The 72,089-nt window shown below is 33.0% G+C and overlaps 1 protein-coding gene and 1 long non-coding RNA gene across 4 annotated transcripts; one reads left to right on the forward strand and one right to left on the reverse strand.

Moving 5' to 3' along the window:
- Positions 1–11,088: 11,088 nt before the first annotated feature.
- Positions 11,089–56,788, reverse strand: Crag (DENN domain-containing protein Crag). 3 transcript variants are annotated; one of them, XM_085946246.1, is made up of 33 exons: positions 56,555–56,788; positions 54,601–54,741; positions 43,076–43,240; positions 42,633–42,960; positions 42,063–42,222; positions 38,942–39,133; positions 37,997–38,098; positions 37,383–37,555; positions 35,840–35,931; positions 35,272–35,393; positions 34,735–34,843; positions 34,569–34,645; positions 33,309–33,473; positions 31,092–31,326; positions 29,496–29,798; positions 27,814–27,890; positions 27,188–27,354; positions 25,988–26,244; positions 25,019–25,150; positions 24,753–24,859; positions 23,380–23,494; positions 22,494–22,602; positions 20,970–21,179; positions 18,050–18,124; positions 16,984–17,070; positions 15,879–16,102; positions 15,612–15,715; positions 15,302–15,481; positions 14,238–14,328; positions 13,585–13,806; positions 13,230–13,377; positions 12,961–13,077; positions 11,089–12,182 (listed from the first exon to the last, which is right to left on the reverse strand). In XM_085946246.1, exons 2-33 carry the CDS (start codon positions 54,734–54,736, stop codon positions 11,984–11,986), a joined length of 4,980 nt encoding a protein of 1,659 aa, XP_085802372.1. In that variant the 5' UTR covers positions 54,737–54,741; positions 56,555–56,788; the 3' UTR covers positions 11,089–11,983. The 3 variants fall into 3 exon arrangements, with proteins under 3 accessions (XP_085802372.1, XP_085802371.1, XP_085802373.1); XM_085946245.1 differs by having other exon boundaries at positions 18,050–18,136; XM_085946247.1 differs by lacking the exon at positions 16,984–17,070 and having other exon boundaries at positions 18,050–18,136.
- LOC147072834 (uncharacterized) lies at positions 45,742–48,539 on the forward strand. The gene is made up of 3 exons (XR_015070529.1): positions 45,742–45,863; positions 46,453–46,607; positions 46,889–48,539. It is a non-coding gene; the product is annotated as an uncharacterized LOC147072834 (long non-coding RNA).
- Positions 56,789–72,089: the final 15,301 nt, after the last annotated feature.

Genomic DNA, 72,089 nt, shown 5'->3' on the forward strand with positions numbered 1-72,089 from the left:
ACAGTTATGTACCGAAATATGACTATATTCTAAAACATTAGAGCGAGAGGTTTAAAAGAATACTATTTTAAGTAACATAAATACTTTATGCAGTCATCAAATGTTTAAAATAAATATGAGGGATAATAAGGCTTCAAAATTATATAAATAGATTATCTACAACGTTTAAGGAGTGTCCAGGATCATGGTTTGAAAATACAATAAAAACTCAATTTTGACCTACGACGAGCATTTCCCCCCTTAAACAATATAGTTTCCCGGTGCGGGATATTCATATCGAGAAAAATGTTGATAAATAATGAAGCAATACATATTATATCTGAGAGGAATGGAACAATTCTGATAAGAATAGGAATTTATAAAACCTAAAGATGTGGAATCAGCTTAAAGAGGCCTTCATCCAGCAGTGGATTGATACAGGTTGATGACAATATAAATGGGTAGATATATAAAATCACAAATTTTAAAAAATATAGCAGTTTATATGACCAAAAAGAGTAGAATTTGGTTGGGATAACCTTCATCCAGCAGCGGATTGATCTTGGTTAATGATGATAATGACGATATTATGAATGGGTAAATATAAAATCAGCAATTTTGATAAATATAGCAATTCATATGACCGACAGAAATTCAAACAACTTAGAGAGGCCTTCATCCACCGGCGGATTGATTCAGGCTCATGATGATAATGGAAATATAAATAGATATAATATAATATCACCGATTTTGATAAATACAGCAATTCAAATGACAGAAAGGAGTAGAATCAGGCATGGGAGGCCTTTATCCAGCAGTGGATTGATCCTGGTTAATGATGATGATGATATGAATATGTAGATAAATGTAATATCACCGATTTTGATAAATACAGAAATTCATATGACAGAAAGGAGTAGAATCAGGCTAGGGAGGTCTTTATTAAGCAGTGGATTGGTTCAGGTCGATGACGATGATGATGACGATATGAATATGTAGATAAATATAATATCACCGATTTTGATAAATACAGAAATTCATATGACAGAAAGGAGTAGAATCAGGATAGGGAGGTCTTTATTAAGCAGTGGATTGGTTCAAGTCGATGATGATGATGATGACGATATGAATATGTAGATAAATATAATATCACCGATTTTGATAAATACAGAAATTCATATGACAAAAAGGAGTAGAATCAGGCTAGGGAGGTCTTTATTAAGCAGTGGATTGGTTCAGGTCGATGATGATGATGACGATATGAATATGTAAATAAATATAATATCACCGATTTTGATAAATACAGAAATTCATATAACAAAAAGGAGTAGAATCAGGCTAGGGAGGTGTTTATTAAGCAGTGGATTGATCCTGGTTGATGATGATGATGATGACGATATGAATATGTAGATAAATATAAAAATCGGTCATATTATGACAGAAAGGAGTAGAACCGGGCTAGGGAGGCCATTATCCAGCAGTGGATTGGTTCTGGTCGATTATGATAAGAATGATAGAAATAGGTATAATATCACAAATTCGTTAAACTGATAGTAGTAAATTCAGGTTGCGGAACCCTTCATCCAGCAGTAGATTGATCCTGGTTGATGATGATTATGATGACGAATTGAATATGTAGATAAATAACATTAGCATTTTTAATAAATAAGAAATTCAATACTGTCAAGAATACAATCAACGTAGAGAGGCCTTCATCCAGCAGTGGATTTATTGAGGCTCGTGATAATATTGGCATTATATATAGATAGGTAGATAATAATATAATATCACTGATTTTGATAAATATAACAATTCATGTGTAAGTAAGGAGTAGAATAAGGCCGAGGAGGCCTTCATCCAGCAGTGGATAGGTCAAGATTGATGATGATAGGGATGATAAAAATAGGTAGATATTATACAATATCACACATTTTGATAACTATAACAATTCGTATTAATTTCTTTCATTATTTGCAATGGCAACTTTGTTAGTTTAATATAACTATATTGTGATCTATGGAAATTAGTAGCCTAGGTAATTATTCAATAAAAAAAAGAGTGCGTGAACCACAAAGAAGTATTTAAAAAAATCAAATTTGGAATATCACGTTATCTATGAAATGGCGGATAGTGGCAGACGCGCCTGTCAGAATATAATTTACGTAGTGAATTGTACCAAGATTATGGTTTTGTCACCGGAAAAAAGTGCGTCAATGCCTACATTACGATATTTGAATAAAAATAATCGATTCCGTTTGTCAATAAAGGATTAGAAGGTCTTAAGCGACAAAGACGTCATTCTGTTGTGCGTTAAAAGAAATATGGCGAATCGTATAGGGTATGTAAGAAAATATCGGATATAAACGCCACGTTTCTGGGAAATCATCGGATATTTGTCAAATTTGGTCAATTCAATCGGTAGCGCACATATCGAAGTGAAATAAAATCTCTTAGATGAATATAGATTGTTGTAAAATAGCTATGGGGGTCAAACGGGGTAGTGCATGCGTACCGCACGACATTGTATCCTGATAGTGTCGCATAGCCTCTCCTACTCAATTCCTATCTCTACCTCCACGTGGTGAACCCTGGAAACCTGAGCAACTACACCTAAGATCAGGTAGTCAACCCTGGTGGAAGGTGTAGTCAGGGCTAACGGAGAAGGAAGAAATGGCCCTCCGAAAAGGGGGTTGGGCGTGAGGCTAACAACATCATCCCGTAAAAAACACATTGTTACGAAACCACAACAGCCTTGGAAACCGGATACTAAATTCAGACAACCTGGCAAACACTTTAAGGAAATATGATTTGGAACATGGAATACATTATCACTCTATCGACCAGGAGCACTTAAACTCCTTACAGAACAACTTATAAAATACCAATGTGATATTACGGCCCTACAGGAGATGCGATGGATAGGTCAAGGAATGATGGAGAAACGAGACTGCACTATACTCTATAGCTGCCACGATAGTGAACATCACTTTGGGACTGGATTCATTGTAAGCAAACGAGTGAAACATTTAATTATTGGGTTCGTACCAGTCAACCCAAGGATCATGCGACTGCGAATTAAAGGAAGTTTCTTCAATTACTCATTTATAAGTGTACATGCCCCTACAGAGGATAAGTCGGATGAGGAAAAAGAGGACTTCTACGATGCATTAGAAAGCACGTACAACAGGTGCCCAAATCACAAGACAGACAACAGGCACAGATCGGATCTAATGAGCGTCCGGACATACAGAGGGGCTGTAGATTCAGACCATTTCCTAGTGTGTGGAAAAGTTAGAGCAAAGATCTCAAACACCAAAAAGGAAATGGGAGCAAGAGCAAAACCCTTTGACACAGAGAAACTGAAGATTCCGCAGGAACTGGATCGGTACCAGGAGAGCTTGAACACTCACCTGAGCGACAATGTTGAGGTTGGAGACCCTGAAGAGGTGAATCAACACTGGGAAGAGTGCAAGACTGCCATAGTATCCTCAGCTAATGATACCTCAGGACGCCGAAAAACAGGTGAATGATCAGAATGGTTTGACGAAGATTGCCGCAAAGTCACTACGAGAAAGAATGAGGCTTACTTAATGATGCTACAGAAGAAAACACGGGCATCAGACGATGAGTATAAAAAGCGCCGGCGTGATGAAAAGAAACTACACAAGAAAAAGAAACGTGATTATTTAAAAAAGGAAATGATCCTACTCCAAGAATACTATAAAGCCCAAGAAAGTCGGCTGTTCTATAGAAAGATAAATAATGTTAGGAAGGGTTTCAAGCCTCGTATCACAATGTGCAAGGATGACGATGGCATGATACTCACAGAAAAGCACCGTATTCTTGCCCGGTGGGTGGGTTTCTTTGATCAACATTTATATACCCCCCATAATGATGCCGGCAACAACATTAATACTCATGACCAGGAATCAGTACAAAGTGGCATGGATGATAACGAAGAACCACCGACATTAAATGAGGTAAAAGGTGCCATGTCAAGGTTAAAAACAAATAAATCGCCTGGAATAGATAACCTACAGAGTGAATTAATAAAATGTGGGGGAGAAAGCCTGCTCAAACATTTGCATAGCCTAATCCACCAAGTATGGACTTCAGAAAAGATGCCAGAGTGGAAGGATGGGCTGATTTGTCCCCTGCACAAGAAAGGAGACCAACTAGAATATAGTAACTACAGAGGGGTGACACTCCTTAACTCTGCATATTATAAACTGTTATCGATTCTGATATTCCAGTGGCTGGAACCCATTGTAGAAGGAATACTCGGGCACTACCAGGGAGGCTTTCGACGAGGGAGATCATGTGTTACTCAAATATTCACTCTAAGGCATATTCTAGAAAAGACCACTGAATTCAATATTAACACTATCACCTGTTCATCGATTTTAAGGCAGCTTATGATAGCATTAATCGATACCGGTTATACGAAGCAATTCGAGAACTTGAAATTCCGACGAAAATAATTAAACTTGTAGAGATGACAATGACACCAGTACAATGCCGGGTGAAGCTTCAAGCGGAAATATCCGAGCCATTTATATCACTGAATGGCCTCAGGCAAGGTGATGCTCTGGCATGCCTTCTTTTCAATATTGCGCTAGAAAAGGCGATACGGGATGCAAAGATTGATGCCCGTGGCAGCGACACGATATTTACTAAGCCTGTGCAGCTGCTAGCGTATGCCGATGATATCGACATCATTGCCATTTCAGAATTGGCACTGAAAAAGGCATTCACAGCACTAGAAGCCTTTGCCAAAAGAATGGGTTTACAAATAAACGAGGCAAAAACTAAATACATGCCTGTCTATATCACACCACGAGAAGCCGCACCAAAGTTAGATATTGGTGCATACAAGTTTGATATGGTCGACAGTTTCATATACCTTGGATCTCTTGTAACTCGACATAATGATATTACAGAAGAAATCAACAAGAGAATCATGTCTGCGAATAAATGCTACTTTGGTCTGTTAAGATATTTTAAGTCCCGCTTACTATCTCGCCAAACTAAAAGCACTCTTTACAAGACACTTGTAAAGCCAGTGCTCACCTACGCATCGGAAACCAGGACATTAACTCTGCGAAATGAACGAGCCCTGAACATCTTTGAAAGAAAAATTCTCCGCCGTATATATGGACCGATCAGGGATGGCACCGATTGGAGAAGATATAATGCTGAGCTCTACGGGCTGTACGAAGATTGCAGCGCAGTTCAATCAATCATGATTGGGAGACTGCGATGGCTAGGTCATGTGCACCGTATGAATGACAATGAACCGGCAAAGAGAGTGATGTCCAGCAATGCAATAGGACGTAGAAGAAGAGGGAGGCCAAAGATTCGCTGGTTGGATGGAGCTGCCAGTGACTGCCGTATTCTGGGGGTACCAAATTGGAAAGCGGCCACACTGGATAGGGACAGGTGGAGGGAGCTGTTGGAGGAGGCCAGGACCCACACCGGGTTGTCACGTCCCTGATGATGATGTAAAATAACTATATCTCATCCGCGTTTTAAAAATCGCCTCCTATTGCAAATAACTGATAGTTTGTGTTTAACTTTAAATTTATCCAAAAAAATCATATTCCGTAACAATGTATTTTAAGTTTGGGTGGACTGGCCTTTCATATTTCAATCCTCTCTTCAAAGACACTTTTGTTATTTTTTATAAAGTCTACATTTACAGAAGTAATTTAAAAATACAATAAATACACACTCATCTTCAATTTCATTCTAGTACCTATTATTTTTTGTTTAATTCCAGAAATACGTTGACAGACTTTTAAATAACAATTTTGTCATGAACAACATTCCGTTGTATAACGTAATAAAATAAACGTTTCAAGTGTGCAATATTTATTCTCTTTGTATAATAAATACACTATAATAATCATTTTTTTTAAAGGCGCCCAAAACAATTTTTTATACAAGGCACGAGGTTAGGATTGGTTATAAAATATTTAATATAATTAAAAGTGAAGCATTCTAGACGAGGATTTTGTTCATCGAAAACCGAATCTGTAGGTATACGTCGTGAGATTAACAGTTATTTTTACCACGTTTTTATTAGCTCGTATTCTTGTTTGTCCAGTACTAATTTTTTCTTGTGTGTCCAGTCCTAGCAACTAAATTATTAATATATACATGCGTTACTATGGAAATCAATATGAAATGTCAAAATGACATTTCAGTATTTATTATTAAGTATTTCTATCAAGTACAAAAAAAAGAATTTATTAATACATAGAATTGTCAAGTTTATATGATTCAACAGAAAATTTAAAACCGTGGTATATAAAAAGTTCTTTTTATCTTGTAATTATTCTTTCATGCTTTTCGATGATCTAACTGGCATTTTTTTTATCTTGGCAAATTTCCACAAAATAATTTTATATAAACACCGATTGATTAATAAGCACAAATTGTGATTGAATAATTCTTCATCTTAACTATTTGGAATATCATTATTGAAACAAACTGTTTTGTAGTAGGATAAACGCGTGAACTGCATTATGCATTATGCAGTATACTGTATTGCTAGATCGGTGGCCAATTTTTAACTGTCGAAAATTTCAGATTATTCTGTGTTTCAGCAAGACAGACGAAGAGGGGTAGATTTACTGTTGCATTTTTGTCTGCCTTATAGTGATGTCCTATAGAGGCGGTTAATTATTACAATAGGTTAACTGTCTATCTCACTCTAAAAGTTAACACAGCCAAGAGAGGGGCTGTTAAAACATAGCACTTTTTGACAGTTAAGACGGCTAACTTATTGTTGGTCACAATTAACTGCCTCAAAACATAAATATGACTACCATCGATAGCCACCCTGTGTATAGAATAGCTTCGCAGGTATATACAGTAAAACCTCGTTAATAAGAACACGGATAATTCGAAATTCGAAATTTTCGCGAAAAAAAAGTCCCTTGAACATTATTTCCATATAAAACCATAGCTTTAATTCAAAATTATTTCAGTGTCCCGGCATATAAAAATATTCAATATATCGTAATAAATTACACTATTTCATGAGCCAGTCATTGAAAATTGTGACAGACTTTTCTTAAAACATCATAAATTACTTATTTTAAGAAGGAAATAAAAATATCCTGATATTTTATGAATCCCATTAACACACACGGAACCGGAAATTTGGTAGGCACAGCGCTGATCGTAAACGATATTAATGAAAATCAAAAAAAAAAAAATTCAAACTTTTATATTTTTCCCCCATACAATTCGTAATTCGAATTTTTTTTCGATTTTCGGTCCAGTGGAATTCGTATCAATGAGGTTTTACTGTATTATTATTTTTGAAGGGACGTAACAGCAGTGAACAATTGCTTTCATGATAATATTTGTTTCTGGAATGGAGGTTCTAAAGTAGCGGGGTCGAATGTTGCGATTTTATATTATAGCTGATGTTTCGTAAAAATTATTTTGTTACAGATTTCTCGATGGGGAATTGGGGAATTCTGACGTAGATTTTGTGTTAAAATATATTTACCAAATAATTATAAGTTGATTTCTTTTTGATTCCACAGTAACTAGCCGCAGCACCTAATGGATGTATATTATAGGTGTCAATGAATTAATTAAAACAACACAATATATTATGTATGTAGAAATAGAAGTAATAATATACTTATTGGTGTATTTATTAAAGGTTCTTCATTCTTACAATATTATTTTACAAACATATAACATTGTTAATATCCTTTGGACAAAAAGAAAATTCAAATGAATGACAACAATACAATAATTATTATTTATTAATTTTGAATATTATAAACTGTATGCAGCGAGGCCGGTCGGATTCGTTTGTATCAAGTCTACCGACTGGCTGACACACACCTATTTAATAATTTTGGATAACATATCTTTAATTATTATTTCTCAGCCGATTACAAAAAAGCAAAAGATAAACAGGGACACGATATAATGTTTCCACGCACATAATACTTTATTTATCTATATTAAAATTAAGCTGAGATAACAGCACTGGAATTACACTTTCACACATCCCAAAAATTCAATATTTAACTAATATGTAATAATACGTAATATAATATATTTTAAGATTCAGAATAAATTTGAAAACGATGATAAAAGAATATGCAACTATATAATTATATTAAATTTGTTCGAGTCCAATGTATATTTCCATACGTTGCTATATTCACCTCAGTTCGAATCCTATTTCTGCCGACTAAGCAATTGAGTACATCCTCAGAGATTTGAACAGCTTTCAGACAAACTGAGAATCTTGTTATATAACGATCGCACTGACAGTGGGTTTAATGTTAACACTTTACCTACAGCAAATTTCGAATTTGAATTAAAAATTATGCATTTGAACTGTAGATATATTATTTTAGAATATTTGACAATCAAATTTTCAGAAAGCACCTTAAAACTATTTAAAACACATCAATGCATCAAATAAAACAGTATTCCAATGTTTATCACTGTGAGGTTGAGTCTGTTCAATGAATATTGTGATTCAAAAATTAAAAAGGTTTTTATCCACTGTATATGTAATAAGTAAAAGTAGTATCACTTATTTATGACACATAGTTTATTGTTGTTTCGAAAGCACTGCTGCGACTTGAAAACATTTACGATTGACCGTGAAAATCCCAACATCAGGCTGGGAGTGGCGTATCCAATTCGTAACCGTTAGTTAATACAGAACACCGCCGGAAGTGGTAGGTAAAGTGTTAAGATATCAAATAACTGCAGTTCAGTCGGTCATTAATAAATTACAATATGTTTCAACTTGTAATTTCAAAGCCATTTATTGTCAAGCTATCAGTTCATATTTGTTTTGACATCCAAATTGAATTCTTAAAAAAAAAACTTAATACTCAAGACAGGAAAAGGTTTCAAGAAAACACATTAATTAATGCTTGATGATTGCTTTATATACAGCGATATTAGTTGGTAATATTATTTGATACACTTTGTAGTAGGTAATTAAATCATGATAAAATTGATGAAAAAATAATAATCAATAGACTGAAATTTTAGGCATACTTTGCTATTTTCTAAAGATCACAGCTATCATTATTTATTCTCTTATTATTATCGTATGTATGTAGTACATTTATTATATATTTTATTTGACTATTAACAAAATGGTCAAAAGTACATTTTATTCTATGTATCTGAACTTTAATTAATTAAGCCCATTAATACTGAAAATTTATACTTCACGATTAGTAATAATAATGTCACCTTCTAATCATAAATATTCTACAAACGTTTATGTTAAATAGTCAATGGACAATACATCTAACAGTTTTGAAAAAAAAGATGGTTGACTATTTTTCTATCATTTCAACAAAATATGACAATTATTCTGCTTGTATCACACGAATGCCTAAAAAAATTCTATTTCACTACCACATGTTACTTCGTTTACAAAGAACAAAAAAATGATTGAGCATAACTACCGTGTCTACTGAAAATTATATTTGCTAGCTTATTTATTATGTGTAACTACATATTATTTTATACTGAAAAATAAAATTCCTGACCTAATATAACAGCGTTCTATTAAAATAATGAGATTTTATCTGTAAAAACATATTTTTTTATAACCAATTAAAAATCATAAGATAATAGTAACATATAAATTCTTAATAGGAAATTAATTCCATTTCATTAGGAATACCTGAGATATTAAAAAAAGCATTGAAATATATGACATTATCAGTCTTCAGAAATGAAATCAGACTGAAGAATTTTATGTGGACGGACTCAGATATAGTTAATGGTCTTTCATAGTCATGTGTCAACAGCAGTGTTGCCAATCGTACTATAATTATTATAGTACAATACTATACTTTTGCGCCAAATATACCAAAAATACAATAAGTTTGAAGGATTGAAGATGAAAAATATTCCTGTATTATAGTTTTTTCAGAAATACTATAGTTAGCATAGAAAAAGATGGCAACACTACCACAGGCTGTTATAAATTTGGGTAATCCTATATCCTAAACAAGACTTAAGTACGCAAGAATACAGTAAAAAAACCATTTTTTAAATCGCTTATCTGATATTTTCTAGAATCTTGAATTGTTTTGTTTATAACCCATTTAAATATACGGGAGAAAAATAAACGGTCAGGGTTGAGACCATACTAGAAACTTGAATGAGGTTGAGATGCCATCAGAAAATATGACCACTCTCAGAAGACTGTAACTTTCATACAATTCTGTTTACAAAACATACGGTTATGTTTTTCTGATTAATATCATCCTCATTATGTTTAGCGACTAATGTGCCTCTGCTCTTAAACTATATTAAATTAATAACGTGAAAAAAGAGTATACCCGCTTAATAAGACCATCAATAAAAATGATTTACCATATGGGTTATAAAAATTATATGCTACTACATTTTATGAAGAGATATAATATATTATATTATGTAATCTTGGAAAGGTGAAAAAAAAAATACATTCACTGTCATACAGTAAGTATACCACGCAGAAAAACCTCATAAACATAACATAATGAAAAATATCACAAATTCCAAAACATGCCTTGCATTTAAACATTCTTAATTATAATAAAAGTCTATTTGACATTTCTTATATATTCATATATGATTATAGGTATATTATATTGATATAAAATGATAGCGTAAAGTTTCTTAAAGTAATAAGGCGCAATTTCGATAATATATAATATATACAACTAATACATTAAAATGTTTCTTTCTAATATATAAATAGATAGCTTTTGAAAACACATCAATAATGAAAATAGCTGATAGTAAAAAAATTATACACATAGCTAGAATATCAATAAATTTAAATCAATTAGCGTAGATATCTTATTCGTAAATTTTACCATTGTAAAATATTTTAATGCATAATATAATAATTATTAACAGCATAAGAAAAATTGTATTTTTATCATGTTTATAATGTACATATTATTTATTATTGGAACGTTTATTCATATGGCATAAAATACAGCATTAACCCATTGAATTCTAATTGCGAGAATTCCTTGTTTATAATTTCAATATATTCCCATACAAACGTGGGAATTTCTCATTTTATAGAAGGTAATTTTTTTTAGGTTATATTGTGGCACGTCAGGGCATCTGGCGATAAAATCGTGAATTAAATATGTTTAAAAAATTGTTTGAGCTGCCGAAATTTAAAAAAAATGTGTCAATGGGTTAATACAGCTTTATTTTTATTCTATTGAAATAATGACGATTTTCTATGGCAGTTTTAACAACATTAAAAAATAAATGTGTATTCATTATAAGTTTTTAACATTTTACATTTCTTCCAGACATTGTCATAATACAGTCATTTTGTTTGTTTGAGTCTTAATAGTAGTATGCATGGATGTGAATCACTAATACGTACATGACGATTTGTACTTAACGAAAACATACGCATAATCATCATAAGTATGTATTGCTTTCAGTTTGAAAATACATGTGAAAAATATTGCCAGATCAAATACAAGTTCTACAGTACAAATAATAAATTTTAATGACCTTTTAATGATAAACATAGTAAATAACAAGACACGCAAAGATGAAAACAATTCAATTTATAAGAATTAATACTTTGATTATTCCAAAATATGACTTTTAAACATAACATAATTAAATTTTTAATTAACAGGAACAGCTGTTAATAAAACTATCAGTATTTTAATTATTATTATAGGATAACAAAATACAAAACATGTTTCAAAAGTTTCTGATTTTATTTAATAACTCTGATTTATAACTAATTCAAACGTTTAAAATGTTTTTGCTATTGAAAATATGATAATTTCTTTGTTTATTCTTAACTTGTTCAAATAAAAATAAAATTAGAGTATGAGCATTGAGAGTTAAACAATAAATGTTTCACAATACGTGAAAATAGACGTTATAATTTTAAACGCACGATAATTATTAGGCAGTGTTAATTGGGTGTCACAAACGCGTGCGCGTCGGCAATGTTGTGTCAGTGAAGCGCAGAAAGTTGAAGATGGGTGAAGTAGTGTCGACAGCATGTGGCCGCGGGGGCTGGAGGCAGGTCCTGAGAGCGAAGCGGAGAGCCACTGGCTGCCAATCTCATACTTGCGCTCGTGAACTCTCGTTGGAGAACTAACAGATCCACATTCTGCCTCCCCAGTACACTTATGGCCAGAAACAGAACATCTCTGTAAAAATAAACATAATGTTAAGTACCTACCTTCTTATGTAAGTTGAATTTGAATTATTACCACTATATTTAGCAAACAGCTGTTGTTTCAGGGGAAACTGCAACACTTACCAAATATAAAGTTTTTGGTATAATTAGGTATACAATACTCCAGGCACGCACACAAGGGGGGTTTTCAGGTCCGGTGGTCACTGGAAGACCTGTGACACTCATAAATTGGTGAAGTTACACCCAAGCTTTGGACCCACATGTTTGCTTTGATATTTCGATGCAGCATGACAAGACAGCACAGATTACAGAAATGGACATTAACAATCCTAATAATTATGATCCTTAAGCCACGCGTATTCGATAACTTGAGGATGTAACAGCTCGCAATAAATCATAGGTGAACACCATTACTCATACTTGTAGGCCAGATGTATATCACTAGACTGAAAGTGTGGAGTGTCTGGGTATGGGAAATATACCTCGAAAAGTGTGGGTGTGGGACCACGGTTTAAGCAACAGAAGCTATAAGTAGTAGAAAGAATAAATTTGTATGTATGTCAATGACAAAAGTTTTAAATATTATGACGCATAACGTAGGTAATCAAAGCAATTCACCAAAATTACAGATATCCGAGGTAATAATTAAAATGCCAAATCACTTGCTCCATAATATGCAGTTCTAAACTGATATAGAAGAATGAAATAGCATTATTTGGTTAAGTAGTTGTAGTATACAATTTTCATATAATATCTACAGATTTTGCATGTATAAAAAATATTATCACCTGTATAAAGAATGATATCTTCCATGAGTAGATGTAGTTGTTCTCCACTGGTGCAGTTTTTGCAAAGCCACCGTAAGGTCACTATTTCTTAGACCATCCAGTACTTGTTGCACTACCCTGAAATACAATAAACACATATATTGAATACATAGTATTATTTTCTAATTCGCAAATCATTCGACTAATACTAATACGTTAGCAATAAAGTTTTAACAACCATCTTGTAGGTACTTGTGCAAAGTTCGAATTATGTATCTGCATATTTTTACCTGTGCGGTGAGGCAGAAGGATGATCTGTTAGCAGAGCACTTAAGAGTCTAGAAGCCGGGGGTGTTGGCCTCCAAAGAGCTCTCAAAGACGGGCCCAACTCTCCATGAAGGCGAGGATTATCCCATAAACACTGAAGGTTTACATCTCCTGGAACATTAAATGGTTTTATTTATCCCATAAAATAGCATGGTTAATCGGTGCATGCCATAATATACATACATTATATCTACATTATAAATAAAAGTACAAAATCAATAATAAAATATACAAATATATAAAAATACAGTAAAACCACATTAATATGAACACGGTTAATTCAAAATATGCTGTCAATATAAATTTTTCATTCTATACCTGAAAGCGGTTCTTCTTCTACTTCTTCCTCCAGAGGCTTATTGTTATTGTCCATGAGGGAGACTCCCTTGGCCAGGAACTGCTTCTTGAACTGCGGGTTGCAGAGGTCCGGTAGATGGGTGAGCACGTTCACCCTCTCAAAGGCCCATACCAGGTTCCAATAAATGATCGGATGCTCGTCCACAAATCTTGGGTCCGCAGAACATGAATCTCCTTCGCGAGCTAAAAAATATGTTTATTTTGATAGAGCGAAATAAAACAATCAACCTTCTAGGTACTGTTAGTTTCGAAAAAAAAGTAGGTTTAAACTTTGTTCACAAAGAGTTTAACTTTAAAACTACCTTTTAACTTTTTACCTCAAGATATTTTTGGATAGAAAGACATAAATCAGTTTTAATGGACAAATGCAATTTTAATCAAAATGAGCGTTGAGACTATTTTATCCTCATTTGTAAATCACCCTTTTTACTGTCAGACAGAGTATATTATTATTACATAATATGCACCTTCCTAGTGTCAAGTTATCTGAAAAGCCTTTTCACAAGAATTGGTTGAAAAAACATGTAGATATTCAAAAAATTTTAATGCTTTCAGAAAATAAATAGTACAATATCATTATAATATACAGATTAATAAATGAAAGGTTATTATACCTAAAATAGATTCCAATTCTTTCCGAAGCACTAGAGGATTTAGATAAGGAACACTGATGGTCTCTGGAGGTTTTTCATCTCGTGTTAAAACCTAAAACATTACAGAAATGGAACCTTAGAAACATGGCGGCAATACAAATTATAGGCTTTTACGGTTGTTTTTTATCATAAAAGATTTTTGGGTTTCCACTGTGTATACTTCATCCTTCTTTCCTCGACGTTTCGAGAAACCCTGAAAATATTAATAGGCTGATGAGTTATGGTTAAAAACGTCATGACTTCTGGCACTATCAACAAAGTTCAATATTCGAGCCGGTATCACGGGTCGTAACGATTGACACATTACTCTGAGCAATGTTTGCTCTTAGCTAATCTGATTCTTTTTGACATTCTTAGAGCAACGTTTCCATTCATATACCTACACTACAGTTCATCATAAAACATATCATCTCTTGATAATGGCCTCTGCAACGAGCCCGAAACGCCGAGGAAAGAAAGAAGTACACACGGTGGAAACCCAAAAATCTATTACTGGAAAGGTAGTTTATTTTTAGTTGACTGCTGGAATAATGCCATCTTGCATTAAATGCTAGATATTGTCCAATCAATTCTTAGAAGGCCGGTCACTTAGGGAATAAACGCCTCAATAAGGATCACTTGCTGATTGCTTTCATAAATATATGATGAGATGACTGATGTCTGCAAAAGCAAACTGTATTGATACAAATGTTCAAATTTCTTACAATCTTCTTACTCTGTGCGGTTTGGTTTAAAAGATTTTGCTGTGTCATCATTTTGTATTGTTATTATAAAGTAAATGTTGGAATCTGTAAGTAATTATATTGTTCGGTTAGTAGAAGAATTTGGAGTGATTTAAACATCCTATCAATTTCACAGTTTATCTATCGAGTAAAAATAAAACAACTAAATCTCAAAAACGGGTTAAAATTTTCCTGCCACAATTTTGGTAAACTTTTACCCGGCTGGGATGTCAATGTGTCCAGTGCATTTAGCGGTGTTACGAATAGATTGATAACAAAGTGAATAGTCAAATTTCAACATACTGTGACAGACAGCAGGGGCACGGTGGGTTTCCCGCAGGCTGCGCATCTGGTGTTGAGGTTAGAATCCTCGGCACTCCATCCCCCCATTATCTCCTCATCGTACACCAGACTGAGGCAGTTGTGACACTGCGAGCACGACGCCATCAATACTCGCACGCTGAACTCTGACTCTGGACGATCCTGTCAACATGCAAGAACGGATTTTAATCATGTTATATGTATTAATGCAACAGCAACCTTTGTACTGAGTACACATAAATCAAACTATGTATTTGCATTTCAACATCATTTTTAGAATTATTTTGTTCACCTGTTGCGGATTGGGCGGATAAAGATTATCAGGTAAATTTTGAGGAAGGAATCCTCCGCTGTTCAGTAGATCACCATCACTCGGAGCACGGCCGTCGCTAGCTCCTGTTGGTTAACCAAAAGAAACATTAGAGTATTTAATAACTTAATAACAAAAATAAGACATTAATTTGCTATATTTTTTAGGTGTTCTTTTTCATTGCAAGGGTTACACTTCTTGTAATTTATTACTTATAATATCTCATAGATATATTCATCAATCTCATACCATCGATATTAAAAGAGCCTGATCCATCGGTTGATTCCTCTTCTGCAATGTCTCTCTCATTTCCAATCGTCCCTGACATGGCCCCCTTGACGGGGGTGGAGTTGGCCGAAATGGCTTCCTTGATCTCGTCAAACTTCTTAGCAACACTGGTGGCCGCATACTTCAAGCTGCTAATGCCGCCTTGGATCAGTTCATTTGACTTCTTTCCAGTTAAGCTGCCAGGACTGAAAGTGCCACACAATATCTCATGACCAATCATATTCTCGATAACAAATTATAAATAACAATAACATACACTTTAATGGTGTTAACTGTCAATTTATGGTAGAAAGACATCATATTATTATGTACTGTATTTCATCGATTATTATAAGACATACATGTTTTATTATTTTTATATGTTATGCAGTCCTTACTGCCTACACACATTTAGTTTGAATAAATTTTGTGTCCCTGATCGCTGTTTAAAATGGCTTCAAGATTAATAGTATAGTAGTATATAGTAGTTATGACGTGTCTTATAATTGATGAAATACTGTAATTAAAACAATTGACAATACATATTATTATGTAGTAGGTACCTACATAATCCATATAATTTTAATAAGATCAGGACTGGTTTCTTCCATTCAAATGGACGTTGTCAATTAACTGAATCCAGCTGTTGGTTCTGAACTTTTATTGAATTGAGAAATTATTTTATTTTAGTTAATTAAAACTATATTATTAGATGTAGAAAATAATGTATGTAATTGTCTGAATGATAATAAAATGCATAATGACAATCATGCAAAAAGCGAGTAAATCATGCTATGTATCATGCTTTATGGGCAAAATCTTTATTTTTGATAAGCGCATGGTGAAACAGATTTAATGTAAATTAGCACTCCTCGAAGAGAATATAAACAATATACTGCTATAGATCTATTATTTTAATATGACGTTTAATGTTAAATACCTATATATCACTAAGGATATCAATCAATTATTAATGGTAATGTTATGAATTCCAGCCAGAGGATACACACCACTTGCGACTCATATAGTTTTTTTTTTTAATTCAGGATTGTTTTATCCATTGTTTTTTTAAATTCGTTTCACTCACCTGAAGTTAGTGATAGCATAGTCAATCATCTGTTTAGACAACTTCATGTCGGACTTTCTCAGTGACAGACGTCCGGGTGAATAACGACTATAAAATAATGACAAACATAACAAAACCAAAAAACTTAAAACAGGCAAAATTAGTTTTAAATAAAAATAAGCATTATCATGCATTTAAATTATAAAAAAAAACATGACAATGAAAACATAATATATTTAAAACTAAATCTAAGCATTCAATATTCATTCAATTGCTCAAATGGAAACCAGAGCAACGAGCATCAATTAGCAGACTTAAAAAAACACACATATGTACATATTGTAAACAACACAAGATGTGTCAGTATTCTACCAGTCGTATTTACTGTTAACAGTAAATATTGCACATCATGTGCACATACTTGAAAAGTATATGATCATTATTTATCACCATAGCAATATTGTCAGTGCACACATCAAATATCACGTGGCAACTACTACTAGAATACGGCAGGATCAAGTGCAATGCACAGTAAAAATGTAAATCTTTTTTAGTATTCTTCACAATTTTCAAAATTCACAATTTACTTTTTTTTGTAATTCTAAATCCATCTACATTTACAATCACTTTGCAATCACCAAATGTGAAATTGTTTTAATATTACGATATATTAATTAATTTGGTAGAATTACATTTTGCAAAATAATTTAATATGAGTTATTTTATATTATCATTTTGTGTAATGACACATGTTTCGAATACAATATGATATGCTCGCAGGATGTTTATGACTTTAAAAAGCTGTATGACAATGATAATTAAGACTTTTATAGACTTTTAGAATTATTATGATAATTATAACTAGAATGAGTAGAATTTGTTAAAAAATGCTTGTCATGCAATCCAATAAAATAAAAATGATAAACAAGTATCATTCACTGTTTAATAACAATAAAATAAGGACAAAAACAGGCAAAAATAAAAGCAATCAAAATATTAATTGGTTTAAATTCTGCCAACTTGCAAAAAAAAAAACAATTTGCAATTGTTTTTGTGGTTAGTATAAACTATAAATAATAGTTCGTACCCAAAGCTAAGTTTCAGCGTGTTGCTCAGACTGGCGAGACTGGAACTAACGGAAGCTGCGGGCATTGTCTCACTCCTGTGAAGTTTGCTGAAACAAATTTTAAACGCAGATTTAACTACTATAGGTTAACGTTTAATCAAAATTGTTTCCGTGTATTAGCAATATGAAGGTTTTACACTTTCATGGATTTATTGTCCAGAATATGAACCATAAACAATAGATATTGAAGATACACAACAATCAAAATTAAAAGGCTTTTAACTTCATGCATTATGCCGTGTCCACACTGGCAACAAGTTGCTGGCAACCTCATTAAATTTTACGAGAATTATCATAATTGCATAAGACATTTTACGATAATTATCGTAAAATTTAACGAGGTTGCCAGCAACTTGTTGCCAGTGTGGACCCGGCATTAGGCCGGTATTAGATTATCAAATGTATTTTTTATCAAATGTTTATAGCCTTACGTTTGAGAGCATTGTTTTATAAAACACATGAGGGCATAATTACAATGTGTAAAATATTTTATAACAGCTATGTTTAAGAAATGGACAATGAATGTATGTTGGTTTGTGCATTTATGTTGTTAGTCTTTTACTTCTATTTTTATAATCTGGGTGGTGATTATTATATAACATTTGATATTTTTCGTGTTCTACAATCAATAATTTTGTTAATTTCTTGCCGTCTTCCATTTTGTATTTTGTAATGAGCTGGCAAAAGAGCAGTGACCCAGTGTTGGCAAGATTATTAAAATTTCAGTAGATCTATTGATAACAACACGACAACACTTCACCATAGACTATTTTTTTATGAAAGAAATATTTTATAAAATATGTTTCATAAAATATATTTGATAGCTTAATACCAGACGCATATGCATGCATGCATGTTAAAATTGTCATGACAGTAAGTGTTAACATGTGCATTAAATTAATAATGTATGAGTATAAATATATATTTTGGTTTATTGGTGTTAGAATTATTTTTACATAGGTTAAGTGCTTTATAAATTGTTTTGCACACAATAAAGATAAGCACACATTAAAATAATGTAGCATTCAGTCACATCTTGTTAAAAAGAAGAGCGTATTTGGTATACTGGTGTGGATCTTACCCGCCTCACAAAGAGGCTTTGTAACAATTTTTTTTTATGAGAAATGGATGTTAGCCACTTGCTGAACCCATTTGATCTATGCTTTGGGTTCAAACGTACATTGAAAAATAATATGTATGTGAATTTTGACAGACCTGGGTTTCAAACCCGAGACCCTCAATTTACCAAGCAGCCATAGCATATACTCACCCCTACAGTGAAAACATGTGAGGTTCGAGTTCTATTTGGTCGGACTTTTTTTCTGTTAATTATGTATTTATACTATACATATTTAGCTCTTTTTCCAACTAATAATAATTCATTTTTTTTATATCAGTGTGAAATACAGTCGAACTTGGTTATTACGAGGAAGATGGGACCGACTGAATTTGCTCGTTATAAGCATTACTCGTTATATCGTTATATAACATTTTTCACGCCACGTTTTATTTGAGCTAGAACATAAAAAGTCTGAAAACCAATGTAAAAATCCCCGAAATAAGCATGGCATTTACAAACTGCAAAAGAAGTTTTTTTTTTTGTAATGAGGTGCTGAGCCGCCGGCGCTGGTAGGTACCTACTGACTTCACAAAGCTTGGATTTTTAACATGCAATTTCAATCATATGCGTGGATAATTTTTCACCAATTAGGTACTTAGACACTTAATTAGTGTCATAAACTAAGGCCGATCCCCACGGCGTTGGTCTAGTTAACTGCCCGGACGGATTTTATTGGTTATGGTCGAAAATGTTGTTTTTAAACGATAAACACATTAATAGTTTTGATCGGTATCTATACCCGAGAAGTTGCTTGTTATAAAAGTGAATAAATGCATGGAGAAAATCATAAGCTATAATGTCAACGAATGTTTCCTCATTACATCCGAGATCTCGCTATTTCCGTGATCGTAATAACAAGGTCGACTGTAGTTGATATAATGGCATCTGCAGGGCTATTCTAAATAGTTAACATGTTTCCATTATTTTTATTGCTCCAAAATAACACAGATATCACTTTGAGCCATTCCAGAAACGAGGCGGGTATCTACAATAATTGTTAATACACGGCACTGCGTCTTACTTGATTCCAAATGCGTTCGATTAGAATCTCCAATTGGGGATTCTAATTGGATGTATTTAGAATCAAGTATAACGTGTTAAAAATAGTATATTTTGTAGTACGATTATACTAATTAACTGCCCGGACACAACATCAAATTTATCACCTTTTTAATTAATTTTGGAGTTAAGTTATGTTATACTTATGTTAAAATAGCCCTGCCGTAGTGATGAAAATAGCAGGTACAATAAATTTTATGATGGGACATACAAAAACTGTCATCGGCAGATAATACAATATAAATGAGTACTTAATAATGAAATATATAAATTATGAGCTGTTTGTCAATTTTTAATAAAGCCTTATTACAGATCTGTGGGTCTATTCTATACTTATCGAACACTAAATTGATAAATAGTATCAAACTTAGGGTAGGTTTGTATCAAAATATTAGCACTTATTGTAACAATTACACGAAGCCGGTTTTTATTGTTGCAATAAGTGCGATATTTTAACAGCAGCAAGATAGGTGCTGTTAAAATATAGCACTTATTGCAACAATAAAAACCGGCTTCGTGTAATTGTTACAATATGCTAATATTTTGATACAAACCTACCCTAAGTTTGATAATATTTTTCACTTTATCACTTTAGCGGTCGATAAGCATAGAATAGACCCACTGACATCCAAAGGAAGCAATAAAATAAACTGAATGAATACCGTCCACCGCAGATAAAATGAATGAAGAATGAGAACTAACGCTTCGTCATCAGAGGCGGTGGGAGTCACGGAGGGGGGCGGCGAGTCTCCGAAGGTGGCGCTTCTCCGAAACAGCACAGGGTTGTCGGTGAGGGGGTGCTTTGGGCGCGGCGTCACGGGGGGCGGAGGAGCATCTACCGGGGGCGCTTCCTCTCCCAGCCGCAGAGCACCCAGGGGGTCGTCGATCAGGACCGGTGTTCGAGGGGATGTCCTGAGGGGGTACCCGGACGAGGTGCACGCAACACACATACGGCAATTTAATTAAGGGCGCTAGCTGATACGGGGACAGTCTGATTTGGTTTCAATGATAATTTCAAGTTCAATTTCACAGAAAGGAAAAATTGTAATTTGGATAATATATTATTATCATTAACGATTAGCAATATATAACCGAATCACTGAATCAAAAACAGTCAAAATTTCGTTAAATAAATTTGTTTATTTTTAAATCCCAAATCAGACCGAATACAGGAATGTATAGAAAGCGAGCAGACTAACTATCTAACCATTCTAACCAATTTAAATAAAGATCTGGCAAATAGTTACTAATTAAATGTATTTTTTACAATGATAGAATTTCACTAAGCAATTGATAAGTAATATTCATAATTGAACTGCCAATTACATGGAATAATTGGGTTACAATGGTAAGAAACGGATTTATATCAATCCTAATTTATATCTATTTCTTACCTTACTATCCCAATAATATGGACACAAAATATCATGTGCAATCAATCAGTGTGTCAAGTTGACTGAATAACAATTGTGTTAACACAGTGCAGCAAAATGATTTATCCGCTTATGATTTTATCTAAAAATTGTGATGTTAAAATTAAAATTAATAGGTATATCGTATTTCCATGTTCAAATATAAACAGTGAAGAAACACAATTAAAAAAATAATATTGAAAATACAAAATTGTATCGATAAAACATAATATATAATATAATCGGTGCCAGATAAGATGCAGGCATTGCTGATCAACATTACAAAAAATGAAACATGATTCTGTGTTTTCGCAATTCTGAGTAGAGACCGACAACTATAACTTGAGGTGCCGCGTTTTGTAGAACTAATATCTCACAATACACCAGCAATACTCACATCACGACACTAGCGCCAAGGTCACACTTCAAGTTATAGTTGTTGATTTAATTATTATGTGCGTAAATTTTACCGGTGCTTAAAATGGATATTATAAAGTATGTAGATGTTAATTAACTACAGCAAAGAAAGTTATAAATAATGCCTGTAATTCCATATTTGTATTTAATAATGCGTGTGAGGCAAAAAAAAACAAACGTGTGAAAGGCAGCTTTACTAAAAAATGATATAAATTGTAAGCACTAATTCAAAAGTAACTAAGTGCACCATAAAAATTAAATGAACTGTGAACGTTAATTCAAAATGAACTAAGTGCACCGGAAATGTTAATAAAGTGCAAGGTTAAACTCTTGTGTAAAAACTTGTGTAGTTATACTGGTGATGTACTTAATGGAATATGATTTGGTATAAAATTACCTCAACGGAGAAGACTTGAGATTTTCATCAGCATCCAACTCTTCATGAGAAGTTTCTTCAGTGAAACTCAATGTTCGCGAACAACCGGTGCGGAGTTTTGGAATTGTAGCTACAATAAAACAATACATACGTATTTCACAATAAATATAACATTTGAAATCAATAATGTATTTCCACAACTCTAGAATTTGAATTCTTTTGTTTGTAAAAACATTTATTATTATTATTATTAATCGGACCGATTTAAATTTTTTGAACTTCCAAATTATTTTCATACCAATAAAAATTCTATTCGTATTGTAATACGAAATTGTTGTTAACCTAATAAGTTTTTTTTTAATTAATTACACAAAAACCTGATAAAACCAATCATTATTGTGTCAAACTTTCTGTATGCACTTATTTATTTTTATTCCTGTCTCATTAAATAGCCATTTTAAATTAACATTAGCTTTTTCTGTAAAACATCAATTATGGAAGTAATAGAAAAAAATGAAAGGCAAAATTCGAAAAGTAGAAAATAATATCTTTCTAAAATTTCTTTTTTTATAATTCATAATTCGAATATATTATACTGTAGAAAATTAATCAAATTAACAGATAATCAATTAAAATCACACCATTTACCTTATAGTTTGTCAAATTTTCGGTATTTAATCATTAATTCAAACATGCAATTATAAAATAAAAAATTTGTGTTTTGAAAAATTGATAAGGCACAATTCGAATAAATAAGTGGAAAATATTTTTTATAAATTTTTGAGATTTGAACGGTATATTGCATTAATCAAAATAACAGGCTGTAAATCAGTAAAACCATACTTCGTTCCTCAAATTTGTGTTTATGAAATATTTCAATATGCCCGGGCGGGTGGCGGGTACTCACCTAATTTGATTTTTTGCAGTTTATCTAATATCTGAGCATCTCCGGCAAAACTCTCCGACCTGGTGAGGACCCGGAGACACTCCGACGGACTCTCGGGAGGACTTATGTGCATCTTCTACAAATTTAAGTTTATTATTGTTCACACTATATTATTTCTCAAATACATTTTCTATTTGATAAATTAGGCATTAACCCCATAAATTTAATGATCATAGTAATTATTTGATTGCTTCATTCAATGAATGAAATTTGGAGTACATAATATTATTTTTGTTGTCACTTTAGTGTTTGATGTGTTAAATTTAAAAATTTTGTAATTCTGGTATTTGTATTCTTAGTTTAATGAAAATGAATAAGTAAGACTGACGAAGTTTATTGTGCACTATTTATGTCAGATCATGACTGCCTACCTCCACCTTTTGCCACTGTGTGATACAAATTGTAGAAAATCAATTACAGTACACTCTCAGTAATCCGCCGCACGATTATCCGACAACTACTATAATCCGCCGGTATTTGATTGTAAAAATCAGTAGTCCGCCGTGAACAAGTATACAATGCAGATGACACGGGCTTATTTTGGAAACTTCTCCTTCGTAAAACGTACGTTCATCGCGAAGAAAGTAATGTACCAGGCAGGAAAGTGCCCAAGGACCGTATCGCAATTATTATGCCGTGCTCCAATGCAACCAGGACACACAAACTGAAGCTTTTGGTCACAGGGAAAGCCAGGAATCCTAAGCCATTCAAGAATATCTGCCTCACTGAACAACTGATTGTGTCAAGTGATTTACTGTTTAATATTTAGTTAATAAACTTAGTTTATAAATATGTATAATTTAGTAAATACTTGATTTTGATTATAAATAAAACCGTAATTTGCTAGTACAAATTTCGCAAAAAAAAAAACTATTTTTACGAAAAACCTGTTTTAATTTTTACCATATTTTGTATGTATGCACTATATTCCGCCGCTTTCACCAATTGGACACTTGTCTGGTATTTGGGGTGGCGGATTACTGAGAGAGTACTGTATTGCCATAATATTCAAAATAATAATTGTGTATCTAAAACTTTGCTTCACCACAAGTAATAATACGGATTGGAGTGCCTCCTTTATAATTTTGAATAAATTGTGTTAACAATCAATTAAAAGAGTCGCACCATTTTGCTTTTTATCGATTCCTAAATAATGCAGCAATCATACAGTAAACAATGAAATGGTTAATAAAAAAGCTCTAATTAAAATATTTTTGTCTATAATAAATTTTCTGTGAACCACAATAGCATTCTAATATTCATAGAAAAAGGAGATCGTTGATATTAACCTAATTTATACATTACCATAATAATATGATTATCGAAATACACACCTGTCTTTTATCAGTCATAGTCGAAGACCAACTGTTTCTGTCAGTTTTTCCCATACTATTCGATCGTTGTCTGGCTAATTCTGTTAAATCAGGATCCGATGGTAAACCTTCAAATATTGTATAAAATAAAATTAATTAAAAAATATCCTAAGATGAAAAATAATATCTTATCAAAACTGTCTTTTGCTCCGAGCATGATATAGTCTACAAATTAAAATATTGTGTTAATTTTATAGGAACCATAAAGAGAATAATAGATGAGGAACCTGTAATGAGTAGTCCAGCGGCAGTGGATATCCGATTGGGATTTCTGGCACCAGGTCTCAAAATAGTGGCGCCACTTCCTCTCTGCCATCTCTCTTCCACAATCGGAGCCGGATCACTCGGTCCCCAATTGCCTAAATTTATATTCAAGCAGTTGTTTACATTGATTTTTTTTCAAAACAAAGTAAAGTGTTGAATATCAAACAGCTCGGAGTGTGATAAAAAATAATATACACAACACAACAAGGTGCCAAGAATTATAACGTTTGATCTCATTTAACACAGTTTCATATTTCTGTAATATGTATCGTATTTGGAATCTATACATGCATTTGCAATTTGTTTAAGAAAAAAAATTATATTGTGGTATATCGTGGGTATTCTGCGAAAAAGCACTAAGTCAAAATTTTGCTGTTTTGACTTAATGATGAGGTAATCTTATTAAGAGTACGCTCTATAGTCTACAAAAACACACAGTCATATCTATAAAACTGGCGAAGATAATTTATGTTATAAGTCAAAAAGACTTACATCAATTCAGAGAAAATGCACTAAAGGGACTTAGTGCATTTGCTTCTCTCATTCTCAGGCTGTATTCACAAAATTCTGCGTGCAAAACTGCACTAAGTCATACTTAAAGCAATATCGCAGAAAGGAATTTGCCTTTTATATCTATAAAACAAGTTAAGACCGTCCAAACTTTCAAACTCGATTATCTCAAAACTAGTATTTTTGACTTAATGCTTATTCGCAGAATACCCACGATATTATAGTATCTAGATAGGTATGTACCTATATTTTCACTCATTTTGATTTTAAAAATTCTCTGTGAATCATAATTTGTATGATATCGTACCAAATCATATTATATGTATTGATGCAGTCTCAATATATAAGTAACCGAAAATCTTTTAATGTGGTAGTCACGTCATGTTCCATTTTGGAAGCAGGTAATGTGAAAGATGTGATACCTGAATCCAGACTTGTCCTGCTGGCGGTGGGGTCAGCAGGAGCACTGAGTGGCCTGGACAGGGCGTGCCTAGCTGCAGCGTGTGCATCTGAAATACTTCTAACGGGAACATTGCTAGCGGGGGCCATTGAAGAGATGCTGCCGCCCCCTCCACCCCCTGCTTCTTTCTTGCGAGCCTCTCTGCGAGCGCCAGCACGCCGGAACAGTGCTGCACCAACCACAGCAACACGCAACTTATTCCACAGTAGCTGCGATCCACTGAAATGAGAAATACTTCTGATATCATCACAAAATCAACTATCTTTTATTTGAGAAGTGAATCTTTGACCTTTCACACACTACATCATGGCCCCCACATCCTGAAGTGGGCTCCCAGGCCAGGATCTTTGGCGGGCCCCCCTATCTATTACTAAGGTTAAAGACAGTCTGACGCTCTACAGTGGCGTTTTCTAAATGGTGTTCGAGTTCAATAAAAATTCAGTGTTTTTGTAGCAATTTTTAACACATCGAATTATGGAATTGTCGAGTATCAACACACAATAACCAAAAATAGCATCACACAACCATGTATTTTAAAATGGTAATAACCCCGAAGTAAAATAGCTTATATATACTATTTTAATATTAGAGCAAATTTAAGATGTGTGTTTATCTCAATTATGTGGTCGACCCACCACGCCAGCCCCCCCCCCCTGAACCTGGGCCCCTAGGCTAGAGCCCTGTCAGCCCGTCCCTTGTGGGGGTCATGCACTACATTGTTCAATTACTAAACTTTTGGTCATCCGTTCCAACTGAATTTTAAATTTTGAAGATTTGTAGAAAACACTGAATGTGACAGCCTACTGTGCCCATTTGTATCTGTCTGAAGTTGAGTTACTCTGGATGCACGCATTTCATAAGAGTAGACATTATTATAGACTTATCTTATTATATATATCTTAAACAGCTTATCATTTTGCTTGAGGTCGTAATAGAACAATTAAATTTGGAGGATATGTTGATTTTGCCCAACAACACAATCTATTAGTTTCAATGTTACAGGTCGGACATGATCCGTTCAAAATTAAATTTCGATGGATTTTCCATTTTACCTGATTTTAATTTCAGAATTTGATTTAATGATTTAAAGCAGATAAATTTAACAAATAATTAAAAAAAAAATACATATGCCAATATTATTCCATTCCATTATATTGTTTACCTCGGCATGTCTTTTGGCCATTGTGCCTCCAATACACATCTATTATAGAATCCATAAGTGAGAGCGTTCGGTTGAACTCCGCTCCTTTTCATCAAGAAGAGAAGTTGGACAGCCAACACCGGCAATGAATGGACACCGCATAATTGCATCATTACTCTGTAGCAAACCTAAAACAGAGTATTGTGAACACGAATAATATTGTATAATAACACATAAGATTGAATTAATTAAAATAAAGCAATTAATAACAATTATGACAGGTTTCGTATTATTTAACTTTTGATAACAGAATACTGATATTATTGGGACATTTTATGTTAGACAAATTTTAACACTGTCTCCAGAATTTTTGTTTACCCCAATTATGGTAATTTACCCCTGTTCCGTGACAGAAGAAATAGTGGTCAAAGTCCTTTTAACTTGTACCATAACAAAATTGTATCCTTTGTTCAAAATATGTTTATTACTTTGACCCTTATCCAACATTTACAATGCTTGCATTCGATCAAAAATATTCAAATTTTCAAATTCAAAAATTTAAAATTCGAATTCAGAATCTATATCCAGTATTGGATGGAATTACGAAATAATTAACTATTATATAGTAGAAATTCAAAATAGATTACCTCATCACAGGGAACTTTGAGCTTACTCGCCCTTACGAGCAACTCATATGCATATCGCAGTAATGAATGTTCTTTACCTATCGAACAAAAAGGAAAAGACAAAAGTCAAAAAATTATGTATTTATAATAAATTAAGTTGTTATCATTATAATCAAATACTATCCTTAGAGCCTTATGGAAACATGTTGGCATTTATGGAATATTTGAGTGTGGTTGTGGTAGCCCCAAAAAAATTTTGTAAGTTGACACATTAAAACATGGCGACATTGTTTATAACCACCATCTTTAGCTAAGTTCACATTTAGTCACTTCAATGCCGACTTCCTCTTCAACTTTTAAATTCTGGTTTTACATCTGGGAATGGTAAAAAGAAAGATAGAAAAACAAAAAAAACTCATTTAAGGGAGGCGACACCGCCCGAAGTAAATTTGGCTATCACCCTTCGGTATTTGGCTACCTATCGGTGATTCCTTCATATCGCTTATGTATTTATTTAAAGTATCAAAGCAGTTTATTTCGATAATGCTTGCAGAGGTGCTAAAGGTAGGTGATTGAATGTTTGAAATATTACGTCAAGGTAATTGGTTTATTGATATCTATAAGTAGGTACCTACATAATACGACACATCAATACTACAATTAGATAATATATACATCACAACAGTGACTCGTATGCGAACCACGAGGGTTCATGTTTGCTGTCAGCCCCAGCTCCACTCTTTGTTTCCTTAGTCTTGTGGAACTCCTTTGAAAAAGACGAACTCAAGCTCTCAATTTTATTTTTAACCCCTGTTATCGACATGCCAATTGACTCATATGCAAACCATGAGGGTTCATGCTTGTTGTCAGCCAGCCCCAGCGCCACTCTTCGTTTCCTTTGTTTTATGGTACTCCTTGGAAAAGTAGGACCTTAAACTTTTTATTTTATTTTTAACCCCTAAAACTGATATTGCAAACTTTCCTGCCAATAATATGTAGGCATCATTGCGCTTCAGTTTGTTCGTATAGTCTTTATGGTTATATCCCATAATGCGCAATGTACCCGTACTCCTCATTAAAATCCATTGTCATCATTTCAGTCGACATTTTGCAAAAAAACGTAATATTTAAATACTAATATGCATCCAATATGTCAAATAGACTCAAATAAATATATTTATTGACAACGACAACTGACAAGCAACTACACGAACAACCCGAATCTTACCAAAAAAATACGAAGCTGGTGGGGTGTTGAACAGAAATCCAAGGCGGTCGGATCGGAGTGCGTTAGTACTTTCATCACAAAATGGCGGCTATTTTCAAACCGATTTGAGGGCCGGCGACGCATGACCTGAGTTCAATTCATGAGACGTATGGAAAAGTCCCGAGTGTAGACTTGGCTTTTGACGATTCACATTTCGGATGCTTTGATAATATTATGGTTGTTCACCTCAATATTCTTCATAATTTTTATAGTTTGACGTCGCTCTATGTACAAAAATTGACGCAGTCTGATTTTCCACAGGCAGGCTACATTTGCATTATAATGTGAATGTTTTGGTTATGGTGTAAGTCACACAACATGTCACCACAACTCAAATTTCACATATTCTGGCTACAGGGATGACCACATAAATTGCATTACCAGTTGCATATCAATATGGATTAAAAAAAATATATATACATATATATATATTTACCGGGCTGCAGGGAGAGTTGGCACGGCAGCAGCATGAAATAAACGGAGTAGCAAGCGCCCACCAGGCACCTGGCCCACAGCTCGGGGCTAGCGGAAAGCTTCTGCGCCAACAGCTGAGCAGCTCGGATCTCGTGGCGGGTCCGCCTGGCCAGTGGCGCACAATCCGGAGGCTCATTAGACGCTGTGACGGTTTGATTGTTGCCGCCGTGTTGGCCATCAGTTTGACCTTCAGGTATCAGCGGTTCCAAGCCGGTGTTCAAAAGGGAAGGGTCGAGTTTGAACTCGGGATAAGTGTAGGTTTGACCTGTGATTGATTCAAAATAATGTTTCATGTTAGTACATACATAATACAGTATTACACAAAATATAACATAATGTCTTTTACCTAAATTATTTTTCTGTAGAAAGCATTTGTGTAGCTTCAAATTAAAAAAATATGACGTTAATATTCGTCTTTGGTCATTTGCGGTGAAAGTATCACTGGCTCATAGCTAGAAATCTTCTATTGACAGATAATTAATGTGGATTGGACTGCGTGCGCCTGGTAGAAAAATAGTCTGGTATCTATTTAAAAATATTTAACCCTTCACTCCATAGTCTCGCACATTTGCGACATTTCAAACTATTTCGATATAGTCAATGCCATCTGTGTAAATTATCAAATATCCTTTTTCGATGCCTAGAAAACTGTTTTACCATAAACATCCTACTTTACTGATTTTGTTTGGACATTTCAAGAAATAAAGCATTTCTGCCAAGCCCTCGGCATGAGCCGATTTTAGTGAGTAATGTTTGTTATAATATAATTTATAAAAACATCGCTTGTAAAATTATAACATTGGAATCCTAATGTCGTAAATCTGCGACACCACGCAGTAACATACAAAATTAAATGGAATTTTCGAAAAAAAAAATTGTATTTTTCCTTCATTCACAAGGCATTTTGACACCAAGAAAAAAAAAATTTCAAATACAAAAAACCATGCAGTGAAGGGTTAAAAAAATGTAGCATCGCTAACAATGTGGAAAGAGTGATGTTGACATTTTATAGGAGGAAAATAAAAAAAAAATGATAGACTGAAGAGTTTTAACACAGTTTTCAAAATAAATTTATTTGTTTTAATTTTTCATTTCAATTGTCGTCCAAAATATATAGGCCGCATAATATTCCGAATGTTCTGCAGAATCTGTGGACTTGTATAATATATAAATAATTACGATTCATTCCATATTGTGTAGGAATTTGATGATTTAATTTGTGCTTGAATATTTCGCAGTAACCTCTTTCACATTTCCCATCATCATACGGATCTTAAATGCAACCCAGCAATAGATAACATTATAAGCTGCTTTCACCATCATACCAAGAGTCAATGATTAACCCCGACCAATCTAATGGCCAAATAGTCCTGAATGAGAGATATAAATTAGTAAGTCAGGTTGGCCGAAAACAATCTGCCAATACCTGCGATGTATCGGCGAATTTAAAGTTAGAATTACACAGATTTGTGAACTTTATGAATTAGGCATACCAGAGACAATAGAGTAGAATGCGCCATGAAATGTATTAGATAACAAAATGAAGAATGAACTTTACCAGGATTTGGGTTGTCGGGTGGCAGGACGAAGACAGTCCTCTCGGAGGAATGAGCAGCGGTGTCGGCATCAAGCAATTTGACCTGCGTAGTGATGTCATCCAGTCCGCTCACCTTCTCCGTGCACTCGTCGAAAAATGCCAGACCGTGGTCTCCATCGCACACAAATGACCGCTCCTCGATGAACCGGATGAACATCTGCGTCCGCATCACCAGCGTGAAGAACTTCTGGTTCATCTGTTAAACAGTTTGGACTAATAGAAAGAGCCTGTTGATCACCATATTACAAACCAGAGCTGGAAATTGAACCGGATCCGAACCTTGGATTCCTGAGAATCCTGAAATTATTTTGGAACCGGAACCTTATTATCTTGAGAAACATGAAGCAAAACAGTCACACACTAATATTTAACAATTAAAATCTTCAATTACTTAAATTATTTTCTTATTAAATGATTTTAAATTAAATTCAAGAATGTAACATTCATCATTGAACATAGGTACATAAGTATACCACATTGGCCGGAATCCGATGGATGCAAGTTTGAGTCTTTCTCGCTGTCAATATTTTTTCTAATGATCAATTTAATATGTTGTACATTCGGATATAATGTTTCATTAAGTATTCTGACCAATGTGGTTGAAAACCTAAGATGTCATCATAACCTCCACCTGGTAAGAATATCTTGAAGAATAATAACACCTGTATTTTGAGTTTTGAAATGTAAGTAAAATATTCATAATATACCTTTACCTAAGGCTTGATTTTTTTTAAACAATAAAAAAATAAAATAGGGAGTATGGATTAATTGATACATAACTAAGAATGTATAGAAAAGTTTATATTCACTATATTGAACAACTGTTGACACATTTGCTTTGGTTACTAACTGATGTACTATTATTTGTGATTTTATGGGATTATTCATCTAAATGATAGTTCAAAAACCTAATTATAGTAGGTAACATCATTAACACGTCATCAAATCCCTTCCCAAGAAGGTTTTATTCGACTTTTTTGATCATACACTATTTTGTTCTGTGGACAGTAAAAAAAGAAGGTAATTTACCATTTTTCCTCCTAAGAAAACATATATGATGTAGGCCAGGGGAGGGCAAACTGCGGCCCGCATGTGGCCCGCCGGGTATTTTTTTGCGGCCCGCCATCATTAATTGTACTTCTGATTACGAATAACTTTTTTTATATTTTTTTAAAAAATATTGACAATAGATTAAAATTTGAAGAATTTGTTGTTTCGTTAATGTATTATCTCAGTACGTCTTCCTTGCGTCTAGTCTCACACTATGTAACCACTATTTTCTATGTTGAACATCGTGACACATTTAAATACTTTTAACTCTGCGTTGCAAGGAAAAAAAATATATGCCCACGATATGGTGAAGAGTGTGAATGGATTTCAATTAAAACTCAAGTTGTTCCTTCGACAAATATCGAATAATAACGTGGACCACTTTTCAACTTTGAAGTTGCTGAATATACCAGAATATAAATTTGAAGAATATGGTAAAATTATTAAAGCTCTGAATGACGATTTTTTACAAAGATTTGGTGACTTCCGAAAAATTGAGACAAGTTTAGCAACAGTACGCGATCCATTTTCAATAGATATTGATAGTGTACTGACAGAGCTACAACTTGAGATTATTGGTCTGCAGTGTGACACTGATTTAAGAGAATTGCATCGTCGTGAAGATATATCCAAATTTTACAATGCCCTTAATTTAGACAAATTCGAACAACTTAAAGATTATGCAAGAAAAATGTTCGTTGTTTTTGGATCAACCTATATATGTGAACAAACATTTTCCATCATGAACCTCAATAAAAATTCTTTACGATCAAATATCTCCGATGCCCATTTACAAGCAGTTTTGAAAATATCAACCACAAAATTAACACCTGAATTTGAAAAAATGTACAACACTTTCATTCTTCTCATTAATTTTTTTGTAATGTTTATTTTTCGTGATAATAAATAGTGTATATCTAAAAATGGTATTTTACTTGCGGCCCGCCGCTCATTTTGAATTCTTGAATTTGGCCCTCCATCCAAAAAGTTTGCCCGCCCTTGATGTAGGCTATAAAAATGACTTTATTTTAACATGATTTTTTAATGCATAAGCCATTTGTTCTAAAACATTTCTAAAAAAACAAACAATACAGGATTATAAAGACCGAAAGATAAAAAATTGCATACCTTGTCTCGGGACCGCAAGAAGGCTTGAAGTTGAAATAGAGCTTGTGGATCGGTAGTGCCAATGGTAGGAGCCTTCGTAATTGGCAGTAGAAACGTACGATATCCTTTCAGTGTCGAAGCCATAAACCTAAGAAATGCGCCTTGAATTTCTAACTCCAATGAGAGCTAAAAGATGAACCACAAATTTTATATATGTACATTTTTTCAATGAACGAACTAGCCTATAAAAATAATCGAATATTTTTTATAGATAGCAGGTAACAGTTGCAAAGATTGCATGGAGGGCATAATTAATATACATGCGGAAAATTGTTCCACCAAATCCAGCTCAACAAGAAAATAACAAAATATACTGAATATATTTAATTTATCTTAAATATTGTTTTTAATTACATCTACAGGCCAGATAATTTCATAGTACATACTCAAGTTGGTCACCAGTTTCTCATATTGTAATTCCATTAATATAATTACTGTTGGAATAAATCAATTCGCACTATTCATCTTGTAGGTATTATGTTTAGAATTTGTATGTGTGAACGTAAACATTAAATAATCACTTAGTTTTGAGACTTCACCACTGGTTAAATGGTTCGAATTCACATATTACCCAAATGGATGATAATATGTGCATTTCTATTTAGCAACATTAAGATAATTGAAATGCTTAGAATTCAACGAATACAAGTGCAGTGTGATCAAGTTTAATACATGAATCAACTTCAAAGTTAAATATATGATTGTAAATTATACATACAGTAAAACCCTGTTAATATGAACACGGTTGATTCGAAAATCGCCGAAAATTGAAATATTCGCCAAAATTCATATCTATTTATAGTAATGAATGAATGAAACACCACTGAAAAAAATTTCAGCAGAAATGGAATCAATGTTAGTTTTACTGTTTTTTTTGCTATAAATTTTTTATTTCGTAATTTGACTTTTTTTAGATTTTGTCAGTTTCAAATGAATAGGTTGTACTGAAGTTGTTTTCAATATTTTGTAATGATTCATTATTATTATTACCGATTAAAAAAAAAAATGGATATTTCTTTGTGTTTTAAAACAGTGTTCTAAGGAGGCCAAAAAATTAAATTTTTTCTAAAAAAATAATAACATGAAAGTAATCTAATGGTATAATAATTGTTCTTAGTTGGATTACCAATTTTCAATTTGTGATTTCTGAAAAGTTATGTAAATACATACAACTATTCCAATGCAATATTTATAAAAGTGTAAAAATAATATAAGACTTACTTCTTTTCTTCTTTTTTGAAAATCTCTATCTAAACTAGTTGTAGGTTCACCGTTATAAAACCCATGAGTATTCCTCGCTGAAAGAAAATGACAATTAAAAGCGTAAGAAATTTGGGAGTCATCAAATTTTTTCAGGAGAAATTAACAATGATATAAAATAACATACCTCCTATAGGTCCCAGTTTACTGTATAATATTTCTAAACTATATCGTAGCACTCTCGCTTGCCTTTTTGGTAGAAGCTTTGCAGATATGTGTCGTTGGGCTTCACAAACCTGAAACATCCAAATAGTTTAAATGTTGTTTCTATGAAACACAATCTTTAAACTTGATCGAACATATTTTTCTGAACACTAAGCTAATACAAACTACAGTGTAATATCTATATTCATCAGTAGCCAACTAGGGAACTACAAATCCACCGTCCTTTAACATACATCTCTATGTCCCCACCCCTCACCATTCCAAGTAGATCTGACCCAGCTTCTGTTCTTTCACACCACATACGGCACTATACCAAAGCAGTCAGAATATAGAAGTCATACTATACCTATATATTATAAAATTGCATATTATGAAATAGATTTGCCAGCTTAAGGTTTAATGAAGACCATCGTTAAAAATAAAAGTATCATTCCGGTATATTATATCATTTTTCCCATCAATTTTCTAGATTTATTTTGTAAATGAGGATCATGCTTACTGTAATATTATTTGTGTCGAGATCAATACAGGAGACATCTGGCGGAGGGTCGTAAAGATCAAAAAACCTTGAATCGACCCCTATTAAGTACGGTAATGGCGCGTGAAGAACTTCAGCTAAGCCTACAAGTAAAAATAAAATTATAAACATTGAAACAGAGATATTGACAGTATTTAGAGATTTTTGTTGCGTTAATTATTTTAATTTATGATGAGAACTAATTGGAAACACACCAGAAAGAACAGCTTTGAGTGGTGAAGATGTATTAACAAATAAAAAAATATATTCTTTTTAACACTACACAGGCCACGATGCCCAATGACAATAGTGTAGTAATAGAACTGAAACAATAACAAACACCCAGGTTGAGAAAATCACATACTTAAATGTATTATGACCTCACTGGGAATCGAATCCGAAGTCCCCGGATGAAAAGTTAATGCCTTACGCACTAGACTATGAGAGCCGACTCTTAGGGTCGCAAGTCCTACAATCAGCGGTTGTAATAATGATAAATGAATTTATACAGTATATAGTATTGATATTGTATTAAAAACTGTGTGTTTACCTAATGGACATAATGGAATATACGGACATTGCCATTTGAATGGAAATAGAAGACTGGACACTGCTTCCGATACCGCAGTCAAGGTGTCAGGCCTGTCGAAAAACAATTAGTTAACCATATTACATATTGTTTATAGAAATCAGATTCAAAAACTAGCAAATAAGTAAACAAGTATCTTAGCAATCTCAAAAGACAGAGAGAACCTAAATATTTTAGACTCAAGGAGCCTACCGAACTATTAAAACACTTGATAGCGATTTCAAAACCTTTCTAATGTGGATGAATAATTTCCAACCATATACAGTTAATATTCTGAATTGGCAGCACTGAATACATTATTGGTAATACAATGCAAATTCGGCCTGGTGTTGACTATTGTTTTGGTCACTAACATACATATCGAGGGCTTAGTGTCAAACAACACTACTACAAAAGTGCAACTTTACAGGAGAGCCAAAAATCGTTATTTTAGATTCTTGTAACTTAACAAGGGAAATGTTTATTTAAAACCTAATGTTAATATTTTATAATTTATTGTGTATTGTACATTTATCTTGCTTATGATGATGTTAAAATTTATAGGGATAGTTTTTAAAAAATATGAAAACAAGGGAAACTTATGTAATTAGCGTTAAACTTTACTGACGATTTAATAAGAAATTAGAAAAGATTGACATAATGTTGTTTGACTATCATGTAGCCGTAAATGTAAAATAACGTTATCTCAAAAAAAAAAAAAAAAAACACTTTTTTGTAGATAACGTTGTCTGACTTTAAACACTCGATATAATGCTAGCTCATTTTATAAAATTTAGGCATGAAACACTAATAAAAAGGCATTTTTATCTCAGTGCAGCCCTGGAAAATAAGCCTCGGAGTACAAGTAGTGTGAAACTTTTTACAAATGCACCTGCAATGCAAAACGACTTACAGCTAATTTCTAATATCGACATATTATGTCAAAACGATGTAACATTCTACAAGCGCCGGTAGCATGTTCATGGGTTGTGTTGTGATAATGACGGCAATCAAGAAAAAACAAGTGATTTCAGGAAAGTATGTGAATTCATAATCAAACTACATGATTGACTGATTTATGGATGTTACATACGTCAAAGATACGCAGATATAATATTACATATGTCAAAAGACAGGGACAGCTTGTCCGATTTAGCTACATGACTTCTTACGGTGTATAGACTATTCACTATATTATTAACTTTATTATAAGTTTCAGTTTTATATATTAAGACAAATCTACTCTGTGGAAGAAGGTTTTCTATGAAAATCTTTGGTCAATGCTGGTGCCCGCTAGAAGTGAATACTACAGTGGCACCATAGGCGATTCGCAGGTGTATTAGCATCGTTTGCTACTATGCCTATTTCAATGCTAGCAAACGATACCACAACTGCAAGCCGTTTTTTCCGTATAAAGCCACTGTAAAATGATTTACCTCTAATTAAGGAGACCATACATAGGACCTTATATTAATGTGTGTGGTTTATTTTTAATGAATATATATGAAGGTATAAAAATAATAACCTCAAAGAGTGAATGAGAATCTTTTGTTCGGTAAGCGCCAGAGCTAGAACGAGTAGGCAATTGTCTGTTCCCAAATTAAGCAGCAACTGACGAAAGCCTGCTCCGCTTTTCACCAACGGCTGGTCTTCGCGTTGCGTCAAAACGACACGGTCGCTCATGTTGGTTGCTGATAACTGGAATGAGAAAATGTAATATTGTAACATTAAATACTTCCAAAGGACCACAGCCAATCGTAAGGCAATCACACATAATACAGCATACAAAAGTTATTTTTTACTTTAAATACATTTTGATTACCAATATGTGTGCTTTGACATATAATTTAATAATACAAAAAATCTGATGAAGCATATTTTAATTTTGATGGCAAACTTTGTGCACGGTTTGTATACTAAAGATTGACTACAGTTGGATGAATAGACAAACCATTCCTAGTAAAAAAAAAAAGCCCCTTTATATAGCAGTCAGTTTGCGGTGACCCTTATGTTCCACATTGAGGCGAAAATGGTAATTCACTTTTTATAATCATAATTAAAACTGGATAATCTATAATCTGAATATTCGGCTTCGGATAATCTAGGTTCTAATATATACTATATTAAATCTTATTCTACCTGTATAAGTATTCGTGGTTCAGGAAACGGTACTTCTTCCAGTAAATGCGTGATATATCTTTCTACAGGGACAGGTAATGGTTCTTCACTGCATGACATGTCCTGAAATTACAAAACAAAATGTATCAAGAATATAACCAATAAAATTATACATACTACAGAATGATACTTTGTTGAACGTCTTAAAACGCAGTTTATTTAGAATTTTACTGCTTGAGATTATGACTCTATGTTTAAATCTATACATATTAGAATCGCACCCGGTTAAACATTTTTCCGTACAAACATAGTGAGGTGATGATTCGTATGGGATTTTGAACACATAAATAACGTTATATGAATGAAATCATTTTCGCACAAATAACATAAATCATAGGTGTTCATATTTTAACACCTTAAATAAATAATGCAGTAACGGCTCGTCTTAGGTAAGCGCGTTCGGCGGCGCATTGAGCGGCGCGCGCAACTCAAACGTATAAAAAGACTTTGTCTACGAACATTTTCACACACGGTTATACGTTTTAATTGCGCGCGCCGCTCAACGCTTCGCCGACTTCACCCACGTAAGACGCCCAGTTAGTGACAAAAAGGTGAAACAATGACATAGGAGTTTAAACGAACAAACAGTTTAAATTATTTCAAAAAAAGATTGTAATGGATTAAAATATATCATTTTGAAAAACTTTACAAATATATAAATATTATACCATAAAAATCCTAGAAAAAAAGTTAAACCAAGTGGGATTTGAACTCACATCTTACACCGTCCGGGTGAGTATTCTAATGACTCCTAATAACTCTGTTATCCAAGTTTGAAATTCTGGCAATGCGAGGTAATATTATAGGTGATGTCTGTTATTTTATAGAACTGGCATTAAAATGATGTTAAGTGCACATTCTATCAATTGCAATATTGATGCAGTATTTAATGTTAAATTTTCTTACCAAAATATATATAAGCCATCGTTCGAATGTGTCACTAAACGGCCAGTGTGATAATAGGCATATACTTTTATTGATGTGAACTGAGTACGATGTTTGAGACACGCCCTTTCTCCAACCGAGGGTTTCCATTTGACTGTCTGTCAAAATGCTGTGGTCGTAATCTTCATAGAACGTAATCGCTGAACCGTACACCTGAAACAAAAATAGAAGATCAATGAAACCATATCATTAAAATCACATTACATACATATTATTACGTGTGAATAAACTACACAACACATCACTTTGTGTAGTTAAGACCAGTGGTGGTTGGTGATTTTTTGGGTTGTAATCTTTGAGGGTGCGCTAGAAACTTACCTTATTGAAAAATTATCAATTTGGCGTTGTTTTTGATTCGACAAAACTTTATTTATAACTTTTATAATATATTGACTTATTAAAATTTGGGAAATTATTTGTATATTTTACATTTAATAAAACATGTTGCGAGTTACCTAAGTCTTTCTAGATTTAGTTTTAAGAAATGATTTTTTTCTTCTATAGTAGAAAAACACCTCCCACTTTTAACGGAAGCCATCTTAATCGTATATGAATAATGATTACTATTATTATAAAACTGCACTTTGAGAAATAACATTAACGATGTTAGCTTGTCACTAGAATTCATGAATTATTAATTTTCTATATTATAAATAACCAACATCAATTCGCATTTAGTCAACACACAGGATAATGACATAATAATTTTCCAGAAATGCTGAAGGCGGCAAAATTATTTTTACTGCCATACCATCTTCCCTCCAAGTATACTGATTTAAATTGGAGTACACAAATCTGTACACAAATATGATGTCATTTTCTAGGATTGGCGCACAATATTCGGCAACTTAAGCATGGCGAAAACGATTAGCACAGTTTAAGTTGTTTTATAATGGCTTCAGTTAATACTGGCTTTGAGTTCATTTTAAGTAAACTATATAATTGTCGGGGCGCAAATTATTTGAGTCAAGATGACGTATACGATGCATATTGTCTGTACTATTGCCTATCGGCAATATGGGCACATCAGTTTATGGTTTGCATTACAATTAGTGAATGATAATATTAAAAACCTATGAAGAAAAAAGGTACAGTTCGGTTATACGGAATACAACGGCAAACACATTTTGAAAATACCCGATATACTGGATTATTTGTTAGGTTAACCAAACCTAACCAAACCTAACCAAACCTAACCTAACCTAACCCAAACTAACAAATAATCCAGTATATCGGGTATTTTCAAAATGTGTTTGCAGCTGTATTCCGTATAACCGAACAGTACCAGAAAAAATATGATTTACGATGTTGAACGATGTTTCAAAACAATGCAAGGAGTGCAATGCACTTATATGATGTTAGACCAGCCGCCACTCGTTAAGACTATCCCAGTCATGCGTTGCACATTTCACACATATTCAAATTTGTTTACTTTACATACCTATAATGAACAAGATAATAGACATAGATAACAAGACAAATTCAAAACATTTACGACATGAAATAAAAATATAGGGTAATGAATAATAAAAAGAGTACATGGAAGCACACTGACCATACTATCTTAAAAAGTTATAAAACAACGTCCACCTAAACTCACTCACGTAAGTGGAATATATCAATATCCAAAACGATTTTATTGAACAGAGTTATCGACCCCCCCAATTGGCATTATCGATGGCAGGTTAGTATTGCACCTTGGGAGAACAAACAACGAATACTCCCGATTTCTGAGATAATTATCAGGAACACAAGTCAAAATCACCAACAATGACAGAGTTTCCATTTACATAAGTCAGAAAAAATATGTAACTTAATATAGATCTCTTCTAAACTTTAAATTACAGTATATAAGCATACATAAGAGAAAGTCAGTTGGATAGGGCCACGGATATTATCCATACAGTCTAAAGTAGTGGTCCCCAACCCCCGGTCCGTGGATCAAATGATACCGGGCAGCCCAAGGAACATTAAATTATTTCCATAGTTTTGGATATCAGTCAAAGATGAATATCCATCTTTAAGCTGTAAAACTATAAATTTATTAATGTAAAGCAATGATGCAACAGCAGGTTTCGCATTAGTTTGTTGAAAAAAACCATTGTTTTTTTTAAATTTTCATTGTAGACTGTTATATGTATATTTGTTAGTTATAGTTATGTCCATCTGTCACAATATAAGATTAAGAAAATATTACGTTAAAAACCATTTTTATTTCAGTTAGTGGTCCACGAAAAATTTTTCCTTTTTTTACCGATCCGCAGGTGTAAAAAGGTTGGGGAACACTGGTCTAAAGTACAGGAGTTTCAAAAAAAATTCTGAACGCTCTATCTATGCTATAACGACACTATGTTATAGCAATATTGCCACAATGTATATTGTAAGGGATTTTGTGTAGACAAAAATAATGTTCTTAATAAACAAAACGATTTTGTAGATGTTCATATTTTACATTGTTGAAATTACACATATGTACCAATTGTACATCAATTTCTGGAAGTCATCAAATCTCTTTTCGAACTGAATAATATGTTACAGAATAATTTTGGCCATATATTTATCTGTTTGAAAAACAAAGTCAGGATTTTTTCAAGATGGTCTCGCATAATAGGTGAGTAATTAAAAGTATTGATTGTAAGGTCAGTCATCAATGACTTAAATTTGATTTTGTAGGATGAAAGGTAAATATAAAATGCATTTACATTTACCTTGTAGCTCTACCTTAGATTCATATAACTAAGTCATCTATTCTCTCCTAAAAAAAGAATAGTATTTCTCTAACAAACCGCAACGTTACAGAGATCCTAGTACTGCAATTTCCATAATTTTTGACCCTGATGGTAAATTCGAAAGAGTGCTTTTGACAATAATGAAATAGACTAGAACCTATCCATTATTAAAAGTATTTACTGTAATACTTGCGTTTAATATACTCTCACTTATTTACTTCACCATGTTACGGTTCAGTATTGGGGCATAAGGCAAGCACGAGGTCACACCACTCCGTACCTTTGATATACTTTGGTTTAATAACTATGTAATTCTACCAAATATATATATGCCAAATAAATTAGTAATTTACCTTATCTGTAGCATCTGCGACGGTAAGCACGAACGTGGAAAACACAGGTTTTGGTTGCGAAGCTTCATTTGGCCACATTTCCAGTGTCGCCCCCATCGGTAAACAAAATAGTGGCACTGACGTGGGGAAATTAAAGTTACTATAATCTGTGGACGGATATCTGAAATAACAAATCAATAAAGTAGATGTGACATTATTTTTACAAAGCATAGTGACGAAGCTACATGCAATATCACTATGCTATTTTATAAGAATTGGTTGTTCGCCGAATGAGGTATCTCAAATCCACAGTTAGTCGGAGATATCTTGGTGAAAATGAGTAATTTATGGGGTTAGATTGTTTAGAATGTCGTCTACAATCTCCTAAAAGTGCATCAGCAAAAGTTATTTCGGGACTATGAAGCAACATTAGGAATTCTGGGATCTTACTTAGATGTCTTGATAATGAAATCTGCTTGAAAGTGCTTTTTTTTGTTTATGGATTGTGTTAGCATGATCTTTTTTCATTTATTACAGGATTTCGGGCCTACTATTGATACAATGGATAATGTAATAAAATAAAACACTCACCGAAACAAAACTTCCGGCTTATAAGACAAAAGAGTTGGCCTATTCATGGACTTTTTGTAGCAGATGAAGACATCGCTGCCCACCATTCCCTTGTTGAGGTTTTTGTTAATCAAGCAGAAGGCGTGCGGGGGCGTCTCCCCCTTGCTCTGGATCACGATGCAGACATCGGTGACGACGAGGGCGTTGCAAGGGGCGGTGGAGAGCGCCCTACGGTACGTGATGAAAGTCCTCGCGCCCGAATTGTTAACATTGGCCACGCGGCCGCCCGGCGTTTCCAAGATCATCTCGGCGTCAGCCATTAGCCGCTCCTTGCCGTCGTACATGACACCTTAAAAACATAATTACTTTAACACTTTTCATAAAAGAAGTAAGGAGAAACCTAAAATATGGAATATTAAATAAATAGTGGAAAATTACACATTTATGTATTATTAAAATCTTACCAATGTCTACAAGAGGCGGATAGTCCGTTCCCCGGCGAAAACATATATAGCACTCTGTCGATCTTAGAGAGCCGTGATTTAAATTTGCGGCCAATCCAGTCGGTGTCCATTCTAGCAGTTCGTAATCATCAGGGACCGTTTCTCCAAGCCCGGGAAACAATATACCTAAATAAAGATAGCATAAAATGTTTTACAATTAATTTATTAATTTAGAAGATAATTTATTTTATTGATTGGCAAAAAGAGTCCCCTGAATGTAATCGTCAAACCTAAGCTTATGCTTAATACGGGGATGTAGATAGCACAAATTTCACACCCGAGAGGAATAATTAATTTTATGAATAATTTTTTTAGGATGTGAAAGGAAAAAAACAAAAAACTAAAGCCTAGATGTTGAAGGAAAGCATCATATAAAGACTGAAGGTTTTCGAGTTGTAACTTAATGGGGGACATGCTCAGCGTAGGTCAAAATGGAGCTTTTGTTCTATTTTCAAAGCATGATCCTGGACATACCTTAAACGTTGTAGATAATCTATTTATATAATTTTGAAGCCTTATTATCCTTTATATTTATTTTAAACATTTGATGACTGCATAAAGTATTTTTATTGCATAAAATAGTATTCTTTTAAACCTGAGAGCTCAAATGTTTTAGAATATAGTCATATTTCAGTACATAAATGTGCAGTGGTGTTAAGATTTTTTACATTTATTAATTTTTAAACGCATTTATAAAACCATCAGTATAATTTATATCGACATTATTATAGTGAAATATTTACGATAAAAAATTATATTGATAATCTCTGTGATCCCAAATTTGACAAGAATTGGGCATTTTATTATTCAAAAAATGGGCAAGATTAACACATTTGAAGATAATTCTAAAGATACTCATTATAAGCTATATCTTTGACCATTCAAGTGTGACAAACATCCTACGAATAATTATTGCTATATAATAATTATTGACCTAAGAATAAGGTAGTGTTTTTTGAAATACGCCATTTCTTTTGGCATTCCCCAGTGGTTAAGCTACAACATACGGCCGTAGCCATAAATTGACAAACTATAATTGAAGTAGGGAGTAAAATTATGTTAACGCGCGTGTTTGAACATGTACCGTTTAAAAAAAAAAAAAAAATCGGTTAGGTAAAAAATTCTTAGTTTTTAGTTTTACAGGCATTTTAAACATAATTTGAGTGTGAACAGTAAGCTGCAGCATCTATAATAACAAACCATAATTCAAATCTGTAATTGCTCTCTACTCAAGGCGAATATGATATCATTTCACCTGGTCGGCGCATGATATTCTGGAACTTACGCATGGCGAAAAGGATTAGCACGGTTTAAGTTGTTTTATAATGGCTTTAGTTCATACTAAGCTTTGGGTTTATTTTAAGTAAACTAAATATATTGCCGGGGCGCAAATGATTTCAGTGAAGATGACGTATACGGTGCATAGTGCCTGTATTATCCCTGCATTATGCCTATTGGCAATATGGGCACATCGGTTTATACTCTTGTATGATGTTAGACCAGCCGCCGCTGGTTGTAACATGAAATGCTAATCGAATTGCATTAGATGCAGTAGATAGTTGCATGAGATGTTTTCAAGTTTTGTTTTAATTTATTCAAAATGACTAAAACAAATATTATTTTATCTTTTGTATGATTTGATAATAAGGGTCAATAGGTGAAATGCATCACTCTTGAGAAAATGCAAAAGCTAAAGAATTTTTACAAAATTACTCAATAATAGTGTGCATTCTATACAAACAACTTAAGGTGATGTCTCTAGGTAAAGTTGTTATCGAAAAATAGCTAGAAAAGTTTATTAATCGGTAAATATATATTCAAAAGTAATGAGAAAAATAAAATAAAAAATTAAGAAGTATCATGGAGTTCTATATACCAAAAATAAGTGTCAAATTCGGTACATTTCTATCGGGTGGTAAGAATGAATGACATAAGATTTATTATCAAAATTACGATGAAAATGTACGTAAATCTATTACCCAGGGAAACGCTAAGCGAAAATTGGAATTTATTATATCCTTATATCTTTTTTTTCAAATTTAAAAAACATCGATTTAGAGGTTAGAAAGCACGCAATTAAAATCGAAAAATCTCGGCTTACACGCAATTTATCGCGAATAACGCTTAGCGTTTCTATTAAAAATATTATTTATTAATTTTTACGGCAGTTATTTAAATTTAATCTTGTATTTTTGTATATTAACGAATCGATAGAAATCGAAACCATAATAATTGCTCAAATTGGCAACATGTTTGTCTGTATGGTGCTGCCGTTGTGGAATTATTTGGAAACAAAATATCTCCATACAAAACACACATACCATAACATGACGTTGAAAATGAAACTCACACATAGACAAGACAAAATAACATTTCTCTGCATTTTGACAAAAATCAGTTTATCAGTTTGAGGCGAAATTGCCATATGAATAAAAATAACTTAATAATTGAAATTACAATATTAACTTAATTTACGTATAAACCTGCCTATATTCAAAATTTGAAACTGCGAATTATTTGCAATTAGTATTTGCTTAAATTACAACTGTTTTTTTATCATTATTTATGATAAAAATAATCAACAAAATAAACAAATCTCGCATTTTAACATATGGTAGCATTAGTCTATGGTAGCATTCGTGCTCTCGGTCGAATATCGGATTTATGACAATTCTTCTTTATTTGGCCATTATTAGGTATATTGTTTGAAAACAGGAAGGAATCGACTCATCAGTAACATTTTTGTCAAGTAAGTAAACTTTTCAGTGTATAATAAATAATATTATTATCGTACATCAAAATGACAAACTATGTCACGCAGTTTTGATTGTCAAACAAACATTCAAAAATTATTGAAAAGAGTTACATATACTGTATTTTCAATCACCATCATGCATTTATCATCAATATATATTATTTTAGGCGTAGACTCATCGTTTTCGTAAAATTATAAATACTTTACGTTAGTTTGAGGTTATGTTTATGACAAATGTCATCGAGCCCATCTTGTACGTTTTGTAAATTATCTAATAGATAGTGAATTTCTTTCATTCGCATATTATGATTGTAGAACCGAATTTAATAAAATAAAATTTTAATTTCATTCAAAATTACTGAAACTTGTCTCGAAAATGTATCTCATAATCATCATTATAATTATTCACAATGCTTATACAATGTAATCAATGATTGATTATAATCAAATATTTTATGTGCTTTCAAACACGTGTCCGTGTTTTTAATACAACATAATCGTAAATTGAAAACGTTATCTACAGTGATAAGTTTGACACGAGTATATGAATGTAATTAGGTTATGTTTTTTTGTTTACATATAGATAAATCTTTTAATACTGATGAACTCGACGAAATATTGGACGACAGACTGCGAAGTCGGCGACGGTTACGAGTCCGACAACAGCGACGACATTTACATTCGACATTTACAACCTTCGACATCACAATCCAGGGTGCTTCCCTGGCTCACAAAATGGTAGGTTTACAATTTTCTTAATAATATATTTATTGGTTTTATATACCATCCGGTCATACACTAGATTCATTTTCATTACATGCTTTGGCATAAAAACAAGAATTCATTACATCTTGTACACATGATGTAGCGATTGTCTCGAATGAGGAGTTGATGGTTTGAATAGTAAACTTCAATCAAAACATATTATTACCCATCATTATTTGTATTTTTACTGCTAAATACTTGAATTAATGAGGAAATATGGATTATGTAATAATATTTTTTTCCTATTGTTTCAGTATGCCGAATGCTGGTCCGGAATTGGAGGAAGATTTGTTGGCGAGAGGGCATGTTGCTGACAATGTACTCAGCTCCTTTTTCGAATACTTCAACCTCGCTCTCTTCGAAAAAATAGCTGAGCAGACAAATTTATATTCAGCACAAAAAAGGGACTTGTGGTCGGTGAATACGAATTCAAAATTCGTATTCACCGGCATCCAAATTATGATGGGTACATTAAGGTTTCCGCAGACTCAAATGTACTGGTGTTATGATCTAAGCATTCCAATCATTAATCAAGCAATGCCCAGAGACGGGTACTTCGAACTGCGGAATCACTTTCATTTTGCAGATAACACCGCTGACCGCACGGGCTGCACAGATAAACTTTGGAAGATTAGTCCCTTTTTAAGTGAGGTTCTAAAAAAATGCCATACTTTGCCCAGACCTGCTCATAACTCCATCGACGAGCAAATGATGCCGTTCACTGGCCGCTGTAGACACAGGCAATTTGTGCTTAACAAGCCAAATCCTGTAGGCCTTAAAAATTTTGTTCTCGCGGCCAGAGATGGATTAGTGATAGATTTTCACATATATGTAGGGAAGGGAACGGTATCAGATGGAGATGTGAAGCAGTTCGGTCTGGGCGCAAGTGTGGTCAAGTTACTCTGCCGGACTCTCCCCAATCCCCCTGCATTGTCTATACTGATCGTTTTTCACTAGTTTGAAGCTCGCCGATTCGTTACTTCAAGACAAAATATTCTTAACTGGAACTGTCAGAAGTAATAGAATCGGCGATGTGATTAAGAAATTAAAAAAACGATAAGGCAATGCAGAGGGGAGATTGGGATGAGAAGGTTTGGTAGGATGACAAAGTCTGTGTAGTCAAGTGGAAAGATAATACATCCGTGTTATTATTTTCCACTGCGGTCGGCAGTACTCCTGTTGGTACCTGCATGCGATGATCGAAGGAAGTAAAGAAGAAGATCAGTGCCACTCAGCCGGCCATTGTAAAGCACTACAATATGTCGATGGGTGGCATTGATCTTTGCGATCGGATAATTGCTTATTACAGGACTGCGATGAAGACATGCAAATGGCCTGTGAGGGTTTTTAACCACTTTGTGGACTTGGCGGTAGTAAACTGTTGGCTAATGTATATGCGGAATTGTAAACTAGAAAATGTACCCCGAAAGGATATTATGAGACTGTTGTCGTACTGAATCAGATTAGCGAAAGCTATGATTCGGTATGAAGATCGGGTAGCCAACATTTTAACACTGCCAGCACGAGGTCGGCCAAGAAACATGTCGACATCGCAGGTAGACACAGAGCCACCAGCTCGCAGGAGAACGGTTGTCCCCCAACCGATCGCTGAGGTATGTTTGGACAGCGTTGGCCACCATTCAGCATCCGTGTGCAGATACCCTGGATGCAAGTCCCGTACCAGGTATATTTGCATAAAATGCAATATATACGTGTGCACAAAATTTTGCTTTGAGCTGTATCACACAGTATAGGATGCAGCTCAAAGCAATTTTAAAGTACATATTTAGGGTTTTATTTCATAATTTTAACTAATTTTAAGTGTAAATATATTTAATTATCCTATTTATAATGTTTTTGTATTGTTTTTATTGTGTAATGTTCTATTAAAATTGACCATTCCTATGACAAGTTGTTTTCTTTACCTTCCCTAAGTTTATAGAGTAGGTAATATTCATCTGCAGTGTTACCTGGTATGTGCATATAGTATATTTTACTTTATAAAATAAAAAAAACGTAAAAAAAAAATTTTTGTCAATAGACTAATACTTCTCTTCCATAAAATCAAAGAAATATTTTTTTTGATGGCTGGTTCTCCCTCGGGTCTCAAGTGGTTATATTAGAATATATTATTATATTCTTAAATAATAATATGTAAATGAATTTTTGTCTAGCAATTTTTTTCATCTAGAATTCCATTCCATTGGCAACTTTAATTTACTTTTAAAATTAGTTATGGTAACTCACTGCCATCTGATTGAAACTGACCAAAGTTTTTAGTAACAGATTTTTAGAAATTCATGGTAGATGCCTTTAAATATAAATAGATGGCGTAAAAGTCACATTATATGTGTTATTTAGGCCGAAGACATCGCCTTAACAAATAAATTTTATATTATCACCACTAAAGAAAAATCAGAATTCATAGATACATACACAATAATATGTAGTAGGTAGTGTAATCAACATAATGCATTAGTAAAGAATGTGATCTGATGTACTATTATGATTGAGAAACAGTTTATTTGACAACACATGTCCATTTAATTTTTAAAGTTCATATCGCGTGTGGTTTTGTATTAGATAAAAATATCATAATTAAGTAAGAAATTCTTTACAGACGGTTAAGAACGTAAAAAGCCAGTCTATTGAAAACAGAAAACGACCCCCGGACTTCTTTACTTGACTCTCTGGAGGGTAACAACGGAGCCTGAGAGTAATGTCAGGTAGAATTATAATTGACCATGTAAATTCAACCCGCCATTGATTTCGGGGCGAGGAGAAACAGGCATTACCCCTTAGCTCATTCATTATTTTAAATTACGGTTTCTAAATAGGTTAATAAACCAACTCAAATATAAATCACACTCGGCAGCTTCCTGCCTAGTGGAATGTACACAGAAGAGACGATGTTACAGTATACATATGTTTTTAAAGCTTGAAAAACGTGAAACGAGTGCAATACTAAATTTGTATTTTACATTTTTCTTAGGTGGTATTCTAATTTGTCCGGTGGTTGTTTGTCCGGTACAAATCTTGCAATCGATTTTTAACTAACTTCCCGACTAGCTAGACATTTGAAACTTTTAGAATGTATCAGAACACAATGCCAATGCATTTTTTTAATACTTTTAGCCATCTTTAAGTAGAATTGAATTAATTTTTAGTTAATTCTGTTTTGTATGAAAAGTTATTTCAATACCATTATTGGTTGCTTGGTGGTCCTAGCAACTAAATTATTAAATAATATATACGTGCATTACTATGGAAATCAATATGAAATGGCAAGTAATTATTCAGTATTTCGATCTCAAGTAAAATTTTTTTTGATCATTTAAGCTAGTCAAGTCAAGTTTATATGATTCAACAGAAAATTTAAAAACGTTGTATATAAAAAGTTCTTTTTATCTTGTAATTATTTCATCTGACGTTTGAAAAATTTAAAAGTTATGCAAAATGTTATTTTATTAAACACGTGTAGTCGATAGTGTAAAAATTCGAAAGAGTTACTGAAATTAAAGTATAATAGGTGTAACTACGATACCACATATGAACCATTTATGAAAATATTCTGGAGAGATTTTTTTTTTTTGGTTTGCCTTTGCATAATTCGAATATGGTTTATACGCAGTTTTGCTGGTATCAATTTTAGCCAATAACTAGGAAATTATTGATCGATTCTGAAATTTTTAAGACAACAACCGTCTATGGTCATGTTTCGAGAGAATGTGGCAAAAAAACGTATCTTTAAAACATGTGGCTCTTCCATAGTATTGCACTTACACCGATGATAATAATATGAAGTAGATATTGCAATCAATCAAATATAAAGCGAGGCTATACTAACATATCACATCCAAAAAGAGCTACATGTGATAAATATATCACACTTATCACTTTTTGACAGTTCAGGCAGTTAATTACAGTTATAATAATTAACCGTCTGAACTGTCAAAAAATGCTATCTTTTAACACCTCCTCTCTAGGCTGCGTTAACTTTTAGAGCGAGATAGAGTACATCAATTTTACATATTGAGATACAAGATATGACTGTTTTGAAAAATAATTACGTCACAACCGTCGCCTTAATTTATAGTTCCCCGTGAGCTGTCAAATATCGAGTGGCTAGTAACAGCTAGTAGTAACATAATATTTGTGTTACTATATGCTGCAATTGCAATGACATGACTAATAAAATTGTAGGTTATGTTGATATGTTTTTGATATATAAATTTTTGGGTTCAGGTGGATACGCCAGCATGAACATACCCGAATTTGACCGACATGTTTACGACGAATTACGAATCTACCAATTATTGTAGATAACCGCCTTGTGTATGGAATGTCTTCCGTGTTAATTTGGACCAATGAAAATAACGGAAACGTGCTAAAATGCAAACTTTTAAGAATAGATGTGCTGAAAGTGTTAAAAATCTTCTATATCAGTTGGAAAGATATTCAAATATTATAATGTTATCTAAATATGAAATCACAATTTCTCATGCCTATTCAAATCAGATCAAAATAAATAAATGGACTTGACTACATGACATGAATATGCATCAAATGATATATGAAACTGTGACCAACTTGTATGTAAGGAGACATAATTAATATAGACATGTGAGGATATAATGTTACAAGCTGACCTCCAATCCAACATTTGCATTAGACAATATTAATGATTTAATTTGTAAATGAATACCTGATGTCAGTTGATGCCAATTAGCATGAAATAAAAACACATTGATCGTCATACTAATGCAAAATGCAGTAACTGCAGTTAGGACTATACAAGAAGTTTTATTAACTTTTATTATTGCCATCAAGCAGTGGCGAAGGGTGGCGGTAGGCTGTTAAGATCTGCCATAAATAGTGCACATTAAACTTTGTCAGTCATAGGTATTTGTTTTCATTGAAATAAGACTACAATTTATAGATGGTGTTGGTTAGTTTTTAAAATTCAATTAAACCCTGCGTGACCAAGCCATAATAGATATGTAATAGTCAAAAAATACTGATCAATCTATAAAATATCTAAAATTATGCAATTAAATCATATATAACTTTGGATATTTCATTGATAGAATAATATTTTTATCTATTATAGTTTGGTTTAGGCAGGGCTTAAGGAATTAAAAAGAATGAACCAACAATATGTGTAATAATATTATGTATTAATCCACCAAAAACAAATAAGTACCTATCGCCCAAAATATACCAAAACTATTATGGTTTGGTTTAGGCAGGGTTTCATTGATTTTTAAAAACTAATCAACACCATCTGTAAATTGTAGTCAATAAAAACAAATACAGATGATTAACAAAGTTTAATGTGCACTATTTATGGCGGATCTTAACACATTCGCGGACACATGTTAGCTAATACATGTTAGTGATATGACACATATTAAAAATTTTATTTTTTCGATTTAGATATATAAATGAGTTAAATCTTAAGATATGATACTATCTAATCCTAATGGAAATAATATGTTCGCACCGTGACAAAAGTAGCAGGGAACATATTATTTTAATCCAAAATACGACTTCTATAAACGTTGTGTCGTATTCCGTTCCACAATACAGGACGTCCTGTCATATCACATCTCACAAAATACGACGTCTATACACGTCGTGGCCACGAATCAAGTGTACAAGACATGCTGTACATTTAGTGGCGATTGTAGTTATAGAAAAATTTATATTTTGCAATTGGCACATTGAAACATGGAAGTTAGAGTGTTTTTTATAGATGACATCTTTCGCACTGGTTTTGACATTTCGGTTTTATAATATTATAATATACGACAGGGTTAAACCTTTCTATGCGTAGGTAACAAAACACAAAAAAATTATTTGCAATAATGGGTGGCAGAGGCAAGGTTCTTTTTGTAAATTAGAAACATTTCAATAGCCATAATAGAAAAGAGTCAAAAAATATTCTTCTATCTACAGTCGAACTTGGTTATTACGAGGAAGATGGGACCAACTGAATTTGCTCGTTATAAGCATTACTCGTTATATAACATTTTTCGCGCCACGTTCTATTTAAGCATAGAACATAAAAAATCTGAAAACGATCGTAAAAATCCCCGAAACAAACATGGCATTCATAAACTACAAAAGAGGTTGTTCATTGCAATGAAGTGCTAAGCCACCGGCGCTGGTAGGTACCTACTGACTTCACAAAGCTTGAATTTTTTACATGCGATTTCAATCATATGCGTGGATACTTTTTCAATGTTGTCGGCGAAAACACCAATTAGGTACCTACTTAGAAACTTAACTAGTGTCATAAAAATAATCCGATCTCGGCAGCATCGGTCTAGTAAACTGCCCGGCCAGATTTTATTGCTTAGGGTAAAAATGTTGTTTTTAAACGATCAACACATTAACAGTTTTGCTCGGTATACCCGAGAAGTAGCTCGTTATAAAACTGAATAAATGTATGGAGAAAATCATAAACTAAAATGTCAACAAATGTTTCCTCATTACATCCGAGATCTCACTATTTCCGTGATCGTAATAACCAAGTTCGACTGTATATCGTCGGGTGTTTTGTAAAAAGGGCGAATCAACCATTTTGGCGAAATCAAGATTTTAATGAAAATACAATATGTACCCCATTCGCTTTGTGTAAAAACGGCGAATTTTTATCTCCACAGGAAAGTACTTAAAAACGATAATCGACTAAAATTAAGTTAATTAAAATTACGAAATAAAAAGCAAATGTGACATATTACGCCTTTTAAAATATTATATAATAATACCTATTATAATGACAGTATTCTTTCTAAGCTTTATTATAAACTTGTTAAATATTTATAATCATCTACAGGTAAAAAACAAATAAATGTCAAAAGTTAAAAACCCTCCTCCTGTAAAGTAGCATTTTGGTTAATTCGCCCTTTTTACAAAACACCGACGATATAATAACTAAAATTATATATGATTTAATGGCATACTTTAAGATATTTTATAGATAGATCAGTATTTTTTGACTATTATGGCTCGGTAACGCAGGGTTTAATTGTATTTTAAAAACTGAACAACACTATCTGCAATTCATAGTACTTATTAGTTCAAAGAAAACAAATACATCTGACTGACAAAATTTAGTGTACACTATTTATGTTGGATCTTAACAGCCTACCTCCACCCTACGCTACTGGCATGTGTGCCTCCACAGAGTGTATGTGCCCTAATTGTATGTTAATTACGCCAATTAACTAATTGCAGTAAAGGATTGACAGACATGTTACGAATAATGGTTGTTAGCCATTCGCATAATCCATTGGTACCTTGTACTGAATCAAACACACATTGAAACACAACATGTATTTTTACCAGCCATGTGATACAATGCACAGGCCACAACCATCCATAGATAAAGAAAAATAATTATATAACTACAAATTAATAAGTGGGCAAAAACAGATTACTCCATGACAACATCTTTTTGGCTACGTGTTAAAACTGTGAACTAACATGCTCCTTCCATTTGTAACCGCACTTCCATTATGAACTAACAAGCTCCTCCCATTTAGTCGACAACAACGCATTACTTCACATAGCCAAGAAGATGTTGTCGTACAATAGTAGTGCACACATATTTGTTACATGAAAAGAGATCCCAATTCTAAGAAAGTGACACGCCTACAATTTATATTAATTCCCGTATGAAGAACCCACCTTTATTGACAATAAATACCAGATAGCAACCATGTTTATTAGATATTCCTCCCCTCTCCCTTTTCCAAAAATAAGTTAGCATTAATTCATATTTTAATGATATGTACTTTGGTATTTTCAGTCAATAATGTTTGAATAAAATGTACATAAAATTGATATGCGTATAAATATAACCTAAAGATAAGAACGATATGTTCATTCATTACAGCAATACAAATAATTATGTAGTTTTTAGTTGTTCATTAGAGATAATAAAAATAATGTCACTGACCCAAGTGTGTGATCGGTGGTTTTGAATCATTGCTTTTCAAATGACCAGAGTCACTAAAAATGGACTCTTCCAGTAATTCCGGACTTTCTGGAAGTCCTGCTACAACAAAGTAGTCAGCTATTCTTCTGTCATCCATTTTGACTGAAACAAAAAATAGTATTTATGTATTTCATGTTATCATCACTCATCATATTATCGTGGCTGGTGACCCCAAAAGGGAGTGACGTTCATTTTGGTGAAAATAAGTTAGGTACTTACAGAGTTGAATCAGAATTCCGTCAGAAAAACTTATTCTGTCTGACCAACCAGATTATTTCATTTTGCTCTCCAACAAATTGTTACTCATTTGGCTTAACACCCTCGATGTGAAAATTTACAATCCCTTTTATGATTTTCATAAAGCAAATAATACTTTCTTATATTCTCATACCCCGCGGATTTACTGTATCTTGAATATGCGTCCATCAACTCGGTCAATGCCTCTTGAGATTTCTCACATCAGAACATCTTGTATCACACTTTTTATGTATTATTTTCATAACTTGAAAATACCTCAGAAACATACCTATTTGGGAAAAACCTTGGACCGAGTAAGATTCGAAAAAACGTTTGGTGCTTACAGTCGATCGCTTTAACTACTCAGTTACTGACTCAAAGAATTATTGTTAAGTTGGTAAACTCCACAAATATTAACATTAGTTAATTGCCATCCTGATTTTCTTAATCACGCAATAACTGCCATTTTTTATGTTCACTGTGATTACTTACTCGAGTGCATTTATAAATGGTTTTTACATATATTTGACAGGATTTTTCAACAAAATAATAATGCCAAAGTGGAGTATTATCGGCTGCTTATCTACCTAACATGACGGATTGTCTTTTCATACACGCTGCAATTTGGCAAATATATTGTCTGGCCCAGGTTTCCTTTTTGCGGATACTTCCTAATATATATCTATGATGACTGAGGATGCTTTCAAATTCCGTAAACAGACGATAACTGTCTTTATATAATATCAATCGTTATAAAATTATATTCATAGCGGGGGTCAATAGTTACCTACAGAATTTTTTTGGTATGGTTTTCCAAATTATTCAGTTCAGTGATAATGCTTTGCATTCTAAAAATATAGTGTACGTATATATATATTTATAGTTTTAATTAATTGAATGTTCGTGTAACTCACGTATGTCAGTATGTAAGCATCCTCAAGAGAAACACAACTGGAAAGCCATTGATAATATAATATACAGGCTCAAATGAGGAAGTTTCTTCTGAACCCAACCATGGGAATACCTTTCCTCCTACCTAATCTTACCCATAATATGAAAGTTGACACCCAAGATTCATGATAGATAGTAAGTAGAATGATCATGACAATGTTTAGAAATTGATGTAATTTATATGAAACACTACTTTAGTTTTTATAAATAGATCATTTTCAAACATTGGCAATGGCCTTGTATGTTTAAGAGCAATGAGCAATGTGTAATACTTCGCATAGTTCAAGAAATTAAATAATACTTTAATACATTCCATGAGTGTACATTTTTTATCTATATAATACATGTTACCACTAGATATTTATGTTTTCTATTATTTTGGTCATCTGACAGCTACTTAACCTCACTTTACTGTGCGACAATATTTTCATCTCTGGCCTGTGTATTTTTCTTATAAATAATAGCTAGTTTATAACTTAAAAACATACACAACGAACTAAGGATTATGTTAGAATGACTAAACTAAAGTATAACCAAAGTTCATGGTGTGTATAAATTAATTACTTTTGAATTGTATTAAAATCATAATGCATGTTAAATTGAGGGTTTGACCAAGTGAAAATAACTAAATTAACTTAAATATATAATACATTGATGAACATGATGAATTACAAATTGCACAAAACATGAATACTTAGAAAAATAAATGATAACGTTAAGTACTTACACGAATTAATGTCAAAAGTAATTGTCCATAATATTATCACGCATTGGATGTACCTATATCTATTTAAATGATGCGAGATAATAACTTACAAACAAAACTTATTTTTTGATATCTCACTATTGTTCAATGAAAATAAATGAAGACGTCAGTAAGTTTACTTAAATCACAATAATTTATGTATTAACTAAATTGACAACTTTTACGTCGCCATGATGTGATAAATATTTTTGATTTAAATGTAGATTTCTGTTTTATCATTATCACGGTAGGTATAAGTGTTACCATCTTTTCCATTCTGGGTAAAAAAAAAATAGTACATACAAAGAGATTGAACTCCTCCCACAGAGGGAGTATAAATTATCTATGGTGAGTAGGTACTCGTTTGATGAACCAAAGTTGTCATGTCCATGGACATGTCATAAATGTAAATCAATGGTGGTGGTGCGTTAACCCATGAGGGTTAAGTAGATAAACCGGTCATATCATAATATTATGTATTCATTGTTTGTTTTATTTACACAATACTAAAATAGTGACGACGAAAAAAGAATAGGTTAGGTTAGGTGACATCTCTTCAAAGAAAAAATATTAAGACTAACATTTAATAACGTCACGCATAATTTGATCTTTCTTTGTGTTTACGTTTAGTGTATGCAGAAGAACAAGCCATGCCAAAACACTGAAAATATAATTATACACATAACAGAAACATACATAGAAAAATATTTTTCTAATTTGTTCTAAATTATGCATATACAATAACGATTGCGATATTCTTGTACTAGTTTAAAAGACTATATGTTCCTTTTTTTAATAATATTAACATTTTATACCAATGGGATAATATAATAAGAATAAAATGTTTATAACTTTTCATACAAAGCAGTTACATGTCTGAATCCCTTTTCACGCATAAAAAGGTATGTGCTGATGTGAAAACTGTCCGTAAATATGTATTAAATTTTGGATTGTAGGATACAATTTTGTTTCACGCAAAATGCATTTATATATTCATTGCTTCCGCAGTCCGCACTGAATGCGTAAAAGAATCTAGCGTGGTGGTCCACGAACCATCATATTTTTCGTACTTTTTTGCATTTGCTTGCGGAGTCTTTTATGTAAGAAAAGCACTGACCCTCGTTGGGTATCATAACAGTCGGCCAATGACAATGGTGGCATCCTTTGTGAGAATTTTCCCCTCACTTTATGATGACTGACGCTTTTCCATATCCTTTCTCTATCACTTCTTTATCATTCTTTTTGTCTCGCGTTTATACTATTACTATCTACTACCACCGCGGAACTGTGTAGGCAAACTGAAATTATTGTTATAAAACTAAATCATGACGCGAAAACTAATTATTTATTTATTTTACTTTATATTTTTTAGTACGAGACATGCTTTGAATCAGTATCGCATAACAGGATAATTATGGAAATATCAGAGTCGTAAGGTGAATTTCACTTGTAGTCATGCTTCATGCTATTGACAAAATCTTTGATTTTTACGACTATCGAACCATTAGAGGAATTATAGTTGAGTAAAATGAATCATAGTATTACAAAGTAAATAAACAATATTATTGCATCCTACTTTGTCGGTTATTTCTGAGCGTGCTCCGCATCTGCAGTATCTATAGACTGCACACCACTCACTGGTAAATATAATTCATTTTTTTAGCACACAACCGTATGTACCTACAATAAATGAGGCGTGTATTTTCAAAGTCCCATTTACCTGGATCACCCAATGTTAAAACTCCAACTTTTTTTGTGTGCATTTGTTTGTGCATCGTTAGTGCACGTTTGTGCACGATTTTTTTTCGTTTGTGCACCTATAATAACCGAAAAATTCCAATTTCAAATTGGGTGTTCCAGCTAAACGTTGGGTTACCCAATGTTGAATTTTCAACTTTTTTTTAGTGCATTCGTTTGTGCATCGTTAGTGCACGTTTGTGCACGCGTTTTTTTCGTTTGTGCACGCACATTAAGGGGGTTATTTGCATTTCAATTTGGGTGACCCAGCTAAATGCTGGATACTTGTGTCACTAAACTTGGATTTTTTTCAAAATTTTAATTGTAAACACTAGTGCGTTGGTAGTGAACGTTAGTGCATGATTCTTTTTTGTCTTTTCATCTGTATTCAGCGCGCTATTTAATTTTTAAGTTTGTATGCAAAACCTGACTGCGTGGGTTTAAAAATATTTCTTTTAGTAAAATCTCTTGTCGCATAGCTAATGCGCAATCCTGCATACTTTTTTTATTTTTTTCTGATATAGTGCGTGAGTTATTCGATATGATATATTTGATGAACGTTAAGGGCCCGCTGAAGAGCCCGCCGTTCAAATATAATTCAGTATAAAAAGGACCTCGGCGTCGTAACTACGTCAATTTAAATCGATCTTTTCGCAAAAATCACTAATCATCGGAGATTTTATTTCAAGAAATATTATTATTATTACTGATAATTTCTGCCGCGCGGAGAATTATTATTATTTTATGAACACCTGCGAGATGAAGCCGATCAGAAAACAGGGCTGTCAAAATAATATTAAGCATTCATATTTTTTAAATGTTAATTTCATCATGGTTTTTAATCAAACCTGTGCAAGTACGTACTGATAACTTGGGTGGATTTTGTAGCAAACATACTATTGATATATATACGGGTATATTATTATTATAACCCAATTCAAATTGAACATAGGTTGATACTCAAATACTATTATAGTATGTTTATGATTTCGAGAAAATAATACGATGGTATAATTAATCCATATCAATTATTTGAAAACATTACATTCGCACTTTGCACAAAATTACAAACACATTCGAAGTTTGCCGCACACGTACAGACCACGTGATATTTGTTTACGCAAAATCGTCGCTTTTCAAAATGGCGAATTTGATTACCAGATTTTACTGCGATGAATCAGTATGTTCCTTTTTGTCTTTTTTTATTCGTTTACTATGTACACCGAGAAATTTCCATTTATAAACTCGGAAACGATTTTTACAGAAGAGTTTTGGAATATAATGCAACCAAAACTGGAAAAAATTCTATCATGGGTGTTGACTTCCTGAATTAGCTAACCCCAGGTCCATGCCACTACGTGAACCACAGTGGATATTAAGCCATTTCCACACTGGCAACAAGTTGCTGGCAACCTCATTAAATTTTACGATACTTACCATAATTGCTTAAGAAATTTTACAATAATTATCGTAAAATCTAACGAGGTTGCCAGCAAATTAACTTGTTGCCAGTGTGGACCCGGCATTAGGTGCACAAAACTTAAATAATATATATTATAAATAAAAATTTAAAATTATAAATATATATTATGATTTATGTCTTCGACAGCCCTGATGAAATAAATGTGAAATATGAGTCGGATCAGTCACAGAGCAAATTTATTAACACAAACAACTTTGACATGACCTTTTTATATTAACTAGTAGACCAGATATTATGGACCACATGTTAAAAAATCATATTTTCAATTCTCAAGGCCAATTCTGTAGAACGTCCTCTTAAGTAGAACCATCCAACAAACTTTTTAAATTTTTTATTAGGTCATCAATTTTCCTATTATTAGCTTACGTTTGTGCACGTGCTTTTTTGTTTTCGAGATTATATCGTGAGAGATATTAGTTCTCTAAATTCAGTGACTTGATACTTGAACAATTAAATTTGCTTTAAAAAAAAATTGTTAAGTGCATACGATTATGTATATTTATTTAAAATTTTAACACGATTTTTAAAATTTTTATCTTTTATATTAATCTAGAAAATTAATTTTGAGTGGCTGTCAAGTTTTAACACCAAACATTTTTTTTCCACATTTTTTAAATGCATACCTTTGAATAATTTAATTATACTAGCTGAGCCAGCTGGCTCTTGCCAGTCTGTCTCGCTAGGTCTTGCAGACGGCTTGGCCGTGTTGGATTTTAATATAATTGTGAAGTATGCATAGATGGCGCCATAGTTTTCTCTTCGGGATGGGTTTTTTATTCACGTCAGACAGTTTGACATTTCGCTGATAGTAGTAGAATGAGGTTGCGGAATCCTTCATCCAGCAGTGGATTGATCCTAGTTGATGATGATGATGATAACGATATGAGTATGTAGATAAATATAATATCACCAATTTTGATAAATACAGCAATTCAAATGACAGAAAGGAGTAGAATATGGGTAAGGAGGCCTTTATCCAGCAGTGGATTGGATCAGGTCAATGGTGACAATGACGATATTAATATGTAGATAAATATAATATCACCGATTTTGATAAATACAGAAATTCAAATGACAGAAAGGAATAGAATCAGGCTAGGGAACCCTTCATCCAGCAGTGGATTGATCCTAGTTGATGATGATACCGATATGAATATGTAGATAAATACAATTTCACCGATTTTGATAAATACAGCAATTCAAAAGACAGAAAGGAGTAAAATCAGGCTAGGAAGGCCTTTATCCAGCAGTGGATTGGTTCAGGTCGATGATGATAATGACAATATGAATATGTAGATAAATATAATATCACCGATTTTGATAAATACAGCAATTAAAATGCAGAAAGGAATAGAATCAGGCTAGGGAGGCCTTAATCCAGCAGTGGATTGGCTAGGTCGATGTTGATAAGGATGATATAAATAAGTATAGTATCACAAATTCGTTTAACTGCTAGTGGTAGAATCAGGTTGCGGAACCCTTCATCCAGCAGTGGATTGATCCTAGTTGATGATGATGATGATAATGATACGAATATGTAGATAAATATAATATCACCGATTTTGATAAATACAGCAATTAAAATGCAGAAAGGAATAGAATCAGGCTAGGGAGGCCTTAATCCAGCAGTGGATTGGCTAGGTCGATGTTGATAAGGATGATATAAATAAGTATAGTATCACAAATTCGTTTAACTGCTAGTGGTAGAATCAGGTTGCGGAACCCTTCATCCAGCAGTGGATTGATCCTAGTTGATGATGATGATGATAATGATACGAATATGTAGATAAATATAATATCACCGATTTTGATAAATACAGCAATTAAAATGCAGAAAGGAATAGAATCAGGCTAGGGAGGCCTTAATCCAGCAGTGGATTGGCTAGGTCGATGTTGATAAGGATGATATAAATAAGTATAGTATCACAAATTCGTTTAACTGCTAGTGGTAGAATCAGGTTGCGGAACCCTTCATCCAGCAGTGGATTGATCCTAGTTGATGATGATGATGATAATGATACGAATATGTAGATAAATATAATATCACCGATTTTGATAAATACAGCAATTCAAATGACAGAAAGGAGTAGAATCAGGGTAGGGAGGCCTTTATCCAGCAGTGGATTGGTTCAGGTCGATGATTATGATGACGATATAAATATGTGAATAAATATAATATCACCGATTTTGATAAATACAGGAATTCAAATGACAGAAAGGAATAGAATCAGGCTAGGGAGGCCTTTATCCAGCAGTGGATTGATCCTGGTTGATGATTTAAATAATATGTATAACACCAATATTATTGTTGAATACCTTTTAAATATTTTTGGGTTACATGAGCTAATTGAATGTATATAAGTTTCATTGGTTTAAAAAATTATCATTTAACAGCTATAAAAAAAATGTTACGTTATCAAATTTTGAAATAATATTCTATGGTTGATCCAGTGTTGCCATATCTACTGAAATTTCAGTAGATCAACTGATATTTTTTGCCAATATACTGAATTTTTGATTTTTTTTCGAAATTTAAAAAATCTACTGATATTTGTGTTTCTCCATAATTGTAAATTAACTGATGATTCTTTTAATAATAAACTTGAAATGATTTACGCATGACCTTTTTTGATGTTATACACTTTTAAATTGACATAAAAAGCATTGTAACTCTACCCAAGAGCGCCATTTTACCCATTAATATCATCATTGTTTAGAATAAATTAAAATTATTAGTTATTGTTATTCTTATTAGTTTTAAATCATATCTAATAAAACACATTTTTCAAAATCTACTGATATTTTATGAAATCTACTGAATTTTTTGTCAAAATCTACTAAAATTTTAAATATTGACTTGGCAGCACTGGATTGATCGCATAGTCAGTGTTGCCATGTCTATCTACTGAATTTTTAAATTTTGACTTGGCAACACTGGGTTGATCGCATAGTCAGTGTTACCGTGTCTACTGAAATTTCAGTAGATCAACTGATATTTTTTGCCAATATACTGAATTTTTAATTTTTTTTCGAAATTCAAGAAATCTACTGATATTTGTGTTTCTCCATAATTGTAAATTAACTGATGATTCTTTTAATATTAAACTTGAAATGATTTACGCATGACCTTTTTTGATGTATTACACTTTTAAATTGACATTAAAAGCATTGTAACTCTACCCAAGAGCGCCATTTTACCCATTAATAACATCATTGTTTACAATAAATTAATATTATTAGTTATTGTTATTCTTATTAGTTTTAAATCATATCTAACAAACCAAATTATTCAAAATCTACTGATATTTTATAAAATCTACTGAATTTTTTGTCAAAATCTACTGAAATTTTAAATTTTGACTTGGCAGCACTGGGTTGATCGCATAGTCAGTGTCGCCATGTCCATATACTGAATTTTTAAATTTTGACTTGGCAACACTGGGTTGATCGAGTGTTGCCATGTCTACTGAAATTTCAGTAGATCTACTGAAATTTTTGTCAGGGAAAGAAGAAATTATGATATTTGTGATGAACAAAATTCACTTTTTACATGATTTTTTAAAAAAGACACTTGTGAGATTATGTCAATATGCACGCTTTCACCAAACAAAATCGTTGAATTTCATACATTTTTGTCAATCAATGGTATTTTGAAGAAAAATTCTAAAAATCTACTGAACTTTGAAAATGTTAGTTGGCAACACTGTATGATACCTTTTAAATATTTTTGGGTTATAATGAGCTAATTAAATGTATATAAGTTCCATTGGTTCAAAAAAAAAATTTATTCAACAGCCTTACAAAAAAAAACAAAAGTGACATATTTTAAAATTTTCCTTGGTATCATAAAACGCCGATATGTCGTACGCACGCGTTTCAATGAAATGATCAGTTTTAATCGGATTTCGTATAAATGTTATTGTTTATTTGAATATGTATAGTTATCTATGGGTGCTTGTTATAAATGTGAGTTATTATATAGTGCTGTGCATTTTTAAATCATTATGAGACGTAAATAATATCACCTGTCGTTTTTTACATAAACAACAAATGACCGATGGTACCTAGTTTTTAAAAGTGATTTTTTTCTGACTGTGTTAAGTTTAATAAAATTGTGCTCACTTCAACTTATAGTCACTCGAATGCATCTGATAAGTAAATATGTGGTGAGTCAATTGAAATACCGTATGTTATAGATCTACCATCATAAATTGGCGTTTCAGCGAGGGCGCTAGTATGACATTGAGAATGTTGCCATAACTAACAAAAAAATGGTTATTTATACATTTTTATTGGTAGTAGATTTATGTACAAAAATATTAAAATAAAAAATAAACACAATCAAAATAAAAACGCGTTACTTTCTTTATAACCATGAGGAAGAAATGCATAGTTGGAAAAATCATAAATTGTAAAATATAAAGTAGTATTGTGTATATTTTAGTCATGGAAAAAATATAATAAAAAAGGCGAAAATAAATTAAATTCACTCTAAAGACAGTAAAATAGTATCAAAATCAATGGAATTTTAAATAAAACACGATAACAAACTATAAATTACACAAACAATGTAGAAATTATATAACTACTATTATAATGGTTCAATTCCAGATAGACTATCATCCGATTCTGTGTCACTCTCAGGACCGTTTACGGTAAAAATAAAACCATCCATTTCTGTATCCATAATAGCATCTCTGGCGTAATATTGCTCTTCCAATTTTATGACATGCTTACACACATTTTGCCATTCTTCTGTGGTAATACTTTCAAAGGCTGTTTCCGTTAATCCACATATATTGCTATTCAATTGTCCTACATTTTTTTGAGCAACCCTCCGTTTCATTGTGGCCCAGATTAATTCTATCGGATTAAGGTCACAGTGATATGGTGGGAGTCTTACTACCGTGTGACCATGACTAGCAAGCGGTTCGTCAATGACGTATCTCTTTGGACCTTTGTGGGATAAAATTAATTCATAAAGTTGGCTTTTTCGCATTTCGTCAACTGGAATTCTACGTTCAAGAAGCCAATTCTTCATTTCACCTATGCGATTACCCATTGTTGGACATTTATCCTGCTGCACCGAATGGTAAGATGCATTATCCCCTGCTACGATTGAGTTTTTGGGTAAATTGGGTAAAAGTCTTTCTATTACCCATTTTTTAAAATCGTCAGCATTCATGGAATCTTGGTAATCTCCTGTGGATACATGTCGATAATTCTGACGAGGCGTTATTATGGAATTCGAACTTGTAAATGTCAGTTTAATTAATATACTAAATTTTGTAACTCCGTTTACATTCACAAATAATAAGTAAGTATTTATTTATATTGCTATCCGACATTAATATTTTTTTATATCATAACTTTGAACAAAACTAAAAAAACAGAAGAAATTACTTGCGTTGTAATATAAATGAAACTTGGTAACACTGAAAATGAAACTCTGTCTGTCATGGCCGCTACCCGTTGTATCGCATTATCAATAGGAATAATCAATCCCTTTTGTCTTTTCTCGTCATCGCAGAACTGCAATACTTTTAGAATGATGTCTCTGGCATTCCCACAAACTGTTTTAGAACTACTTGCCATTATGCACTATACTTATTTCTTCTGTATTTTCAATAATAAAATATATATCCCGAATTCTGCACGCTGACGTTTGACAATGTAAACATTTGACTCAGTCTGGAATAAATTTGTCATAACGTCCAATCAGTAAACGCTACTGAGTTATTTTTAGATTGCACTTCGTCTGCATTCATTTTTTCGTGGAGACATTATAATTGGTTGTTGATTATATTAAAATATAGCTTACTTTAAATACTTACAAATTAATTGGTGCTAAGTAGCTATCGAATAATGTCAAATATTATAAGGTCACATTCGTTTATTAATAATCTAAAATGCTCTTTTTATATTTACAAATGTACAAACAATAAAAATCTTGCGAGCAAGAAAATCAGCATTCTTAAATTAGCAACAAACACACGTTTGATTATAAAATACTATATCAAATATAAAATTATGTATAAGGCACATTTCGTATTTAGAAGGATAAAGCTTTTTTTACTTGTTGATCTTTTTTTTATATTTTGTAAGTAAGTATATTTTATGTATCAACACTAAATATAATGTGTTTTTTTATATTTTGACGCCATGAGAGTTAGATAAACGCAAGCGCAATCCATAATTCGAGAAACATGTTGTAAAATTAAATGGCGTTTGTGACAAATTTATCCTCGATAGACAATTTTAGTTTCAAATTCGACCGGCCGCCAACTTACGATGGTAGATCTATAGTATACATAGCGTAATAAATTTATAGTGTCAAAAGACTTGATTTCCGTCAGAGGTGTAGAAACTTAACTTAAACAAAGAACTTAATTCATAAAAATTTAAATAAATCAGTTCTAATATGTTTATCGATTAATCTTATTATGATTAGTTTGTGAAAATTGATTGTATATATCGGTTAAAACGCATTTTAAATTTAAAGCGGCCATCTTTGTTTAGTTGGTTCGAGTGTTGCAAACATTGTAAAAAAATAAATTCCCATACTGTCAATAAAGTGACGAATCGTGCCGGAAAGCTTTAGAAAAACTTCAATATTATATCGTAAGATAACTTAAATTCAGAAAACCCTTCCTTTCACACTCTATATGACCTATTTGAATTTCGAACATTCAATTAGTGTGTTTGACGTTTGAACCCATCGGACATAACGAATAAGGCACACAATCGCTCGCAAAAACGGGCAAAGCTGTAGGATAATAATATATAGGAGATGATTTTTCATATATTTTTTATTGTTTTTCCATGTAAATTACGCGAAAAATTCGCATTTTTCCATTTTCACTAAGTACCCCGTCAAAATATCCCGAACAAAAACAATCGCATCCGCATGGATGGTCTGGTCAAAAGAGTTTCGCAAAACAGCCAATACGGCTCCTATCTACCTGTTTTCCATTTATACTAATTAATGATAATCAACATCTTCGTGCTTCAATTTGGAAAGCACCTGTATATATTTTTATTGGTGCGTCGTCAAAATATATATTTTGCAAAGCCATTCGCAACAGTCATAGCTGTCACCAAAAACTGTTTTCACCACTCCAATGTCACAATATAATAATATTATAATATTTATTGTTGTTTACTGTATCTTTAGACCTCGTGCGTTCATAAATGTTTCGTTATGCATTAATTTATGACGAGCAAGCTTTATATCCAACGCTAGTTACTTTAAAAATCCCAATTTTAAGTACGTTTAATAATAAGACAACCAATAAACAAAATTATAAGTAGATATTATCCACCTTTTCGAATGACAGCGTATGAATCATGTATAATTAATAATTATTTAATATTTGTATTTTGTCATATATTGTCTATGATTATATTATGTATACTAAGTTTGTTGTCGTTGCCTATCATACGTCAAAATCTTCTGTCACATGAGATCAGTGTTGCCAACCGTACTATAATTATAGTATTTGTACTATAATTTTGGTCCGCGTACTATGTACGATATAAAATAGGTATAGTACGCCCAAAATACTATAATTTTGAAAATCGTACTATAATTTTATATAAAAGTACTATAATTCAGCATTTGCCATTTCGCAATCGAGTGGTCTTCGAAAATTTGGAAATCTGCGGCCCGCGGCGAAATATTTTTCCTAAAAAAAACAAGCCGACTATGAAAAATCGGGAACCTGCGGCCCGCGGCGAAATATTTTTCCTAATAAAAACGAGCCGACTATGAAAAATTGGGAAAATTTTCATTTTCAACAGATGACAACGCGTACTATATTTTATCTCCAAATACTTATTGAATAATTAAATAATTATTGTTCTCCCTAGAATTTTCCCAGCACCTAGTAACTACATTGAAGTATTCTATGGTAACAATGTCACGATAACGTCGATATTTTTTTCATTTCCTAATACCCATCATTTTCTACACACCCAGTGCCGTGGTCAATATTGATGGATGAGCCATAATGCACCAGCACCTATGCCACATACGCTCCACGAAAATAACTAGGATGCCATCTGAACTGAGAGAATCATACTCTGTTTAACACTGTCATGAGGCTTGTAGCTCTATAGCACACCGGTGCGCCGCTAGACGTTGGTAGGTGTGTCGCGGTGCATTGCTTGCAAAAAAACAAATAATTTTGTATATTATACGATAATTGGTGCTTTTTACTGGTTCTCCGTCATCGTAATCTGTCAGTCGCCATTTTGAATTTTAGCTATCTTTTTGTCATCGAATTATAGTACGCGGTCCAAGCCATACTGACAGATGACAGCGGCCGGTGGCGGGGAACCAGTAAAAAGACCCCGATAATTACTTAATAACCAAATTTGCGTACATATAAAAATATATGTTCGGTACTTAATATATTTTAGCACTTGCATGAACTTAATAAAACAATGCAAAGTCAGAATGAAAATAATATATTGACGTGCTCTGGTAAACTAGAAGGAGTTAAGACAAGGATCTCTACAAATGTATCAAAGGACCTACCAGACCACCATGCAATTAATTTTGGATCCGTCTCAAAAACAATTAACTTTGCAGCAAAAGAAATTTCATCATTACATTCATACAATCAATACGACTGGATTCGAAACCCTTTCGCAACCAATGCCGAAAATTCTATGGAAGCGCTTTCTCTATAAATTTGAGAGGAATTAGTTGAATTGAGAAACGATGGGACTCTAAAAACTGAATTTTGCAGATGTTCCATTGGCTATTTTCTGGATTTCGGTTAAAAAAAAATATTCTTGGATTTCCGACAAGGCTATTGCAGTTCAGCTACCATACCTACGATATATGTGTGCAAAAGTTTTTCAACTCAAGTTATAATTAAAAATTTCGAGAATGTAGTATAACCAAGAACTTCGGGTTGCTTTTTCAAATATCAAGTCAAAAAATATATAAAACTTTTACCTTCATTGAAAGAAGCTCAGGTATCACATTAATTTGTTATTAATACAAATACATGCAAATGTATATTTAGTTCTTCCTCGTCTGTTATGTATATTTAATTATGTATCAACTAAAAAAACATAAACTAATGTTATTTTGGTGCATGGCCCCCACAGGGTGGGGGACTGATAGGCCTCTAGCCTGGGGGACCAGGCTCAGGGGTGGGACTGCGTGGCAGGTCAACCAGATAAGTAAGATAAACATAAATTACAAATTTGCTCACATATTAAAAATAATTGACTGCAGCGCTATTTTACTACGCTGGTATTAATAATTTAAAACATTCGATTGTAGGTTACAATAATTATTTATTATTATTGTGTCAATATTCGACAAACAAATATTCTTAACCAGACAACTAACCATAATTCAAGTGGATGTATTAATAAATACAAACATTCAATACCATTAATTATACCTCAAACACCATTTTAAAAACTCTATTTTAGAGTATCACACTGTCTTTAACCTTAGCGATAGGTAGGGGGGGCAAATATCCTAGTCTGGGGTCCCCCTTCAGGATGTGGGGTCCATGTTTTGGTGTATAAATTGTTTTACATGCGGTGTGTCACTGTCTTCTGTGAAGACCTGTGGTGTGTCGTGGGTGAGAAAAGGTTGCGGGGCATTGATTTACATACCGGTGCAAGTCAGTTTACAGGAAGCCAGGCGGGAACCGCGCCAATTTTTATTGCTGATTTTGGCAAAATTCATGAATACAAAAATGAAAACTTAACCTAACAAATAATCCAGTAGGTATATCAGCTATTTTCAAAATTTGTTTGCCGCTGGCTTCCTATAAACCGACAAGAACAATATACCTACCTACTTGCACTGTTTGAAAACACCTCAGAAACATTGGTACTTAAAAAAATAAGACACCTGACAGAATTCGAACCTGTATACATTGAATTCTGGCCGATGCGCTTTACCAATTTAGTCACCAGTATTATATCCAATTACGGCATAACTAGCCGTAATGTGGCTGAAGCTTTTTACAAATTATGCTAGTATTATTGACCTTTGCGGCTTGGTAAGAATACAATGGGACACAGCTTCCAGCGGTTCCATTAATCGAGCAGATATGTTTTAAAATTGTGTTTTATGTTCATAAAGAATGTCACCTTCACAAATATTGTGATATAGTATATTCTATAAGATCCCTTTAGAGCAGTGTGGACTCCTCCAAAAGTGCAATTAGTAATATTGTCAAGGCCAGAACAAAAACGATGCATGAGTGCGAGTGGGAAAGTATTCGGCACCCTTATAATCTCTGCGACACGCGCTAGAGTAAGATAAAAGGTCTACATATGTTTGAGTTAGTTTCCAAAAGAATCGCCGACAAATTGTGGTAAATCGTTTCACGTAGCGTCGTAGCTCGTGTTACTAAATTGCTATTTTTTGTGTTAAACATAGTCATTGGTAAATATTTTTAATTATTTAAGCAGGAAAGATGGTTTTGTGTGTTGTATTAAAATATGGTAGCCGTACTGATAAGCAAAAAGATGGTATTACGTTTCATAGGTAAGTTGATACATGTTCGTGATAATTTATTTGTATATTATTATATATTTTAATATCAGTGACCTAGTTTCTTTAAAATAACTTAAATTATGGATATCTTTACCTAATGGTTGCATTTTGACCGCTTAAAAATACTATATAACGTAAAAAAAATAGAAAATTATATTTTAATTCTGAGCGTCTAGTGCGAGCACTACCGAAATGGTCTATGGTCTCGAACATTTGTAGACGAATGCGTTCGCTCGCCCACAAACCAAACGCATGGCACGCAGCTTCATTTAGCAATGCAACGGGTGGCGTCTAGATGTATCTATAGTCTATGAATATTATGCTCTCTGCGAATATAATAATATTTTATAACTTAACAGCTGAGCAAAGGAAAGGGTGAAAAAATGAAATTCAACATTTATCATAAAACATCAATTATTTATTAAAATACTTTAAACTACCTTTCTATGTAGCTACTTCAAACTAAATATTATTATCTACGACTTTACTAGCAAACGTCTTATAGTCAACTGCAGCCAACACATCAACTGGACCACACTTATATTCGGTCGCTCTTAGTTCAGTGCTGCCATGTCTACTGAAATTTCAGTAGATCTACTGATATTTGTGTTTTTCCATAATTGTAAGTAAACTGATGATTATTTTAATAATAAACATGAAATGATTTTCGCACGCCCTTTTTTGATGTGTGACTCTTCTACAATGACAACAAAGAAAACATTGTAACTCTACCCAAGAACGCAATTTTACCCACTAACATAATCATTGTTTATGAAAAAAGAATATTATCAGTTATTGTTATTCTTATTAGTCTTAAATCATATCTAATATACTACATTTTCCAAAATCTACTGGTATTTTATGGAATCTACTGAAATATTTGTCAAAATCTACTGATGTTTTAAATTTTGACTTGGCAACACTGTTGGCGCTTGCTCCTTAATACCTTTCAAACGCTGTCCACTGCTCGCTGTCGACGAATGAAAGGTCAAAGGGGATCGGACAAGGCCTGAACAAAAACGATGCACTGGTTTACAGATGTGGGAGATGGGGGTATAGGACGATTTGGCACTGGGACAACTGGACGCCACGGAATTCGAAAATAAATAGACGTTAGGTACTTATAGGTACTTTAATATTTAAAATATTTAATATTATTATTTATACTTATTTAAATGGTTATATTATGATTTAATAGTTGGTGAGAGTATAAATATGCAGAAGTAAATAATGATTTAATCGTGCATAATATGTTTAATTAAGTACCAACGAAAAAGGAATTTATTTTTATTTTATATAGGTACCTAAAGCCTTAGGCATGGTAATTCTCGATCCGCAATAAAGAATACATTATGTTAAGAGTAAAATGAATAAAAACTACTAAGTAGTAGATATAAACTGATTGAAATACCTCGTCTACGTTATGTATACTTCAGCGCACGAAATGTAAAATTATACGAACCGGAGCGCTCGATAATTTTAAGATAATATTAACATAAAACTTATAAAAATAAGTGTGTTAATTTCTTTGTTATGTGGCCTATCTAGCTCAGATGGTCACATTTATTTTTCCACAAGGCGGAGCGAAAATTTTGGGGAGTTTATGAAACGGAACGGCGCTCCGGTCCGTTCCGAGCCCTGGTATACGTGTCTACGACAGTGTGGCGTCCAATTGTCTTGAATCCAGTCGTCCCATTCCCGGGAGATGGTTTGCTAAAGTGTAGACGCCAAATCGTAGTTTGTTGCTTAACTTAGCGTCGATA

This window comes from Rhyacophila brunnea, unplaced genomic scaffold (genome assembly GCF_057557595.1).
Source record: "Rhyacophila brunnea isolate RB1 unplaced genomic scaffold, BYU_Rbru_1.0 scaffold_19, whole genome shotgun sequence".
Classification (NCBI taxonomy): domain Eukaryota; kingdom Metazoa; phylum Arthropoda; class Insecta; order Trichoptera; family Rhyacophilidae; genus Rhyacophila; species Rhyacophila brunnea.

What these genes read in the sequence shown, in the direction of transcription:
- Crag (XM_085946245.1), bottom strand. Translation starts at nt 54,736, where the DNA reads ATGGATGACAGAAGAATAGCTGACTACTTTGTTGTAGCAGGACTTCCA. An exon ending in TGGCCAAAAGACATGCCGAG is followed by an intron (nt 26,245 to 27,187) that starts GTAAACAATATA and finishes TTCTCATTTCAG; the next exon opens with TGGATCGCAGCTACTGTGGA. An exon ending in AGAAGAAGAACCGCTTTCAG is followed by an intron (nt 13,378 to 13,584) that starts GTATAGAATGAA and finishes TTAATGTTCCAG; the next exon opens with GAGATGTAAACCTTCAGTGT.